This window comes from Oxyura jamaicensis, chromosome 1 (assembly GCF_011077185.1).
Source record: "Oxyura jamaicensis isolate SHBP4307 breed ruddy duck chromosome 1, BPBGC_Ojam_1.0, whole genome shotgun sequence".
NCBI classification, from domain to species: Eukaryota; Metazoa; Chordata; class Aves; order Anseriformes; family Anatidae; genus Oxyura; species Oxyura jamaicensis.
This window is the reverse complement of record NC_048893.1, coordinates 49,845,400-49,917,488: the sequence shown is the minus strand read 5'-3', so window position 1 is coordinate 49,917,488 and position 72,089 is coordinate 49,845,400. Positions and strand designations below refer to the sequence as shown.

Sequence of the window (72,089 nt, the reverse complement as noted above, 5' to 3'; positions counted from 1 at the left end):
GGTGACCAAGCTGGAACAGAACTGCAACTTCTTCCTCAAAATCCCACAGCAGACATTGTATTTAGAATCTTTCGACTGTGAAAAAAATCACTGTGAAGACTTTGAAAATATGTTTGCCTCTGCCAGGGATCTTTTTTTAAAATAATTGGTCTTAATTTGTCCATTTGTTGGAGAAGAACTCTCTTTGGCTTTCTACAACCCAAGAGAAAATTATGATCATCCTGCAAGAGCTATGATCATTGTGCAACAGATCAACAGTTTATTTATTTTTTATTTTTTGGTCTGTCTGGAACATTGGAATAATTCAATATTTCTATGACAGTTATAATTAAAGGTGAGAAATAGCCACAAGAATGCTTAAGAGGTTGTATAAATTAAGTAATGTGGACTTCTGTATCGGGATTTCACTTATAGACTCATAGTAAGTATTTGGAAATGTACTAGCAAAGATGTTTAGACTGTGTCTGCTTTTTTTGCAAGGCTTAGTCCAACAGGAACCTTCTGAAACAGCTTTATAATTGGATGAGATGGAAAAGAGAACACATAATTAGTGGAATAAACATATAATTTATAGAACCAAGAGAGAGAGTATACAGCACGTACAAATAATATATCTAACAGCAAAAGGGATCATGGAGTGATAAAGTTTACAAAGTTTTGCCAGATGTAACAGCAGGTAAAGTTTTAATTACTTTTAAAGAGTCAGCACACCTATATACCTATATCCTGGGGGAAAAAAAAAAAAAAAAAAAAAAAAAAAAAGTAATCTTACACACCTGAGTTTTAAAGCTTTTAGTTTAGTACTTCTCAATAACAGGCTCAACCTATGCTAATCTCATTTTGTTAGTTAAATGCCTCAGGCTTTCACTTAGTCTAAAATTCCGATTAATCTAAAATACCACAAGATAGCATCAGGGTGGGAAAAGTTTGGCAAGGATCTAGTTTAACATACAAGCTGCACACAGTAATGAGTCAGTGGCAATCTTACCAGCTAGATAAAACATGTAAGACTGACAGGCAGACAAATGGAAAATGAGTTGTGGATCTCCTCTTTAGTGAAGTATTACAAATTGCTGATTTAGCTCAGAAAATGGCCAAAACACTTTGCAAATCAGAGAAAAACAGTAACTAGCGTGGCAATATTTTCAGCAAAGTGATGATTGTTAATGCAGAAACTGGAAGGATATTTGTGGGTGTCTTCTCTTCTTTCCTCCCTGCCCCTCTTTCCCATATGTATGCTCCTCCCTGAACTTCTAAAGTGATGTGGAGTTTGGAGGTTGTGGTGAGACTGAGCAGGCCTCTTCAGAAGAAAGTCAAGAAGGCCAGGCCCAGCAGCAAATGGTCGTGGGAATCTGCAGCAAAAGAGAGGACAGGAAAGCCTCCTCCTATGTTTCCAGTTTGATCAGAATAATCACAGTGGTTTCTGAAACTGAGTGGCTTCCCATAGTCGTCACTCCTACTTTCATCTCCAAAGTCCTTACTATTTGGACTCACTAGTGACCTCCATTATGAGTCACTTTCCCTTTTCACAATTTTATACTGCTCTTAGGTACATTTCTGTTGGAGGTGCTCCATCTTCTCTTACTTGTGGGCTTGCTTATGTTGGCTTCAAAACTTCTTTTGCAGTTGAAGCTGCTTCAGCATTGTCAGGTAACATAACAGGATGCTTTCTCTGTAAAAATTCCTATTTGTTCATTGTTTCAGAATCCTATTTAGTTTGCAGGGAAGGTGGTAGGTTGCAAGGAAGGCAAGAAGCTCTCCATCTTCTGGAGAGCTTCAGTTTGTGGAGTCATAGACAAAAAGCACAATATTTTCTAAAGAGCTATAGAAGGCTACAAAATAGCTTATCTATAGCCATCTTCACTCTGAAATCAACAGGCAACATTTTCCACTGTATAATAACATGCATAGGCTAGAAGTACAGATGTTGTCAAAGTATGACTTCTAGTAAAACAACTTTGGAGAAAATGTCCCACAAGTAACCTGGAAGTCTACATAAAGCTTTGTAGAATGATAGGATCTTGAAGTTAGCTTCAGTGACGTTTAATTCTACAATAATCTGCACTTGAGATTTCAGCAAAAGCTGTTTGACAAGAACAGATAAGAAGGTGAAGGACAGAGGCAGAATCATCCTTTCTGGGTTTTTGTAACCATCTCTGAGTGGTGATTAAGAATGTTATAGTGCTTTAAGTACCTTTATAAAGAAGATGAGATTTGTGAAAGTGGCTGCAATATCCACTAATGCCCATCCTAACTGAGAAGCGATCTAGCCTAGTATGTAACTGGAAATGATTTGATGTGAGAGAAATATCCGAGAGGATTTTGGGGATTTTTCTTTCTTTCTTTCTTTCTTTCTTTCTTTATTTATTTATTTACCAATGTAAGGCCAGATAAATAGTTTTTCTTCTTGCTGTAGCTGTTCTCAGTAATGGAAAGAATTTTTAGTTTGAGCATTTACAGAACTGCTTTTGCTCCATATCATATAATCTGTTTCCTGTGGGAATAATGGCAGGGGGTTGCTAGGACCAGTTTTCTTTGGCAGCTGTGACTGCAGGAAAGGTGCACCACAACTATGCCTATAGGTCTCCATTGGAGGGAAGTAGAGCAATTATGTTATTGTTGTTGTGCAGCAGCATTGCCTGGCTGGAGCTGAGCTATCAAGGAATAAATTTTGGAAAGCTGCCAGTTAAAGGGCCTTTTCCTCCTGCTGGTTGCAGATAACACTAACATGGAGAAGCAAGGCAAGATAGCTGAAAGAGCAGCAACTGAAAAGTTGGCAAAACGTGCTGAGTGACACACAGACTTATTCTTAAATCATAGCCTGTGTCTCTTTCCTGGAAATCTGTCCTTGGCTGGTGAAACAGGAATCATCACTATAAGATGTTCACCAGGACTCCCTTTGGGTCACAGAGCCTAGAATTTTGTGGAAGCTGTGTCCAGAGAAAAATGCTGAAGGATGGTCTACCAAGCATTTTATCAGTCGCAACCTCAAAAAATTATACTGAAACAAGAAACCTAATTTTCATCTTTTTCTGCTAGGATTCACGTTACAATGAGCCCATATTCACATGATATCAACAGATATTAACATTGTATCAAAGAAGTGTCTAAATCATGGCATTCCCCTGGCAAAAACATTGATTCAACTTGGCATACTGTGCACACACCTGATAAACTGGACAGCTGTTAGCTTTCATATAGGTAACTTTCATTTTAATCTCAAATTTGCGCAGGCCCTGTTTTAGCTATCAGAAGCATGCCACACATCAACCTCCTGATTGAGTTGGTTAGAAATTTTTCAAACAGCCAAATACTACTTTCTCTCTTAGTATAGCCAGTTCAAAACAATGGAGTTCTCTGCTCCTGAGGTCATCCATCTGTATTGCAATTTCCTTATCCTCCTGATGGAAATAAATGGTAAAACACACAAAAGTCCAAAAAACTCTGGAATGACTACTTTACAAAATGTGAAATTGAAGCATTTATAGTAGTTCTTGTGAAATGTAAAATTTTTTCAGGCATTGCTTCTTTAGGAGGTGTACTGGGAAATGTTAGGGTGACTTCAATGAGCCAGTAGGAAGGGAATATATCAGTCATAGTACACATCCACATCACCTCCAGGACAACTGCAAAGAATAAATTTTCAACAGTAAAATAGTGATGATTAAACAGTGTTGCTTTGTCCGTAATATTATTATTATTATTATTATTATTTTTTTTATCTTTTTTGACTCCAGACAGTTGAATAGTATTCAGCCCAAGGTTCCAAATATTGGGCAGTGCCATGCCATTGGGAACCTAGCTCATATTTCATCCTGGTTTTAGCTATCTCAGCTGACTACAAAGTTATGAATTGATTTAATTAATTCATTTTGCAATTTGTTTCAAAGGATATGTTTAACTTCAGCAGCAGCTGCCATAAAATAATCCATTATTTTTTCTTCTGTGTACAATGTCACAGGAATGTTCCCTTACTTCACTAAACAGTTGTATTTGCATAACTGAAATTTGCAAATGAGGCCTCTTGAGATTTTAATAATAGGAACATAATCTAGAAGTAGATGCCATCGCATTTTTTAGGTAAAGACATATTTTGAGTCACAATTTCAGATGGAACATTTTTTTTTTCTAATAACTTTCATTTAGTTTAAAATCCTTTTAAATATATATATATATATACTTACTTTCTCATAATTCATCATGAATATCAGAAAGTGCTATGAAGCTCTATCACATTTTCTATGACAAGTATACTATCTGAAATGTTCCACTGATCTATGCTGATCCTCTGTTCTTCATAAATTAAATAAAAATTTTAAATTCCTTTCATTGCATCCCAGGGAGGCAACTGAACTGTTATTAAATTAATTGTCTAAGCCTGAAAATTAGGCTTTTAGACAAAAGTCTTGTCTTTATTTTCACTGATATAGAAAACAAGAATTATTTAAGAATTCAAAAATTATTTAAGACTTTTATGTCATCTTTACTTTGTGAATAATGTACTTATAATGAAAAACAAGTTTAGATTTTAAATTATATTGAAAGTTAATGACTCAAGAAACATAAAGTAATTACTATAATCTTTCAAAGGTTGTAAAGAAGCACTGCTGTCAGATGGATTTTGTTTGTTAGAACTTAGTTATTTCTAAATGATTTATTTTAACTACATAAATAAAATTTATTTTCAGACAAGGCAAGTCCTGAAGTACTAATCTACCTGTAGTGTAAGTAATTTCCATGGTATGAAGAAGATGCATCAGACAGTATGAAAACCTAGTTAGATTAGGTCTATATTAAGATGAGTCATGCCAAGAGAGGATGTCTTCTGTGTTTACATTCTTGCCTCACAGTGACTTGGCTGAGGAACAAGGGCATGTCAGACTGGGAAAGGGAAATGTAACACGTTCAGTTGTGTTGTATGCATTTTTCAGTGGCAGCAAACACCGAGAACTTCCTTTTCTTGGGAACCACCTAAGCAACCACATTGCACTGGTCCTGCAAATGTACTAGCTGCAAGAAGGTGGCCAGAATATGGTGGCTCTGAACCAGTTGAAATCACACTGAAGAACTATCTGAAAAGAACCCCAGGTAGTCACTCTTTTGAGGTCTGTATGGCCTCCATGGATGATTAAGGATGGAGGTCACAATACAGGACTATCCTTTATGCCATGAAATCCCCAAATGAGAATGCCATGTTAAGGGCACAATATACCTAGATATCTGTTTGAATTTGCTGTACAGATAGGGATGAAGTTCAGGCAATGCTCACATCTAAGAACAAGATCTAGCAGTGTGTCCTTCTGGTACTTTCTTGGACTCAGGGTGACCTTATCACCCCTGTGCCTTTATAATCTCCTGATTATCCTGGATGTCAGAGAAAAGAACATTTAAAATAAATAAATAAATAAAATAAAATAAAACCTGAGAATTCTGATTAATTTTTCTGCTCCTCAGGAGTTTCTCAACTAGACTATCTCTAAATTCAAAGCTATCTCAGTCTTCTACTTCACTTTCACTTTGAGAAAGCTCTTAGTTTCTGCTGTGTTCTGGAGCAGACTAATGGCCTTTCTAAACTTTCACTAGCTATAAGATTTTCAGACAAACTAGACCTCCTCTCACTATAGTAAAAAGTGAATGTTTTGTCCTAAAATCACCGATGGAAGGTTGAAACATCTAGTATGGCTTGCAAACAAATGGCATGTCCTGGGGGTTTTCAAAATATATTTTTAGAAGAAACATATGCTAATCAAGATATGCTCTATAGAGCCGAAACATCACGATTCACAAGGGAACTCTATTAGACCCAGTTCTGAGTAGTTTTACAACTCCTGAGAAATCAAATAAAGTAGGTGATTTTTATTTATTTATTTATTTATTGCTTTTGCCTAGTTAAGTCCTATGGGCTTCCAGGAATATTTTTGAGTTCTGTTCCTTTCCATTGCTACTTTGCTGTCACAGAAGATAAATTACCATCTCAGAAAAGAGAAGCAGTACTCTCCTCTCTGCCTTCAATGGACAGGCAGATCATTAATACTATACTGCAGACTGACGATGTCCTGCCTTCTGAAAACTAGACAGGCAACTCATCATCTGAAGGTGACTAGACAGGTACAGTCATAAAACACAGCTGAATAACAAACCCAGAGGATTTAATGAAATAAAATTAGGTGTTAGTTTGCAGATAATTTGGAGTATCATGCATGAAACTCAATAAAATAATGTCTACCATCTCTGAACAATGGTAACTAAAAAAAAAGGGGGGGGGGGGCGGGGAAGGGGAATAAAATATTAGGATTCATTTTGTTCAGACTCCATTTCAAAAAGATGAGTGATTGATAATTTAGTAATTTAGTGTGACTGATATATATTATATATATATTATTTATTAAGAGGATATTTTTAGAAAATGGAAATACAACAGAAGGGAAAAACAGACAGAAAATATTAGCATTCTGCCAGGCTCTGCACAGACTGTGAGTTTTGTCTTGAACAGAGAAGCCAAGGGGCAAAAGGGGCTGCTGTCAACTTGCATGCTGCATTTAAATCCTAGATCAGCCCCTGTGACAGGAACAAATTCTGAGACACCAAAGCAAATTCACTCCTGGCAAAGTTTCAGAGAACAGCCTCAGGACACTAGCAATGATTCACGCCTGCACCTGAACTGTGGATAAGGACATGTGAAAGCTGTTAAGTAACAGGCGGGAGTAGGGCGAAGTCAACATGTCTTCACTGTCAGAGGTGAGACCGAACTGACTAACTATCCCTTCCCCATTTACCCTGCAGAGCTCTCTAAGCCCAAACTTGAGCACATTTATGGCTCCTGGTGTTCTCTGCTGTGCGCTGCAGCAGAGAGCATTTGATTTGAATGTGCTTCCTATGGCAGGAGGTAGGTAGAGCTGGCTCACTGGGCCTCAGGCCAGGAGCACCCAGCTCAGGAATGTGAGTGCTGAAGCCTGTGCGGCCTCTGGCAGCAGGAATTTATCACGTACCCATGGACCATTAATCTCATTAATCCAATTCTCTTTAGCACAAACTGAAGAATTCCTCTGTTCTCAGACAGTAAGGTAGCTTTTCTGTACTTGTATTAGGGAATTAACAAGGACTTCCCCTTTAGAATGATTAGTAAGACATACCTGAAGTATTTTAAGTTTTCACATGGCTACCTCTTCAAATCTATGTAGGCATTTTTCCATGAAAATAGTCCACAACTGGAATCCAAACTGAAATCTATTTGCTAATGCTAGGTACGTCTTCTCCTGTGGTTCTCCACGTGCTGTGTGTATTGTCTCTTTCAATCTAAATCTAGTTTAGATTATAATTTGTATTTATTCTATTTATTTTTGAAAATGTGGACCATAAAGCTTCTTCTTCTTTTTTTTTTTTTAATTATTATTATTATTATTATTTTATTTGTTTGTTTGTTTGTTTGTTTTTCCCAACCCAAATAGTGCAAAATAAAACCTCTCATTAATTTTGCTTACTGAGTGTAGAAAATGATAGTTTGCACTTTTCATTGCTGTTCACTTGAGAATTACATTACAGTGTTATACAAATGCTTTATTGTTCAGTTACTCCAAACAATTTCTCACCAGCATTTTTACTGACCTATATTCTATTTCATGAGTCTTTGACATGTCTTGTTACCACTAGTTTTCACCTCTTACTACCATCTTCTCAGTGCCATTTCTTAGTAGTGTGGATTTCAAAGTGATTATTTCTCTAGTAACTATTAAAAATAAATATTACATGTTCAACCCACTATAAAATGGACCCTGCAATAGTAACATACTGTGAATATACTAAATTTTCTCTACCCTTTATACTGGTTATTTATCTAAGTTGGAGATATTTTCGATACAACATATTACTAATAAAATAGCTATTTAAAATAGTTTTAATTAAATTTTCCCATTAAAAATCAATTTAGGTTATATTGCTAATGAAAACTAATGACAAAAGCATTTAGCTTACACACTTACTAAGTGTGTAGTAGCACCTAGAAATGATGTTTTCTACTTCATACTGCATTGAAACTTGAAAAAGAACTTGGATGGGAAACCATAAAACTTGGTGAAAAACAACCATATCACAGCGTGTAAGAGCTTTCTGGTTTGGAAAAAAAAAAAATCAGAAAATGAAATTAATAAACACAACTAGTCCACTGAGTATAATTTCTAAACACTCATGTTTGTAGAGGTCAAAATAATTTTAAAACAGGGCAGAGTTCAGTTTTTTGTTGTTGTTGTTTTGTTTTGTTTTGTTTTGTTTTGTTTTTTGGTTGAATTTTATACTAACAGTACTATTTTCCTTACTACTGCTGAGTGTTTGAAGATTTCTGTGGAAGATTTTACTCTGTTTACTCTGCTAACTTGCTGTTGAAAGCAAGTTAGCACCATGAGTTGCAGATAACAGAAAGTGCTTCCCTGTTTACAAGTATATTGAGATAAAGGATGGAGTTTCCTGCTTTCAGTTACGTAAAATCCAGTCATTGTTAATCAAAGGAAAATTCTTTCCCTTGTATCTCAGATGAAATCTGATCAAAATGTTTCAGAGAGCCATTAAGGTTGGACACAGGTTTTGTGACAGTCATTTTGGCAGATTTCCTCAGGGCTTCCTGGGAACATTAGTCTTCAAGAAGTGTCTGAAAAGGCTGCAGAGCTCAGGGCTGGCTGGGCACCTCCTTGCAGCTCCCCACCCCTGGGCATTTTCCATGAGCCTCCTCATCTCTCTCTCTCTCTCGAGCAGTAAAATAAAATAAATGCTCTATTAAGAAACTGCATGTTCTACTTCCCACTCTTACACTGGAATGTCACAGGAAGGGTGAAACACTTCCAGAGTGGTCTGAATATAATCTGACTTTCCAGGAAGTCTTCTACTTGATACAGATGAAAAAACAATTCTAAAAACTGTTTTTTTTTTTTTTTTTTTTTAATTATTATTATCATTTTTTTCTTTTTCTTTTTCTTCTTTCTTTCTTTCTTTCTTTCTTTCTTTCTTTCTTTCTTTCTTTCTTTCTTTCTTTCTTTCTTTCTTTCTTTCTTTCTTTCTTTCTTTCTTTCTTTCTTCCTTCCTTCCTTCCTTCCTTCCTTCCTTCCTTCCTTCCTTCCTTCCTTCCTTCCTTTCTTCCTTTCTTTCTTCCTTTCTTTCTTCCTTTCTTCCCTCCCTCCTCTCTCCCTCCCTCCCTCCCTCCCTGCCTTCCTGCCTTCCTGCCTTCCTGCCTTCCTTCTTTCTTTCCTTCTTCCTTTCTTTCTTTCTTTCTTTCTTGTTTAGTTACTGCAATCAGAACTTAAATTTGTAGCCATAACAACTTAGGAAAAAAAATAAAAAATCACATGGCACTGGTTTTAAGTAGATACTGCATACTGTATGGAACCACAAAATTTCTGTGATTCTCAAATAAGAAATATGTACAAGCATTATGTACAAGCAGTAAAATTATTCCCACCCAATACTACAGTCAAACAAGAAATAATGTACTGTGAGGGTAATTCAAAATATATATATATTAAGAAAAATATCTGTTAGACTGTAGATTGTTTTGGCCAATGAGATAGCTATTAAACAATTTAAATGCATACTATAATTTCCAATTTTATTATAAATAACTTTGCAAGAATTCACTTCAAATAGAATTCTGATTTCATTTTGTAATAGTTTTCTTCCTAATTCAGCTTTTTCTTCATTGTATTGCTCTATTAGCAAATACAAATTCATGATATTTCATTTAATATATTCCTCTCCCTTTCAACTTCAGAAATTGCACCGCACCAGCAAAATATAACATGCAGGACTGGTGAAATACTATATATATTGACATGAAATAAATAACTTGATTCACACTAGCAGAATTTCATTGCTGACTTTTTTTTTTTTATTTTTATTTTTTTTAATTAAATGAAAGGATCAATGGTTTTGTTTATTTGTTTTTTATCTGACACCATAATGGCAGGCTTATAGAACATTAATAAAAACAACCAATCAAAGAAACAAGCAAACAAAACAACAACAACAACAAAACAATTAGGGCCTGCAACAGGAACCAGCACAAGGGATGCGCAGGAAGAAAAGAACTAGATTTCTGAAGACAGAATATAACTGTAAATTCTTCACCTTTTCTTCACAAAGAATTTTAAACTTGCTTATTTTTTCCTTGCCTTTCTTTTCTGCCCATGTTACCTCTTTGCCACTAAAAATATTTCTGTTTTCAGAAACCAAGATCAGTAAGGCTTCCAAAAAGAATTTTGAACCCTTCTCCACATGGTGCATTTTCAGTGATATTATTAAAGTAGCTTCCCAATTTACAAAGTTAAAGTTTAAAAATAACAAATAATTTTTAAAAATAATAAATACAAAATAATAATAAAGTTTAAAAATCTCAGGTAACTGATGGAAACGGGTTCTTTTGTTTGTTTGACTTTTTTTTTTTTTTTTTTTGAGTCTTTTTCCCCCACCAGAAATCATCTCCAACAAGGAAAGCGTTCAAGCACGTGTTGAAATCTAAATACATATTGATTTCCCATAGGGAAAAATTGAAAATATTCAGATACATCTGTTTTCTCTAGGTTAACAATTTCAGGAGATGGGCCATAAACACTTGAAAAATTTTATGTTTCACTGATGCCTTAAAAGTCTCAGCTGCATGATTTTGCTGTGATCTGTAAAATTCCCTCAAGTTTCCTGTGCTCACAAGCAATAAATACTCTATATTTTTAGTAGGTTTTACTGTATGTAGTAATTTAGTGGAAAATTTATATGGCATTTGTTTCTCTTCTTAAAATTTCTAATAATTTCTAATTTCTAAAAATTTCTATTTTCTCTTTCAGCTGTCTGTATGCATGATGCTGGGCCAGCTTTTGTTCATAAAGAAGTGAATTTCAGAACCCTGCTTGGCATCATCCAGCTACAGCAGTCCTCTATTAATGTTTAAGCACAGCAGGCCGAAGGGAAGATGCCTCTCCAGTATTTGTGACAGATCATGTACTCTCTGCTTAATGGCACTGCAGTAAATGTCCTGCAAATTAGGATGACAAGCAAGTGAGATACATTCCTATATGCTTGCATGTGGTATTATTATGTGTTCTCCATGCTATGTTGTTAGAATACGACATAATTAAGGATGTTCCACTTGCAAGAGGTATGAGAATTAATCTTCCAGATTTATTAGTTACTTAGCAGGACTTTCCATAAAAGGAAGGTATAAGCCACGTTTATGTTTTCCTTACATGCTGTACTGCAGAGAAGAACATTATCTGTTTTCATTATGAATCACTGAATCAGAAGTCAATATTACCCCTGCAACATAAAAGCATAAGATAGGAGTTCTCTTGCCATGTAGGAAGATAGTTGCAGGATCCTGGCAGTATGTGAAGATACTGATGTCTGGGAAAAAGCTTTTAGGCAAAAGAATTGGGTGGAGAGAGGAGGGAGGGAACCACCTGAGGATCAGCTTTTAAAAGTGAACTGGCTGTAGGTTATTTGAACTATTCAATTTAATTCTATTACAGAAGCAAATGACGACTGTAAAATCATCCCCCAAAAAGGCACCACTGTCTCAACAGTGGTAGCACTGTTAGGAACAATTTTGAAAGTTAGCACTTCTGAATTTCAATAGGGCATTTCCGCAGGAGAAAATATAGTCCTGCACATTGTATAACTTTTGGACCTTGTGACAAAAGCTACTACACAGCTAAGAGAATATTCTGAATAGAACAAGAGAACAATTAAGAAAGTGCTGGCAATGAAAAAAACAGATCATGGCCTTTAAACAGAAGGCCAGCATAAAATAAAAGTCCTTTATAAAAGCAACAAGGAAATTTGTGTATCCTAGAGAAATATGTGAAAACATCAGAAATTATCTGGGCAATTTATAGAAGGTAAGTGGTGATTCAGTTTGTATTCTGATGCCTCAGAATCCAGAATGAGAAAATCAATTCATAAATTGTCTAATGTAAGTGGGTCAATGTAACCTGGAAACAATTTTACTTGGCAGAAAGAAATCAACCAACATTGTACTGGGGAGAGTTCTGGAGGGGACTGTGTTCTTTTTAATGAGAAATTGAGACACTACAACAAACAGCAAATGCTTTGGACCCTGTTCTGGTTTTAATTGCACCAATATGAATAAGACTAACCTTATTTATGAGTTTTCAGATGTGTCATGGTTTTGTCTGGGAAAGAGTTAATTTTCTTTGCAGAGGCTCATACAATGCTGTGTTTTGGATTTTTGATGAAAACTGGTGATAACACCACCAATGTTTTTAGTTGTTGCTTAGTAGTCCTTGCACAGAGCCAAGGACTATTCTGCTTCTTGTGCTGCCCTGTCAGTGAGGAGGCTAGGGGTGCACCAGGAGCTGGGGGTGCACCGGGAGCTGGGAGTGGACACAGCCACAACACCTGGCCCAAACTGACCAAAGGAATGTCTCATACCACACGGCATCATGCTCAGCAAAAATCTGGGTAAGGAATGAGGAAGAGGAGGACGCCGAGAGTGATGCCATTTGTCTTCTCAAGAAACCGATACATGTCATGAGCACTGCTTTGCTGGAAGTGGCTGAACATCTGCCTTTGATGGGAAGTAGCAAATTGATTTCTTGATTTGCTTTGCTTTCATCCATGGCTTTTGCTTTACCTAGTGAACTGTCTTAATCTCAACCCATGAGTTCTTGCACTTTTACCTTTCTGGTTCTTTCCCTCATTCCACCTCGGGAGAGTGAGAGAGCACTGGGAGAGAGTGTGGTGCTATCTGCTGCATTAAACCACAACAAAATGTAACAGTCAGGTCACAAACAAGATATTCAAACTTCAAATTCATCCTGGAAGAGATCAGGAGTGAGTAGTAAAAAAAAAAAAAAGACTAAAAAAAAAAATGACTTACAAATGATATTCAGAAAAGTCACTGTGGAATCTGGAATTAGAAATAAAGACAATTTATTCTACCAAAGGGCATCAGAGAACATGTTTCCTAAATGAAAAAAAAAAAAAAAAAGAAAAAAAAAAAAAAGATACTATTTTTGCTATTTCCATGCCCACATAATTTATTTATCACAATGACCTTGTTTATGGCATATTAACTTACAAACATAAAAAAGTGAAAACTAAGATAAATGTGATTGTAAAACAGGTTATTTTATTTTTTTTTTTTATTTTTATTTTTATTTTTTAACATTGGAAAGTGCTAAAACAGTCTAAAGCACTATATCTCACAGGATGATTTTTTTAGGCAAAGATAGCTCAAAATCCATAGACAGCAGCACAGCTAGAGATTTCATCACTGTACTAAAAAGAGGGAAATTTTGACTGTTATTTTCAGTGGACTTTGAGTTACAGATTGGGAAATAGGATGTGTTTGTTGTAGGATTTGAGATGCTTCGCAGTTCAATATCAAAAAGGACACTCCGTCTACATAATCCACATGACCCATACAAATCTACCTTTATTTTTGTGAACTCTGAACAGCCTGTGTGTCACAATCTCGCAATGTCTTGCCACCATCTACTTTTTTTCCAGCTTCATCAATTACTTTTTTTTTTTTTTTTTTTCATATTTGTTATTTCTGTGTGGTCTTGTATCCTGGCCATATTGCCAAAGGCTACTAGACTATAACTTACCCTGTATGAGAATTTCAAAAGCATTATACTCCATAGAAAATCATGAAAGGGTTCTTCACAGTCTTTGGATTAACTAATCAAAACAAAGGTAAAGGATCATGTTCCTCTCTCCCATGCTACTTTGAGCATATGCTTAAAATGCTTACAAATGGAAATACTGCTACCCAATACAACCACAACAAAGAACAGTGCTTTTAAAAGTATAGTAGAAATCCATATAAAGTGTTATGTACATAAACAACCACTTTTTCAATTTTCTTCATTTTCCACAATATTGGAAGTCCAGCACATGCGACCAAAGAGAAATTTCAAAAAGAAATTTCATACATTTCATGGTGTACATTCTTAAAATGGAAGTCAAAGTAGTAAATGCATATAGTATATTTGTGTTCATTGTAACTAGAGGCATATTCTCATTTGTAATTGTCATCCAATCCACAAAAGCATTTTTAGCATGTGCATGCTTGCTTACTATATTACAAAGTTTTAACATTAATGGTCCCATTGGGACTTTTACCATTGACTTCAAAGGGAACCAGATTAGGATTTATAAAGATTTGGCTAGTACCACTGCTTATTATTAAATACTTTCTTTTATGTTACATAAAACTTTGCCAGGCCTTAACCATTTAGGCTGGAATTCCATCTGCTTCATAGCTGCCTCAGGCTGAACTCTTCTGGAAAACTCCAAACAAAACAATTCAGCTCTTTTTGAGAGCAAGGACTGACTAGGCAAGAAGTCTAGGATAGGGAAACCAGGAAATGTGAGTGAGACTGGGATCACCTGGAAGAGGAAATTTGGCCTGGCATTGGCAGTAGTAATCTAGGACAAGGAAAACCTATGACAGAGAATTTAGACATACATGTTAGAAAAGGACCAAGCTGAGAAACTGGGCATAGGTTATTACAGAGAGGACAGTATTACTAGGACAAGAAACCATCAGTGGGAAAGATGCAGAACTGGGACATGGGCAATAAGTTAGAGAAACTGGAACAGGAGGCTATAATGCTGGAACAGCTTGTGCTATTGCAGCATTATCTTCTTTGGAGCTCAGAGCAGAGCCCTGAGCTCTATAACCTCATTGTTCATTCCTCCTGTGGGCAAATAGCCATAAAAGCTACCAGCAAAATTGCTCATTTTCCTCTACTACTTATCCATGCAGAGGATAAAAATTTACTAATCTTTCCCTTGACTTCATTAGTTTACATAATCATAAATCTTCTCTTTTATTCTAATGTCTTAAATAAGGGATATAATTATTCCAACTTCAATGACCTATACAGGTGTCAATATGAAACTATATCACAGAATTTCATTTTTCCCCGGTTCTTTCAAAAAAAAAATTGTCACATGCTTTCTGAATTCTCTGATTAAATGGGTATTAATTCACCTGAGGAGTGTCAGATTTAGGATCAGATCTAAGCAATTATCCATTTTTGACTACAGTATTCCTGCTGCTCACTAAACATTTCTGTAGAGGAATAGTAGTTACATATTTAAGAGAGAGCACTGCTACAGCCGTCACTGTAAACAACAACAAAAAATTAATTGCAAACCAAACCGGAGACCTCAGGAAATTAATAGAGAACTGAAATCTGGGATTATAGCCAGAAAATCCTACATAACTGTGAAAAATATGTCTGATTTATTTGCTTACGACTTGCATTCTGTTCCCTCTTAGAGAGTGAGAGGGTCAGGTCAATTTTTCAAGAAGGTAAGAGATTCCTTCTCCCTTTGGGAAGGAGATCATGTACATGGAGGAAAGTCTCACAAAGACTTTTAGAGAAGGACAGAGGAAAAAAAGAAGAGGAATGACAGCAAGAAACTCGGAACACATATCACTATGTGATAAAGGAATGGACAAACATACCTCTAAGACAATGGAAAGAGAAAATCCCTAGGGACCAACACGGACTATGTCATTTTTTTTTTTGCATAATTGACTAGCGGCAGGCTAGAACCTGCCTTCAGGGACATGGTAGAAAAGGAAATGTGACCTTTTTATTTCACAGGCCAGAACTTGCCTTCCTAGACATGGTGAAAAAGGAAATGTGGCCTTTTTATTTCTGTTCACTTTCTATTTCAATTTTCTTTAAAAAAAAATAATAATAAATCTAATTTATAATCATAGCAATCCCTAGTAATCCCCAAAATACTTAGAGATTTGGTGGGGTAGCATTAAGGTTTGATTTGGTTAGATATGTAATATTATTTCTGTTTGCTTCAAAAGCCTTGGAGAGCTCAAAATAAGCAAAAGATCTAGGCAGAGTTGGCTGAGAGATCAAAGATCCAAATCTGGGGTTAGGACATGATAATGAAATGAACTTTTCAAGGACAACTACTGATTTTGCACGCATTGCTATTTAAACAGACAGATTCCATAGGAAGAAAACTGATAGGTCTACTCTTATCCTGGCAAACAGTATAATCCCAGCTATTCCCTAGAGTTTGTGCTGGGTATCACATGCTGGCTCTTCAAAGGTGTAGCTGCATTGCTCTTACCCAGTCCAGCAGGAGCTCTTCTTCATCTGAGAACTCGAGATCTTATTTAGGGGCATCCTGAGGACTCAGTGAAATGCAAACAAAATCAATGAAAGCCAGGATTGTGGACTTGTACCTGTCATTCTGTCATTGAGGGCTGTACAATCATAGCATGAGTGAAGTTTTAAAGAACTCTTGTTAAACATGCAATATTAACAGATATGTTTGACCTTAAGCTCTTTCTGCTTCAGCTTCTCCTCTTGCCAGAGAGGTTTGAACATAAAATTTGTGAATCTTTTGCAAGTCTTTGATTCCATAGATGCTTCCCACAGTGAACTCCAGGAGGGAATTATTAAGTCTTTTTAATGTCTGAATACTGTGCAATGCACAGAGCAGAAAGCCATCCAGGGAACAAGAAGAGAATAATACCTGAACCAGTGGTCCATTATGTAATAAGTATTTTTCCTGCACTGAACAAAGGAAAGTCCTGCTGAAAAATAGCATATGTAAATGTGATTGGTGCCTCCACATTATAATGCCTGAAGTCAGAGGAAGTGAATTCATTCTGTGAAAAGAAACTAACCCTTACATTTGAGTGCTTGATATTGAAGTTAAATAACATGTTTTTAAAGCAATTTTCTTAGGAAAAAAAAAAAAAAAAAAAAAGAAAGAAAAGCTTCTGTAAAATCCATGCAGAAATGTTCTTTGTATTACTAACACAAATATGAAAAAAAAAAAAAAAAGGAAACTGTTTAAATACCCCAGATGTTGATGACTGAAGAAATATTTCCATTATACAAGTGAAGATGTCTCTTAAAGTTACAAATTTGCATATGGACAGAGGGAAAAAGATACACTGTATTTATTTTATTTTTCATATAAGTGCTATATATTATCATTTAACATAAGTTTTCTGCTGAAAATGCACAATAAAATTAAATTAAAAAAAAAAAAAGTGAAACATTTATGTCTGAAATTCTGGGTTTCTGTAGAGATTACATATTATTTTATACAATCCTGGAAATCCCAGACAAGCTTTGTTGTCCTATTTACCATTATCTGTGCCTCTAGATTAGAAGGAAAAAGTCGTATAGGAAAAAAAGGCAAACTTAAAAACCCCTAGTGCCAGCAATAACTACTACTCTGGATCTTTTCACTCACTTGAATAGGAACCAGTACAAAATAATGGATAGAGAATGATTTTAGGACTCAGTGATGTCATTAAAAATCCCAACTTGGCCATTGATTGACAGGTTAAGTGATGTTGATCAACTCAATTATCTTCTTCTGCCTTGCTTCACCTTGAAAATAGTGTTATTAATGTATTCCATAAGGTATTGGAAGACCTCATGATAAATATTATAAGAGCTTTGCTTTCTTAAAAGCTACTATTGAAATGATCAGCTGTAATTACATTGCTGCTGTGTGTTACATTGAAATGTGGGCATTCTGATACCTATTTACCTTTTCTCTCATCCCTCCTCTCCAACATACACCTACACATCATTTTAGCACATATAAAAATATGTTCATGAATCTATCCCCACACTCCTGCAGGTCAAATGGCTTCCCCAATACATAACTACAAAAGAATCAGTTGTCTTAGCAGATGCTTGAACAATGTGGCTTTTCAGTTCACATGATATATGAGAAGGAAAACTTTCAAAATACATTCCCTAGAGTCACCATTTAATAGAGCCAAGTCACAGATACAAATGGCAATGACACTAACACTGGTAGCTTTGTCTCTTGCTTTTGCTCTGAAATTATTTCAAGACATGATCCTATGGTGATAACAAATGCCATGAGAAACTATTATACTTGGAAGCGGTGGCAGACACTATGTCATTTGTTGCCGCAGCAGGAAACTCCTGAGTATACCCAAGATGAGGTATCATAAGACAGACAATTCAAAGTGAATCCTATGTGCTGTTTGTAACTCACATACACAGCACGTCTTTTGCAGCGTGAAACAAAGCCATTTCACAAATATAACAGAGCCTGTTGCATAACTTTCATACACTTGGTAAAAAGCCAGCTATTATTTTTGGAAAATTACTGTTGGTAAAAACTTTGTGCAATAACATCTTCGGCATGAGGAAGCAATGCTCATCATTTCACTTCATATATAATTGATATTCAGTACACAGCTTTCCGGGGGCCTGTGGTAAGCCACAGTTCAGATACTGGACTCTGTGCATGGGGAAATGCTAGCTTGGGGCCTAGGGAGAAAACAAACAAACAAACAAACAGATCAAAACAAAAACAAAAAACGAATGAACAAACAAACAAACAAAAAACACGCATGGGAGTGTCTCTTCTTCCTTTGAAGCAGGGACAGTCTTAGCACAGGTAATGCACAGAAGCCGCTGTCACTGTCTCCCAGCCTCTTGTGAGCTGAGGGAGCCCATTTTAAAATAAATAAATCCATGTGCAACATATTCATTCACCTTTCCTCTCCCACACCCTCTTGGTAGCAGAAGAGTATGAAAGGAACTTCATCACTGATGGACACATCTTCCCATGCCTCTCCTTCACATTTCTTCTTTGCTGTTCAAAATTCATTACTGACCAAAGAGTCAAACAGAGGTCTGCTGTGCTGGATGCCTGGATAATAACTGGTCTAGGTTTTGTAATCTTTGCACACTACTGCAATGGGTCTCTGTGTGTTCTTGCTTCTGAAATTAACAGTTATATCCTTGTAAATCCTCTGGTTTGTTAACTGGAGGGAATACCCAAAGAAGGATCTTGGCATATGAGATGAAGGTGAAGCAATATGAATTACAGTAGATGTTAACCCAAGCAATTTAATTAATTTATTAGTTAACTTAATAATTTCATTCAGACATGGCTTAAAAAAAATAAAAAATAAAAAAAATAAAAATTACTTTTAAAAAATATTGACATTTTAATTCTCTACTGAGAGTTACAATGCTTCTTAGTAATGTGGCATTAGGATCTGAGCAAGCAGGCAGTGGAAACTGTAGATCAGTCATCTGTACACAGATAGTGGATTGAGAATCTTGGCTAATATGAAATATGAAAACAGCATGATTTTCTCTCTTTTGTAGCTTGACAGCAACAATAATACTGTGAGAATTCTGATACCACAGCTTGTCATATGTGAAGTATTTATTAGACATTTTCCTTCTACACAATGAGTATTTGAGTATTTCTAAAGTGAGTAGTAACTGAAGAGATCAGGAAGCCATTAAACTATGAATAAGTATTTGTCAGCATCCAAGTTACTGTTTTTACTTCTTTCCCTTCTGTAAAACCTTTTTTTTTTTTTTTTTTTCATAGAAGTCTACATGCCATAACCACTTCTGAATATTTATTCCTGGATCTGTTTTCTCTCTAGCAATTCCTCCCACTGATGTATTTATAAAACACTTTATGTTTTTTAATTCTTTTGCCTGGCAGGAATATTTGGCTATGAATGACTTCAGTGTCAACATTCCTGCAAAGTTTTACACTTCTAAGTCAAATGCAAATATCTGACATTTATTTGAAAAATCTATATGAATACAGGGAACTCACTATTAACAACAACAACAGAAGAAGAAAAAAGTTACCAGAGTTTTTCATTTGTAGGAGACCCAAAGCATCGACCTATCAATGACACAACAATCTCACAAATTACTTGTTTTGGATTATTAGCATCCTGACCTGGGACAGCATTGTGTTGTACACTGCAAAACACATGAAACTTCCACAAAGAATAACAAAAGAATTCCTTTTTGATGCTTGTAACATATTACATTCATCATCGCTGTATTTGCTGCAACAGTCCTGAAATTGCTTTAGGATGCAGCATAATCTTTGCTGAAGATTCAGCTCTATCTATCTGAGAACTCACTGTACCAAGTTCCTTGCCAATTATGTGAAGTCAGATTACTACTTCTGTCTTCCCAACCCTTAAGCAATTCTTCCTAATTTTTAATGCCTCAAGTCTTTTTCAGGCCTTACCGTACAGCTGTACAGTTGGATTTTCAAGTACATCAAGGCTTTGAGAGACTATCAAAACAGTAATTCAGATGTTTTTTTTTGTTGTTGTTGTTGTTGCTTTTTTTTTTTTCCTCTACTTGTCTGTTCCCAAGAACATTGTATCATTTGTCAATTTAGCTGAGGAAAGGTGTACTTAACTTACTAGAAAGGAAAGTCATGCAACTCCATGTGAAATAGTTATTCTTTTAAGGGATAAATTGAGTCTAAATTGCAGATGTTCTTATGCTTTCACATGTAATTTGCAACACAGTTTTGCAGGGAAACAGGCTGTTTTCAAATAACTTTATTTAATAAAAGACTATTTGAAAAATTACTTTCCAGAGGCTGCTATCAGAAAAGCACATTTGCACCAATAGCCTGTCAACTTTGTTGTATTGTAAATTATCCAATTCCCATTAGAACAGATGGAGTGTGGCAATTAGATGATGCCTCATATAGGACCATCTGAATTTTATTAACTGATGCCTTTGCTGAAACTAAAAGCTGGAGAAGGCACTGAAGCATTTCTGCTTAGTTTGATCACACCTTAAATGAGATCCTTCATCTTAGTTTTGTCATTAAGGGTAAATGCAATTATGCTGAATATTTATTTTAATGAACTGCCATTAAATTGAATAACTCAAGTGTTGAAACTTCTGTCATAGAATACAACATTTTTGTAAAGATTTTGTAAGAAAGATTGACCGTTCCTAGTCTGTTCTTTTTAGTGACTATGTTGCATCGCCAATAGCCCCATCAGGGATCTTAAAGCATGGGTTATTAAAGCATTTTAACATGGGGTTTTACAATTTCACGGTTCTGTGACGGGACTTTATCAGACACTCTAGATTTCTTATCCTCTACATTTTTTCCAAGTTTTCAGCCACACCCAGCCATTAGTTCAGATATCCCACCTATTAAGGTTTCTGATCTGTCATTTTGTTTATCAAGGATCCATTTTCAGAGGCTTTTCTTCTGAAATATACCTTAGATAGCATTTCAGCCATAACCAGCTTGTAATGCAGAGATAGCTGGAAGGAAAGTAGCGTAGAGCAGCAGAGGAAGAAATGGAGGATAGATGGAAGAACTCTTTTTCTTCAGTTTTCTAGGGTGTGTTCATCAGAAGGGTCCATTGCATATAAAGTTCTGGAAGCATTCTGAAAAAGGTGAAAACCTCTTTTTTCCTTGCTGACACAAGGTGTTAGATTTTTGTTGGTGGTGTTTGTGTTTTTCTTTGTTTTGTTTGGCTTGGTTTGCTTGCTTGATTTTATTTTATTTTATTTTATTTTATTTTATTTTATTTTATTTTATTTTATTTTTTTCCTGTGCAAGCATCGGAGAGCACATCAATAGCTTGTGACTTAAAAGAATATATATCAAGGCTATGACACTGTGCTCTCATGTTTTTGACATTTGTTCAAAGTACATGTAATGTACATCTTAGTCTTCAGTCTTGCACACAATTCCTGAGAATTTACTAAGCTATTTAACTGATAGTGTAAGACTAACATAATTACAGTACTTCTATTACAGTGCTTCATGATTTATATTGCATATATAAAGAAAAAAATGCAGAAGTCATTTTAGCAGGTATAGTTTTATCGAAGTAAGTTAAAGAGAATTGAGTGCATCTACATGACAGAAAGTTTAAATAGGAAAAAACAGCTCAGATTCTAACCCTAATAAAGTAAGACCAGAACTGATTTTTAGAATTTTACTTCATATTGCTGCATGAAGCAAAACTGTCCCAAACCTATAGAGAAATAGTGGATAGAAAATTAACAAATTTGAAGCAGTTTGGAAATTTATAATAAATCCTTAAGAGGTATGTGGCATTTAGCTAAACACTAAAGACAGAAGTAATACATTTGGGCTATGATATTTCCATTCTTTTGCACTGGTAAAGAAAAAAGTTGAAACTTACTCTTTTTTGTTGTTTTGTTTTGTTTTGTTTAATATGGTGATTTATCTTCCCTTTGCATTTATCCATTTTCCCCATCTTCTTCTCACCTTTTGTCAGATGTCACACACAGAGTATTTTGACCCTTTTAGCCCTGTGGTAGTATTACAATTTCAGCAGGAGGAAGTAGGAATGATTTACTGAGTGCAGATTTAGACTAGCTCCTCAGAACCTTGCTGCTTCTCTTACAAAGTTAAAGTGTTCCAGGATGATAGGCTATCTAGATAGGAAGGAAAGCTGTAACATTACTATCTAGATAGATCCAAACCTAAATTTATTTCCTGGCTCTGACAGAAGTTTCACAACTTTGAATGACTCAGTCATTATGAGCCTAGTTTCTCACTTGTAAGAGACTGTTTCTTTGACTGTTTGTCATTGTGCTGACAGTTGAATCTCTACATGTCTTGACATCAGAGATGTACATTGTGTAGGAGTGTAGGCAATACTTCTGTTAACTGCCAGACGGGAGAGCAGTAAAGAACACCTAGCTTGTGGGTTGTTTTTTGTTTTGTTTTGATGTAGATTTGTTTTTGTTTGTTTGTTTTCAGATGTGGTGGGGGTGGCTCTTTTTCAAGTTTCCTGTGTGTGTGTGTGTATGTGTGTGTGTAAGAAGTTTTCAGTTAGGCTGAAATATATCGTCCCCCTGTACTCGGCTCTGGTGATGCCGCACCTCGAGTACTGTGTTCAGTTTTGGACCCCTCGCTACAAGAAGGACATCGAGGTGCTTGAGCGAGTCCAGAGAAGGGCTACGAAGCTGGTGAGGGGCCTGGAGAACAAGTCTTACGAGGAGCGGCTGAGGGAGCTGGGCTTGTTCAGCCTGGAGAAAAGGAGGCTCAGGGGTGACCTTATCGCTCTCTACAGGTACCTCAAGGGAGGCTGTAGCGAGGTGGGGGTCGGTCTGTTCTCCCACGTGCCTGGTGACAGGACGAGGGGGAATGGGCTTAAGTTGCGCCAGGGGAGTTTTAGGTTGGATGTTAGGAAGAGCTTCTTTACCGAAAGGGTTGTTAGACACTGGAACGGGCTGCCCAGGGAAGTGGTGGAGTCACCATCCCTGGAGGTCTTTAAAAGACGTTTAGATGTAGAGCTTAGGGATATGGTTTAGTGGGGACTGTTAGTGTTAGGTCAGAGGTTGGACTCGGTGATCTTGGAGGTCTCTTCCAACCTAGAAATTCGGTGATTCTGTGATTCTATATACAAAGTCCAGGGACATAAAAATTCCAGAACAAGTAGATCTGCCAGTTCTGGAAACAGTGGTATATTTATTACAAGAAAAAAAAATTTTAGGCCATTGTTTCAGGCCTCCTCTTTCTCTTCATCATTTTATTTTAAATTTATATATATATATAGTATATATATATATATATTCTGAGAAGCTGTAAATTATAAGGGCCTATTTTAAGACATAAAGATAATCTGGTTTGGTCTTTGCCTAACACAGGCCATAAAAAAACACCAATAATTCTTGTAGTGGAACATATCATTTTCCTCTCCTATGTAAGTGAATGCTGTCAAGCTCAATAATTTGTACTTTACTAGAGCATAAAAACATCCTGTCTCAATTTAAGGAGTCCTAGAGATGATGAGTTTCCTTCTCCTTGGCAATGGATGATTACTATCACTGCATAACAGGTGTTTCTAATTTTCATTTTCAACCAGAAACAAATCTGGGGTTGTCATAGGATATGGATGAGTATGGCCTAAGAGTTTGTCACATCCACAACAAGGGACAAAATGTTCTACTTTATATCTGTGTGTACGTCTTTGCTCTGCTGGCTTTTATAAATAGTTTTTTTTTTATTATTTTATTTATTTTTTTTATTTTCTTTTATTTTTTAATGGTTGGCTCCACTTCAACTCTTATTTTATTTTTATCCTATTTCATGGTAAACCACACTTAAATTCATCCCTTTCTCAGACCTCTCAAAAGCTGTCCCAAGACACAGAAAAAATAAAGCAGAAATTATCTAATATGTCTGTGATGCAACAGTCAATTGTGTGTTGATGTTGTTTCCTACTCATACAAGAGTATGTGTTAGGAGAAAAATTATGGCAGCACTGTTCAGTTCTGAGATTCATGATTATCTGCCTTGTGAGCTAAGCATCTGCCAAGCATAAACTACCCACTTCTGCAAAACTCACACTGGGACCTCAACTACCAGGGACATAAAAATTCCAGAACAAGTAGATCTGCCAGTTCTGGAAACAGTGGTATATAAACTGGTCATATCTAAAAAAACTGGTCATATCTAAGTCTGCCTTGACAGCATGAGGCACATGGGATCATGGAGTAGAAGAGTCTCAGCACATGAAATGCCAGAAATATTAGTGCTGTAGCAAGGAAACTTGAAACGGGAGAAAAACAAATAAAAATGCATGAGTCATAACAAGTCAATTTTCAGTACATTTCAATAATCTGGTGTGTTAAAAAATAAAATAGCACCTCTCCAACAAAAAAATACAAAAATAAATAAAAAAAAATCCTACAGACGAAGTTTCCCTATAATCTTTATTAGTTGGTGGTTTTCCATTCTCCATGACTTTTTTTTTTTTCCTGTAATTCATAAAATCATGCATTTTTCATAAATCAATTTCTAAAAGTATTGATTAAAAATCTGTCTCAGTACTGTAGTAGCTGCACTAATAAACTAAATCTGTGTCTATAGCTGTTTGCCATAGACACTGATTGTGAGTCAAAATGCTACTTGGGGAGTGTCATAGCCTAAAAACAAACGAAAACAAAATGAAACAAAACTATAAAAAACTATACTATCACTACAAAAAAAAAAAGGAAGTAATGTAGACATTAAAAAAAAAAATAGCTGGAAATCAGAACAAAATGTTTTACTTTTATGCAGAAAATAAGGAATATAAGGATATTCCTACTTACTTGATGGACACATTTCTTGCATACTACTCTGCAGTTCTGTTGTCATTCAGTAAATTCACATGTGAAGAGTTTTTTGAGACCAATCCGTGATTTAAAACTACAGTGTTGCCAACCCAATAACTAAAAGACTTTAACAAGACTTCTTCACCATGACATTAGCTTAAAGATCGTAAAAAGTTATTGGTTCTGAACTAGCTTCTCATGTTTGAAAAAAAAAAAAAAAAAAAAAAAAAAAAAAAAAAAAAAGGGGGGGAATTTTTTTAAAACAGTTCTGCAAAATCAAGAAATTTATTCCCTTCCTCACTCCTGAAAGTAGAGTCCCATGTAATCACAAAACTTAAGAAATTAGATTATCAGAAGATTACAGTTCATAACACATTCTCTTGCCATCCTCACCAAGGTATTGTTGAAGAAGAACACTCATTTTACAGCAGAAGCTGTGAAATGGCTTTGCTTCCCCTCCGTAGTCATATATAAGCAATCTCTCTTTCCTAAAACTCATGGAATTTTACAGCAATGAAACAGTTACACAAGCACAGGACTTGGCCTTTCCCTAAATGCCTATGTTGCATAGCTCAAATATTGACTTAACTACAAACACTCTTGGCCTGTAATTTTAGACATCAAAACCAAATACACAAAATATGTCTTGGAAAAGAATACTGAAAACAGCAATAATATAAAAGTGGTTAATCTTTATAGAAAAGAATTATACATTTTTTCTTCGAAACAATTGAGCTAAAATTTATTTATATCACTGGACTTTTGTTAAGAAATGAAAAACAACTGAATACCTGCTTGTTAATACAAAGTCCTCCCAAAGAAAGGGAGTGTTCAAATTTACAGAACAAAATTGTTTACATAGTAAAATAATAATCCAGATGGCAAAAATATGCAGCCCTCAAAATGGTCAATGTTACAAGGAAAGTTCTGCTTCTTGGGGTCATCATCAGTAACAGTTTCATGACTATTTCAAGCTCTCACCTTTACACATATTGAACAGTTTAGTGAACATTAGCAAATCCATGTATTGCTAACCTACTGTTCTAGAAATATGTGACTGTGCAGTACAGCCCTGGGTTTATGATTGACCTGGCTCTTTTTGACATGAAAAGACCAGAAAAGAAATAGTACTAATTCATAATTTTGTTGGCAGAATTCAGTGCAACTATAAATTAAGAAATACTTCAATTAAGACTTATGTTACATAAAACGACCTTCTGATCCACTTAAACTTTTCATACATAAAACAAAGTGAAGGTCAGGGCAATTTACTGTATGCAAACTAAAAGACTTGGTGAACTGGGATTTAACCTCCTCTCCAAGAAAGTCTATATACTTATTTTATGAATATTTGAGCAAAATAAAATATGAAGTAATTGTAGAGTAGCTACTTAATCTGCAGTTTAAAACAAATACATGTATTCAGAAGTCAGAAATAAAACAGATCTGATGCAAAATAAGAATGAACATAAAATGAAAGCAAGATATTTTATGTTGGAAAAAATCTAAAAAAAATCTGATCTAACCAACTGAATAACTCAAAAAAAAAAAAAAAAAAAAAAAAAAGTAAGGCTGATATTTAGGTAAAGTGTGAAGAAGATGAGTTGAACCAGAAATGGGGAAAATGGCAAAACAAGCTTTATGTTCACATAGACAACCTCCCAAAGAATTTAAATTACAGTGAACACTGCATATATATATATAATTTTTTGTCGTTAGAGTCTAGTACAAAAGGAGTATGTACTCCTTGTAGGTCATGAGTGACAAAAGCTCTCCAAATCAAAAAGTCCCTGTCTAACATTATGCCTAACTACTTTCTCATTCAAATAACTCATTTTCCCTATAATCTGTAACAGAGTTATTGACATATTATTCTCAGGACTGCACTGGTAAAGTGCTCAGATGCCCTTGTGTACTCTTCTATGCACTGTGGAATGAAAAAAAAAAAAAAAAAAAAAAAAACCATAGAAAATAATTGAAATAACTGCTTGACTTTCTGCAGTTAATATTATAATCTCCCTCCAACCTTCATAGGATCAAATGGAGCTTCAGGCTGCCAGCAAACTTTTTGTACAAACTGGGCTTTTTGCCTTTATTCTTTCTTAACTGGATCCTAACAGGAGTTATTCTTAACAAAGTAATCTTCCTCTCCCCCACCAAAAAATTCCTGTAAAATGCTTGCCAATGAATGGACTGAAATCACAAATTAAGTTTTCAAATATTTACATGAATTAAAATCTCATCCAACAGGCTAATCAAACAAAATATGCATACAGTTATTGCATAAGTCAAAACCTGCATTTACATGCAGAAAGACTACATTTCCCACCTTTACCAGGGATTCAGCTGACAAAGCTAGCACAGTCAAGAGTTTCTGTCATTCATACAGCAAATGTTTTTTGAAAATGGAATGATCACTGATCAGCTTTTTGAATGAATCACTGATACAAAAAACTTCAAATTCCAGTTGAATGAGATAGAAAACTAATATGAACACTAATCAGATTTGAAGCTTGAGATTTTTTTTCTTTTTTTTTTTCCTGAAAAACAAATTTATCATAAAATGTAAGCACCTAATTCATAATTCAGAAAAAGCAAAATACTGCCCAAACGTAACTACATGTTCTTATTTGGAAATGTTTCCTGGGTGAAACCTGAAGGCTAGTCAAACATTACAAAGAGCTCTCATGAAAAAAAAAAAAAAAAAAAAAAAAAAAAAAAAAAAAGTGAATAGATTCCAGTTGGACCTGATCTATTGGACATGAAAGGCAGCCATAAATTTGATTCCAGAAATTCAGTCTGCAAGCATCTCTATGAAAATCTCTGTTTGATGTAGGGCATATAAATGAAATATTATAATCTGTTAAGTATTAGAAAGAAACTATTTCTGTGTGTATTTTCTATCCCAGCAAACCATTCTTTGTAAGACAATCATTTCAGTCATGGAAAGTTCTGTTTGAGAAGGGACTATAAGACTTTGATATAGTGTAACATACTCTGGGTTGCTTGTTGAAATGAATAAAAAAAAATGACAACAAAATAACTTTGGAATGAGACTATTACATTTTACAAAATGTTGTATAACAAACAGAATCAAAAAATAAACTACATTCATTTGAACACATTTCAGATTTTATAAAATATCAAATAATTTAGATGCTTTTCAAATACTATAGTAAAATACCCAGAAGGATAAACACCACACCTCTAGGAAAAGAAAATATTATGCATATAATCATGCTGAGCATGCAACTGCAAGTTTACCTAACTTGCAAGACCAGAAAAGATAGGTTTAGAAAAAAGTCCTTTGGATTAGAGACTTCTGTTCTTATGTGCATGTACAACTTGCACTATTAATGAACATATTCATCATTAGCAAGGATATTTTATTTTAAAAAATAAAGTTTCATGAGATGAAAGTGGAAAAAAAATATATTTATATTTAAACAGAACGAACAGTTGAGAATATTAAAAAGTTAGCAAGGAATGCTCACATATTACTAAAGAAAATACAACATGCATCACACACAAAGTAATTCAAGTTACTATTTGCTTAAAGCTAAATACATCAGAACATTGCTGAATTAGGTTCATAAATCTAGATTTTTGTCTCTCCAAAGCAATGAACACAATTAGGCAATCAGAAGTAGAAATGGTATGATTCTGTAATAATGATTTGTTACATTACATCTGTTTATGTCTTTGCACAGTTGGAAATATGCAAAAACTAACAAATGATGATTCTGGGCATGTAGAGAAATGAAAAGCCTATTAATCTTAGCAGCCTAAAGCTGCAAGTTGAAATTCACAGACATGAGAGCTTCAATCTGTCAGTATCATATAATAGAATATCCTTTGTCAGCAATCTGTATGTATATATGGAACATAAGGCAGCCAGTAGAAGAAATCCTGAATGTACAATCTGAAGATAAAGATATTATCTCTTAGTCTGAAGTAATAGAAGTTTTTTGCGACTGTTCAGTTTTCCAGGGGAAGAAAATAAAATAAAATATAATAACACTGCAATTTTTAAGCATATAAGTGGATATTAAATACTGTAAATTTACATATAATAAAATTACAATTGTATTTTATATTTGCCTTGTAAATGAAAGAATCATCATGAAGGAACTTAAGCAGGTAATTAAATTGACTCATTTGCTTTCATCAAATTATAAAAGTATATAGTAAGTTGTGCAAAAACATGAGAGTGGGGTATATATCTTCTTCCATGGAAATTTTCATAGTTATATCGGTTATAAATATATATGTGTGTTATTATTTAGGTATGCAGGAGCCAGTGCACTTTGTATTAGCCAAGTGTCAATATTGTTTCATTTCAGTATTGTTAGCCCAGATGACAGTCACTGAGGATCTCTGCCTAGATTTATATAAGGAATTAACCTATCCCACCCCAAAACAATCAGACTGAGTCTGACCCACCTCAATTTGTTATTCCTCTCACTCTTAAATAAATATTTATTTTTCTTTCAAAACCCCATTGTACAGATGAGTGTAAAGTACTGAATTTCCTTTCATTATACTTTGATGTTTCCTGTTTTCTCTCCCTGGGTAGAATTTTTCTCTCCTCTTATGTAAGAGTTTTTTGAACTTTGTCCATAAGTATAACATACTCTGTGGATTTTTTTTATAAAATAAACCTCAGTTGTTAAGATGGAAAAAGATTGGCTTAAAAAAATGTCAGAAAATGAGACAAAATATTTGGCTTTGCATTTCCTTCTGGGAATAATTAAAAAAAAAAAAAAAAAAAAAAAAAGTAGATAGTTAAGGCAAAGTAAAAATATTTAAGTAAGGAGCATAAAAGATGATAACTTCTACTTTTAGCAACCTAAAAACAGGTTAAATGAGTGCATGAAAAGAGTATAAGCAGATAAATAGCAAAGAGTGCATACAGTATCCATTCATGTACATTCATTTAAATTCGGAAAGAAGTTTTTATGAAATATCAAATTATAAGCTTCAAAACATTGTGAATTGTATTATATTATATTATTTTATTAAGAAATACTTTCTCAACCTGTTTTTCCTAATTTTTTTAAACACAATAATACTCTTAAGATCTACACATTGCAGGGGATGTACAATCAAGCACATATTATGGATAAGGATCACGTCCAAAACCAGTACAAGTTCCTATGAGTAAACTAACTCTGGTAGAGAGTGAGTGGAAATTATTTCCCACACAGGTCTTGTACTGGCCTGCATAGGTATGAATATTATTCTGCTTGAATTTTAACCCCTAAGTATTTATATTAAAAAAAAAAAAAAAAAAAGACTCAGTAGAAATAACTATTACCTACATTCACAAGAACTCAGAGAATACATTAGCCTACTCTCAACATTCAGAGCTCTGCACTTTCTACTTGTCAGAGCGATACCACAGATTTCAAAAGATGCTGACTTGCATTAATAAATTATTACAAAGATATTTGATATATTTCCATCAGGAGCTGATGAGTCTACATGTGACATATTACTGAAGTATTCAAATAACATTGTATGATAAAAACACAACACAAAATATATTAAGGTAACTAGCACATATTCCTGGAATAAAAACTCTGTAATATCCAGGATTCAAAAATCTAAAAAAAAAAAAAAAAAGCAAAAAAAAAACTTTTTAGACTTTTTTTTTTTTTTTTCCTGTATCATATATGTGTTAATCAGCAGTCCTAGCACTTTCATCATTTTAGAATACAGATGGTTAACAGACATTTAAGAGAAGAAAAATACAGAAAAGGAAAACAGTGCTCCTGAAAGTATATTTACTCCATCTAGGTATTGTCCTTTCATTTACTTTGAAGGCTTTTAATTCCAGGATCTGTCTGAACTTTGTTGGAGCTAAACTTGGTTTAGAAATGCTATAACTCTTTCTTCATTCAATTCATTTAATCAGATTTGCATTAAGTTTTCAAAAGCCTTAAACAGATTGATCTGCAAAATAGAAACATGGCAACCCTCAGTGTGCAACCCCGAAATTATTCATGTTCTCCCTGTTAGCAAAGTCTCTAGCTCAGAGTCAGAAATCTTGTTCAGTAACTGAGAAGACATATACTTCAATTCTGAATTTACAAGTGATCTTAATGACTACTTCCTAAATGAAATAATTTGACTCTCTCCTCTCCCTCCCTCATGGCCCAATATTTAAATTGGATCAGGTTTAGTTGTATCCTAAAGTTCTCACCAAGGAGATAACAGAAGGGCTGTATTGCTGCTCCAAATCAGTACTGGACAGGACTGGACAACCTATCCGCTATTTGAGAAGAGTAACTACCTGGCTCTTGGGAACCAGTAGCCAGAGCCAAAATTGTCTGGCCCCTGCCTGTCTTTTGTTTTATGTTTGATTTGGTAGTCATGATCAGAGGAGGCCCAAGACATTAGATCCTACTGGTGAGATAAGCAGGAGAAAGCCTTCCTGAAAATGCCCCTGGGGCTAGGTGTGAGCTTGGGATTTGATCAGCTCACAGAAACAGGAGGTAGGCAGTTCTGACATGCCCGCTGGCAAACCTATGTGTCCATATAGCATCACCATGGCAACTGCAGAGTAACAGCTGAGGAGCAGGAGTTTTAAAGATCTTAGTAGCAGTTAGACCATGCTGAAAGACAATGGAAATTAACTACCTATGTGTGTAAGGTCATTTTTAAATTGGGACATAGGTGGTTTTGAACCTACCATCCTGTTAACTCAGCACTAAGTTTAAATATATAGCATAAATGCAATTGCATTTTTTTTTTTTTTGTCTTACTGCATCATAAAAACTAATTTTAACAGACTACATGCTTGATTATATTATATGCCAGGGAAACTCCAGCTGAATAAAGCTTATGTAACAGAGCAGAAAATCAATCTCCCCATTTAGTTGGGTCTAATCTCTAATTCACATTCCTTAAGAGTTAGAGAGATGTAGATGCGAACTCAAAGGTTGTGGGATATCAAAACTGCAGGCTTTTGGTTCAAGCTAGTCAGAATGCTGCTGCTTCACTGAGTATCAATATTACAAGTTCTAAACAGTATGTCCTGATTTAGCAAAGCCAACAGATTTGCACCTATTAGCAGTGAACCCATGAAACTGCCTGTGCATTTAACCACAAGTATACTTTTAAGCACATAGACGCTGTTTACTTTGCTAGAGCAGTGCCACAGTTTTAACATCTTAAGGGGCTGAACTCTCAAGACAATAAAGTTCACCTATTCTTCTATGTATCCCTCAAAATATGACTTTCCAAAACTGCATGACTGTTATCAACTATGTTATCAACTATGTTATGTGTATTAACTATGTTATCAACTATGTTGATAACAGTACCATGTCCCCAGAAGTTATTTCAGAGTCCTGACTGTGTGTAGAGCTGATTCCAGTGTCAGAGTCAGTATCATTTATGTCCAGATTAGTCACTCTGTGAACAAAGTCAGGAACTGCAATGCTGTTACTGGAGTTGCCACTGCCCTTGGGTGGCTCTTCATTCAATGGAAGCCTAGTTTCGATGTTGTCTTTAATATGTAGTAAATTAAATTCTTCTGTAAGAAGTTCATACTCTTTTTCCTTCTTTTGAAGTAATGAGTCCCTGTACATAAGCTCTTTCTGAACGCAGCTCAGGTATGAATTGATTCTCAGACCATCTTTCATACTTTTTTCCAGCTCATACTTTACACTTTCCAAATTTGAGTTTTCTACTTGAGCATTAGAAGCTCCTTCTGTGCGAATATCATCTCCTTTTTTTTCTGAACATATACCGTATACTTCTTTTTCAATTTCAGCACACAGCTTCTCTATTAATTGTTTGTGATGTTTCAGTCTCTCTTCAACCTGTAAAATTCCCTCACTTTTGCTGAAATATTCATGCATCTCTTTTTGATCATCTGGCCTACTCCCTTGCTGCTCAGCCTCACTTGGATTTATCATTAAATAGGAGTCCTGCACATAATTTTCTCCATCATTGGCTACACGGTCTAAATGGCATTGTGCTTCACATTTTTCAATTTCCATATCTAGTTCCTTCATTCTAAGGACTTGCTGATGAATGGTATGATCTTGAGATATGATCAGATGAATCAGTGTCTCCATATTATCTCTGTCTTGCTGAACACTGTCCTGTTTAAGTTTGGCCAGTTTCCGGAAAGTCTTCCTGACAATTTTCTTTTGCTTGTCTATTGGCAACATCTTCATGTAATTGGCTGGGCTGAGTTCCCACTGCTTTTCTACATTTTGTACTACCTTAGCTTCAGCTGTTTTCCACAATGGAAATGAGAGGAAAGCATCAGACTTTACCAACACAAAGTGTAAATTGGGCTGCTCTTCCCCCCAGGCCTTCCAAAGTCTCAGAATCTTTGTCAATGGAGGAAGGACTCGCTCAGAGCCTCTCCATTTTTCTACAATACAATAATCACTAGGTTTTCCAAAGAGGACCTTTTTCTCTCCGAATGTTGCTTGATGTTCCTCAAGTAGTGCTTGAATCACTTCTGCACAAGTTGTGCGTTTTGTCAGGCCACATACAATCTTCTCTTCCTGGCAAACCCACACCACAATCTCTCTTTCATTTGAAGCCATCTCCTTGTTGGGAGATCTGAAAAAAAAAAATAAAAATAAAAATAAAAAAAGAGGGAGAGAGAGAGAGACCAAATTTAAACAGAATTTAATTTTGTTGTGGTTTAACCCAGCAGGCTGTTAAGCACCACACTGTCATCCACTCCCTCCACTTCCTCCATGGAAAATATCTAAAAATATAGGATAAAATTGATGGTCTGAGATAAAGACAGTTTAATAGGACAGCTGAGGAAGAGAAAATAATAATAATAAATATATATAAAAAAATAAAGCACAATGCAATTGCTCTCAGAATTGCAGAATCACAGGGGTTGAAAGGGACCTCCAGAGATCGTGTCCAATGCCCCTGCCAAAGCAGGTTCCCTAGAGCAGGTTGCCCAGGTAAGTGTCCAGATGGGCCTTGAATATCTCCAGAGAAGGAGAGTCTACAACCTCCCTGGGCAGCCTGTTCCAGTGCTCTATCACCCTCACCGTGAAGAAATTCTTTTGCTTGTTGGTGTGGAACTTCCTGTGCTCCATTTTTTGACCATTGCCCCTTGTCCTAACCCCACAAACCACTGTAAAGAGGTTGGCCAAATCCCACTGTCTCCCACACTTCAGGTATTTATAAACATTGATAAGATCTCCTCTCAGTCCTCTCTTCTCAAAGCTGAACAGACTCATGTCTCTGAGTCTTCCTCATAGGGAAGATGCTCCAGGCCCTGTATCATCTTTGTAGCCCTCTGTTGGACTCTTCCAGAAGATCCCTGCCATTTTTTTTTTGTTCTGGTGAGCCCAGAACTGGACAGAGTACTCCAGGTGAGGCCTGACTAGGGCGAAGTAGAGGGGGAGGATCACCTCCCTTGACCTGCTGACCACGCTCTTTTTTATGCTCACAATCCGCTGACCCTAGCCCCTCTCTGAGCAGCTGTCCCATACCTGGCCAACCGTCCCAGTTTTATAGTTCAGCAGGACACAATATGGTATGGGACATCTCTCTTTGGTCAGTTTGAGTCAGATGTCCTGGCTGTGTTCTCTCCCAGCTCCTTGTGTGACCACAGGCTCCTCACTGGCAGGCCAGCACAAGAAACTGAAAAGAACTTGACTTACTGCAAGCACTGCTTGGCAACAACTAAAATATCAGTGTTATCAGTGTTATTCTCATCCTAAACCCCAAACTCAGCACATACCCCTATAAAAATAAATTAAATTAAATTAAATTAAAAAAATAATAAAAAAAAACACTCTATCCCACCCCAAACCAGGTCAAAATGGCAGAGAACATATGAATAACAGATATAATCCTGATATGCCTACAACACTGAAAAACTCCCATTTTCCTGTACAACACAATATACTTGTTTAAATTACATGAAGAAATACTTTTGGGATCAGTAACAGAAAAATACGCCTATTTCAGCTTCTTCTCTAATATTAATAATAGCCCAAGTAAATGTGCATCTCTCACAAAAATTTATTTCAACATATTTATTTTTTGTACACTTAATATGTGTTAACTATAAATAAGTGTCAAAGTGTGGCAACCTGCATTACATTTCCAGACTGTCCCAGAGTAACATACAGATCTACAGCAGAGTAACTTTCAGATCTGCATATCTGTTCTCATCACACATACATTGCACAATTTAGGAGCTCTTAATATCACCCAGGCTTCTGTAGGGAAGAATCACGCTTTCAAATACATACTGAGTATAAGTGGACTTTGTAATACTGCTGAAAATGAGAAAAGATAATAGAGCTTGATGGTAAGATAGATCTGTATTTCTGCCACATTTGCATTTTCAAGCAATACAGAAATTTTTCTAAATATTACTTATATGAATGCCAGAAGATTTTAAAAGCTTTAAGATACATTCTATTTATGAATTCCAAAGAATGTGGTATTAACCTGACCTTACCAACTGGTACCACCTTACAGATAGAGACATCTAAATTCAAATATCTAAGATCCCATTATAATTGTTGTAGTTGTCTAATCAATATAATCAGAAGAGCCTAGAGTGTGATTCAGATGACAAAATGCAGAAATTTTACTTTAGAGCTATCTTTTATGTTTGGACTGTCATATGCTGTTCAATGACACAAGACCACTGCCAATGTAAGAGATGTAGCTGAAAGAAGAGGAGGGTGTGATGTCCAGGATATTCCTATCTTCTAGCCTCCACATGCATAATTTTCGCTTGCCCAGACCTGGTGATTTGGCTTCTTGCCTAAAATGATAAAACAATACATTCTCTGAGCAAAAATGCATACCTTTAGATTTTCTGGTATCACTTTCAGTTCATTTTAATGAATGGGATTTAACCCAGTCTGATGGGGAAAGCCTGATAATGACAACTTTGACAGTATTCTAAGGGCTCAATACCACATTTTTTTTTTCTACCTATGACTAAATATTCACAAGACATTTCTATTTTTTTGAGACTTAGTAGGAATGGAGTTTTACTTGGATTAATTAGGGTTAATTAGCCCTATGATTATTAAAGCAATCCAACTTGTTTCTTTTTCTTGTTTATTACACAACACGGGAGAAAAACTGTAATCCAAAAAAACTGAACCATGATTGACTCAGTTCTAGGTGCCACTCTGACCACAAGGCAAGAATCCTCAAAAGACAGGAGATTTCAAATAAATACAAATAAAACGTACAAAAGTGACTTTTTTATTACTACCACACAGCAGAGCTCTGTCCAATTGCTCCAGGCTTTGGAACATCCTTCTATAAAATGTGTGTTTTGTTAGATTACTCTGAGTGATTACATCATATTCCCACTTCAATAGCTCCTTCTTACAGGCCAGCATTTTACTACAATTAGTTTTAGAACTGGTATTCAAAAGATTAATATATTTTTCCTAGACTATGAAAATAAGAATATGTCACAGACATAGAAAATGGCGAAATGCATAAAGAAACAATTATTTGAGTTATAATATCAGATTAAATAGCATTACTGTTAAGTATGTTACCATGCTAAAAAGTCATTATCTGTAAATTATTTTAGGTTCACAGCATACAGGATGCTATAGAAATATTTTTATCTATTGAGAGATTAGTAGTTAAATGAAACATATAAATAGACAATCACAATGTAAATCAGTGGTGTCTGTTGAATAGCTCAGTATTTGTCTTACACTACAGATATAAAGAAAAAAGAAACTACAGTTACATTATACATTAAGAATACTGAAGTATTCTTACTCAGTATTCTTATATTCTTACTTATTCTTCCTACGCAGTATTTTTCAGTGTGCAAGAGATCGTTTGAGTTATGTAGAAGCTTACTTTCTCTTTTAGATATTAGTAAAACTTCAGGGATAAAAACACCTTAAATACTCCATTGCATTTGTGTACTGATAAGTACTTATGTTATACATACTTTTACATGGACTTCCCACTTACTTTTTTTTTTTTTTTTTTTTTTTTCAGTTACATTGCACATGTCTACTCAGACTTTACATTGAGTTTTCTTGGGAAGAATTTTTCTCTGCTGGTCTATTTAACATGCTAAAGTCCACAACTCGTAGTAGTGCTGCAGGAATGGAAAATGTATACACATGAAGGTACACAAAGAAGTCAAGTAGCTTGTACATAGCTTGTACATATGCTTTTACATATATATGTGTGTGTGAAAGTATAAGTATATATAATATACATCTAATTATATTGTTACCTTTTAGAGAAAAGAAGAAAAAACATTCTATAATTCTTGAATCAAAACAGATCTGTAAAGTGCAATTTTTTTTTCCATGTATTTGTCACAACATATATTATCCTCTTTTTTATTCAGTAGCCTTACTATATTTTTTGCTTTTGCTTTTTAACTCAAAAAGAATTAATAAATTACTTATAATTTTATTCACACAGTACCATGGAATTCTAATATCTTAAAAAAAAAAAAAAAAAAAAAAAAAAAAAGTGTTCTAAGTGTTCTTTATTATCTTCCACTATAAAGAGGTAAACTGATGTGGCCTTCCATGGACCTTTTAAGTAAAATTTGTTCTCTAATTCTTTAATGGTAGTTAATCCAAGTTATGCCAAACAAAAATGAGGCTTTATCTTGTCAGGGACACCATAACAATTATTAAAGACCTGCTTTCAGGATGCAATGAGATGCTAATACTAGGAACCATCCTTTATTAAGCAGTGTTTTCTTTATTGAAATAGGAGACCAGATTCTGCATATAAGTGGAATTCATTATACTTAGATATCTGGAAGTTAAGATTTCAGTATATATTTATCATCAAAGCTCCTCCTTGACATGAGAGGAGAGTAGATCTCCAAGAAGAAAGTCTCCATATTCTAAATCGTTTGGATGAAACCCCTAATGAAGCTATTCCTCTCTTTCATTAACTACAAGAAATTTCTCACCTTCAACTAAACACCTCATTTTCAGATAGCTAAGTACAGGTGATTGTAATCCAATCACATTCTGGTTTATTGTCCAAGAGAAAGGTAACAGGAATGGTTCGGATATTATTAGACCCACTACAGATAACTTAAACATGGGACCTAAAAAATTGCTGTTTAATATGTTAATGTCATTTATAAGGAAATCCAGGAAGTAATTTTAATAGTAAGGAAGAGGTAATCCAGTTTGTCACTCTGTAAATTGAATATTGAAGTGTTCTTTTTGGTTGTTGTTGTTGTGTTTTTTTTTTTTTTTCCTCTGATATGTAATAACAGAAATGACAATATTCAACAACAAGATCTAGTTTTAGATGGTCATTTAAACAAAGGGACAAGCTTCTCATGTTTACTGATTCCTTGGTCTTTGCATCCTGCATTTTTTTAACGAAAGCAAAAGAACTGTTATTTTTGAATAACACATCAATTAATGAGTCTGTAGCAGCTAAGATGTTTTTCCAGTTTAAATATTTGGCTTTCTTGAAAAACAGTTTCAGAAACATCTTCTAGTAGCTTCAAAACCAGCGGGGCAACTTCTCTTTTTAAAATAGTTTATTGGTGTTCTTTAAAGCTTTCAGTTCTGGTTTGAGTTCTATTTCTTTGAATTGATCACTGAAATGTTCTATCTATCTAACCATTATTTTAAAGCCTTGATGATAACAGCAACATGCATGTCTTTTTTTTTTTTTTTTCTTTTTCTTTTTCTTTTTCTTTTTCTTTTTCTTTTTCTTTTTCTTTTTCTTTTTCTTTTTCTTTTTCTTTTTTTCCTTCCAAAGTCACTTGTTCTGGAAAAGTGGAAAAGGTGAGCATTTAAACTTAAGAGTGGTCAAAAGTCCATCCTTTTCTAAGTCCTTCCTTTCCTGAGAATAAGTCCAATCCTTTTTGTTTGTTTTGATTTCTAGTTTCATGCCTTCTATATTTTGCTTCTCTTCATTATCACCCCCCAAAAAACAAATTAATATCACAGACCTCACACAAAGCCTTGATTGTGTCAGCACAAGCTGATTGTTGTATATCACATATACGCTTCATTAATTTATTATTCAGGCCTAGGGTAATACATTCCAGCAATGTACAGACAAAACAAAAACACATACTTATGTTGCACAAAGTCAAAGTATGAGACAGCTTGAAAGCAACAATTCTAATATTGACTAATGTAAGGGATGACTGGCACAAACACATATCAAAACCATAATTCTTTGCCTTCATGAAAGTTTTAACACTCTTACTCCATATGAAATATATAGCTTTACAAGCAATCAAACCAATCAAATAAAATAATTCCTACTACTTTTACTAATTTCAGTAAACATTATGCTGGGGCTAGATCATTTATGTATGATATTGATAGCAGCTTAATATGATGTTCCTAAAATATCATTGACACTAGAAGAGATTTTTTTTCTTTGTTGGGATAAACAAAAACAGAGATAAAATAATTCTCTCCCTTCACCACATTAAATTCTTTGTAGACTTTCACTTGAAAATAAAATGGAATTTTATTGACATTCTTTTTTTTTTTTTTTTTTTATGTATTCATCCCACGAAGCTAGTCAAACTGAGTAACTCAAAAATACCCAGTTAACGGCTAGAAATTTTGCAGCCAAGATATATTTGTGAGGCCATTGCTAGCACTACTGTTTAATGCTTTACTAATTTTAACTCAGTATGATCAATTTCCTATACAAAAGTTTTTGTGTTAGTAAAATTTGATTATGTTGATGGTCTACACTTCTATTAACTGTCTTCTCCTAGTCATTGAAATAATTTATATTGAATAAAAAATCTGCAGGTGAACATAAGTAACGAAGAAACACATTAATCTTTTGCTGGAAAATATATAAAACTGTTAATATTTTATAAATTTACCACCAAAGGGTTCATGCTGGAAAGCCATCTGTGTGAAATAGCTTAGTTTTATTGGTAAAAATATATTTTATAATGTTAATTTTTAGAAATGAAAGAGCTTTTATTTACTATGTATGAATTTAATTACTGTTAAACAGACTCTATGAAGTTGTGTCTGTCTTTTGGGGTTGAAATATTATTACACTTCTCAGTGTAATAATGTTACCTTTTTTTCTTTCATCATTGCATCTGCAAGTGGGGCATAAACTGTAATTCTTGATGTCAGAAGGATAGTTTCTAGGATGGTAGCAGATTATAACTAATGTAGTCCGTTTCAGCGTAGAAAAGGAATTCAATTCTGTATTTAACATCTCTTCTTCTATAGTTTTTTTTCTTTTTGATGCTCTACTTTTACAAATACATTTCAGTATATCTAAGACCCAGAAAGCCAAACAGCAAAACACAGATAACATTTGCAATGAAAACAAGCAAACAAACAAACAAAAAACATAGCAATAATTTATTAACAGTCTCCTATGTTGCCGCCTCAACAGTGCATCTGTGCATATAATCTAATCTGCAGCAAATCAGATGATAATTTGTCATTGACTGGCTGCTTTGATGGGGTTCTCAGGTAGCTTGAGCTCTCTGGTAGGTATGCTGAGCTCCCCAGAATAAGACTTATAAACTTATATGAAACAAAACCCTATATTTTGTCAGGATACCACCTAGAGTAATTCTCTCTCTCATTTTTTTTTTTTAATTTTTATTTTTTTCCCCAATAAAGAAACCAAAAGCAACTATGTGATGGAACTGAAATAAAAAGATTTTAGAAACAACCCTCTTGCTGCCTACTGAGTACCTGCAGTTGAGGTCTTGCCTAGGGTTTTTGTGTCTGCCATCTCAGTGTCCTTATGGAGTCCAGAACGACCTGCAGTCCTCTAAGAAGAAGATAGTAGTGTCAGACAGGCCCAGGCAAGGCTATGCTGCCCACACCTCTCAGCAGGCTCTCCCTTTCCTCTCCAGCTGCACACTCGCAGCTCCTTGCCAAGGTATTCTGTGCCTCTTTTGCTACCTGTCACGTTGGGCAGTGGGGAAAGACCTTGTGGCCAAGTGAGCTCAGTCACGGAGACACTTGCTGTCTTTTGAAAAGGGCACGACAGAGGCATAAAACATCCCAAGAAAACAAGAGACAACTGCCACAAAAGTATTTAATAATCTGATGTGTTCAAGGTTCTTTGAATATGTTGTTCATGCATGCAAATCTGCCCTTCTGTATCTGGGCAAATGTGCATTTGTGCTATGGTCTTCTGAACTCTTACGTGCTTCCTCCATGTGCAAGATAGCACATGCCTTGATTAGGCACTCGATAATGAACCTTGTTACCTCTATGCCTCAGTTCCAAGCCGTAACGAACTTATCAAAACAATCTGATGGCTTTAAATTATATTTACTTTTTGGAAGTATGGAGAGGCCAATATTACAAGGACACATCTTTGATACAAACAACTGCAGATACCTCATGTCTTCGTAGTATCGGGCATGCTGTACTTGTCATTTGAGAACTTCTCTCAAAGGTTATATAAGAGTTAAGTAGTTTATCAGTTTATATTTAAAAATTATAATATAATATTGCTTTTATTATTCATTTTTCAAAATATCACTGAGAAGAAAAATAAAAGATAATATATTTTGTCTCTGTGGGACTTTTGCCTGTGAGATTTGCAAGAAATAAAAGTCCTGCTTGTCTGAAACTAGCAATTTGATCAAAAGGGATATTTGACTCTGTAAGTTTAAACACTAAAGCTATAGAGAATACACAGCCCATATGAAAAATGAGTTCAAGTGTCTTTCAACCTTTGGGGGAACAAATGGATCGTATTAAAAGTTCACACTAAGTTTAATCAGACAATCCACATTTAATCCACCTTTTTACTCAACTTTCCGTCACCTTCTGAAGAGTTATTCAGAAACTAATAAAGGTCAAACCCTTAACTCAATATGCCTCCTGTCTAAGTAGACTACATGCTTCTGAGTTTCCTAAGGGCAGCAATGAGGAAGTATCTATTCTCTCACCACCCATTGAAGCTGGAAATATTCCAAATCCTTAGGGATTCAAGACAGTCTGTTAACTAAATACATTCCCATTCCCCTTCACCTATCCATAAAATAAATATTAAAAAATATATCAAATAAATGCATTTATTTCAGAAATATTAATTTACTGTTACACAGTTAATGTCCATAGCATTTAGGGGATATATACTCCACATATGCCAGATTCTTGCTCTTTCTTCTTTTTTGCATCACACAGAAGTAAGGGCAATGTCTAGCTAAAAAGTATCTTGGCAAGACAGTATTTTAACTATGACAATAAAATATATATATATAATCAGATTATTCCTGATACTGCAGGAACATTTGGAAAGAACACCATACAATTTGTGAAAGCAAAATAATTATTTCAAAATAAATAACTTAAATTCCTCTTTACCATCTGTTTCTGTATCCATTTAATTTTGTTCTTTGATATAGCTTCTTCCTCTACAGAAACCCACATATGCATTTATTAAAAATAAATGAGAAGATTAGCCATCTAGATATTCATGTGACATTTTTCAAACACGTGCATATACAAGATAATTTGGATGTCCTAACTGAAATATTTCAGATATTTAAAATAAAAAAAAAAATATTTAAACAAATGTTATTTAAAACAGCTAGCTTTGTACAACACATTTCCCTTATTATCAGTTTATGTATATTTTGCATACTTTTAAGTGTATAAAGTTTTAATTCAGCAAGATTTCCATATTGTCAAGAAGTCTTTATGAAACATTTTAATTATCAACAGTTGTTGAGAATTATGCCTTATATCAGTTATCATTTTTTCATTTAAAAGTATAACTAGTTCCTTGGCCCCATGTCCAGAGGAATGCCATCACCTTAGTTTGCTACTGAATGCTACAAAATTGCATTCATTATAATGATCTATGATTAGAGTAATGATTCTAACAATGATCTAAGGTAGAAATTTCTGTTTGCTCAGTCATTTTACACTATATTAGTGCTCTATGACAATTTTATTAAATACCTTTGAATTGGTATGAGATAGTACTTTTCTGTCATAGGTAAATAACATGACATTTATGATGATTTAAAAAAAAAAATCTGTAAGATTTTTTTATTATTATTATTGTGAATAAGTCATTCAAAACAGAATTCTTGTTAACTTTAAATGTCAAACTTCAGTGAAAATCCCATGGGAAACTGTGTTCTAGCTGTACCACTTGGAATACAGGTACCTAAACAAGGACCAATATTTAATAAAAATAAAAAGAGAGAAACCCAATCCAACCAAAATAAATAGTTATATAAAATAATAATAATAAAAAAACACCCCATAATACTTAAATCAGACATAAAGGAATAAAAGCAACTCACAAGAAGATCCAACAAGAACTGAAAGTAATAATTATATCATCTGATAAGTGGATGGATAGCAGAGTTTATATGACATAAAAATATAAGCCAAGAAAAATGCGCTAAATCAGAAAGTTGCACTAATAAGAGATATAAAGAAATAAAAAGTAATTTATTGTAAGAGGATTTATCCACCTTACTCACTAGATAAAAGCAATAGTTATAGCAGATTATCCAGAAAAAAGTAATAATAATAAAAAATGTCATTCCCTGTCATTGTGCCAGTGGCATATCATGTTTTGCAAAATCTCCTTTGCAAATTCCAAGTACAGATTTTCATCAGAGTTGACCAAAAGCTACCATATACTCCCCTTTGCTTATTAGCTCTGCCCTATACCATGTTTACACTTGCAATAAGTTAAACTATAGGCAAGTGAAACAGCTGCAGTCTCCATTCAGATGAAGACTGCATCTGCCCCTGACTTTTTTTTACTGTCTTACCTCTGAAATTATTTCCCTCCCCTCGAGGCATACATTCCCTATAAACTACATCCACACTTTAAATCTGCCTTCCTGTCAGACAGATCATCCTTTCTCCATTGTATATTCAAAGTCATAAGGTTGTTAGTGGATATTATGCAAAAAAAAAAAATGTTTGGAATTTCAGTGAGTAACATTAGCAAACTTGCTGTATATGCAAAATGCCATGACAGACAACATGCATATCATATCAGGTCTGTATTTGTGATGGCCTGACACAGTGAAGGTTTGAGAACAAAAGAGAGCTAGGTGTCTGCCAAAATATTTTCCAAGATGAGCAACAATAACATTAACAATTTGCTTTACTGGGAAAACATGCTTTGATGTGTGTATTGCAACTGCTACTGAGGAAGCAGCTGTGGTACAGGAATGGCATATCCATGAAGAATTGCACAGCCAAAACAAACACTGACAAATCCAGTGGTAGGTATTCTTTAGACCACGATATGGGAAACAGGAAGATAGGCATTTTCAAATTCCTCTGTGTTAGTAAGCCACATACAAAGTTTAGGTATATCAATATAGTAAATTCTACATCTCGACTTTGAGCAGTGGCTAGTGACTATATGAGAAGTGAAGATGCCACTGCTTTTTTTACCTAGCACAAAGAAATTGCTACATTGCAAAAATGTAATTCTCTGTAGAGCTCCTATATGTATTTAAGTGTTTGTGCTTATTTAAGTATTGGTTATACTATTAAAAAAATTGATGGGACTCCTACTAATAATGTACAGAATGCATCTAAAATTCCATGACTTGCAATAATACAGAAGAATCAGAATTATATATAGTTCATTTAAAATGTAGGCTTCAAAATGGCAAAATTAGATGTGTTATTACAGCTAATAGAAATTTAGTTTATCTAACTTCTCCCATTAAAATTTTTGTAACCAACTTTTAGAAGCACCCTGGTTATTTATGAGCTTTCAACATTAAAAGAAGTGAGGGGAATTCCATGGGTTGTAGGTACTATTTTTTTGTTGTTCTGTGAAATTCTGTTCAGCTCTTGTTGAAAGGCCAATGTATACTATTTTTCTCCTCTGGGTTTGTTGATATCTTGCTAAGTGAAGAAATAAACACCAAGCATTCTGAGGCTGGGTCTGGGCTGCCAGAACATGAACAAAGTGCACTATACTTAGACCAGTGATAATAAGGTAAGTTGAATAAGGTAAGGAACATGATGCAGACTAGTAAATGATAAGATTAGTAGTGTGCGCCTGCAGCCCAGAAGGCCAACTGCATCCTGGGCTGCATCAAAAAAGGTGTAACCAGCAGGTAGAGGAAGGGGATTGTCCCCCTCTACTCTGCCTTTTTGATACCTCACCTGGAGTACTACATTCAGATTTGAGGTCCCCAGCACAAGAAAAATGTGGACCTGTTAGAGACAGTCCAGAGGAGAGTCACAAAGATGATCAGAGGGCTGGAGCACTGTTATTAAGAAGGGCTGAGAGACCTAGGGATGTTCACCCTGGAGAAGAGAAGGCTCCAGGGAAGCCTTAATGTCACCTTTCAACACTTAAAAGGGGTCTTATAAAAACAATGGAGAAGGACTTTTTACTCGGGTAGATAATAATAAGACAAGGAGAAATTGTCTTAAACTAAAAGAGGATAGATTTAGACTAGACATTCGGAAAAAAATTCTTCACTGTAAGGGCAGAGAGGCACTGGAACAGATTGCCAAGAGAAGTTGTAGATGCTCCATCTCTGGAGGCATTCAAGGCCAGGCTGGATGGGGCCTTGACCAATGTGATCTAGTGGATGGCATCCTTGCCTACAGCAGAGGGTTTTAAGTTAAATAATCTTTAAGGTCCCTTCCAACCTGAGCCATTCTATGATTCTATGATTTCATGCTACCTTTCTGATACATCCTGGGCTAAAGAAGACTGTTATGATTACCTCCTTGTGAATTTTTAAACACAGAGCATGGCTCAAACAATTCTACACTTGATGACATCATATGGGACATATGCAAACCTCATTCACACTGAAAGAAAAAAAGTCCAGATGGACTTGATTTCTTTTCATCAATTCCCCAAGTTTAACCGAGGCTCAGCAAAAACCTCTTCTGTTCCTTACAGTCTTTTCTTTGTGACTACCTATTGTCATCACTGCTCTAGCTGCTCTAGCAGCAGCCTGTGGCATATTTCAGATCATGGACACTGTACTCTATGATTCTGAAAAGGAACATTGAATGAATCATTATTTTTATCTACTGTTTTTAAAACAGCCCCACACTAAGCTCATCCCCTAAATATACAAAATTGCTTGCTTACATCTGCCTTAGGCAAATTATGATCCTGAATACTATTTTTACAGCTAAATCCAGCTTTATAGGTTAGCAACTACAAGACTTATAAATTCATTAAGTGAAATATTTATGTATATAAGTATATTTGAGTATTGCTCCCTGAGATAGGTCATGTGCTGTCGGGTGAGAATGAATACCAATGCAAAGATGACTGAAAGTGGCAAGGAGCCAGGAAAGGAGGTTTAGAAATGCCCTTTCTGCAAATGCAAGCCTTTGGATCTGCCCAGTCATCCCATTAAACATTATCCTTAAAGCTCCCCTTTATTATTTCAAATCTGTCCCATGGTGTATTGTAAAATTAAAGAAAGCAGGTACCATTTTTTCAAAAGATCCAAAGCCTAATCACATCAGCATCCCCAAATCCAGCATTTGCTATTTTTGCTTTCTTAATTTTTGTCATTTAATAATCTTTCAAAACACTTTATATATACTTATATAAAATACATTTCTTATGTAAATATACACACAAATATCACATATATATTATATGATACCCTTATATATATATATATGATAAGATACATATCATATGTATATACATATATATATAATAAAACCTAGTTTGAGTATCTCTTTACAGTTTTCCAGGAGTGAGAATGGCAAGATGAGCTTCAATTTTCTTCTGTATTTATTTCAATAAATTTTGCAGACTATGGAACTCCTATTAAAGTATTCTGTGTGATCTTCCCTATTTACTTTGCTTTCATTAAAGTATATTGAAGGTGTCTTCTCAAAAGGGGTTTTATCAAGACCTCATTTAAAATCTTTTTTTTTTTTTTTTTTTTTTTTTTTCAGATTTCTCTCTTGAACTTTCTGAAACTTAATTCAATGACAAATGTGTTCCATTACTTACAATATTTGAAGAGCTGAAAGGAAAAAAAGGATGAGATGATGAAGTGGACTTACAGAAATCTATAAAGAGCTAAATTGAGTAGTAGATACATAATTATGCTAACAAGAAAAGTGACCAAAGCTTTTTCAAAAAGAAACTTGAAGCATTTTACTATCCATTAACAATCTGGGAGACTTGTGCAGCTTATGCTTTCAAGTAATTTTCTAAAATTGCCTATCAATGAATGCTTCAATATGTACTTAGTCAGGGACAGGTTGATGGGGTCTGTGAAATATCACTGCATCCTCTCTGAAGAAGAAGCTACTGAAAAAAAATGAAATAAATTGTTAACCCTACCAATTGGGCTCTTATCTAGCCATGGATATGCTAAAGATGGCACAGAAGTTTGCAAAACTAGTTCTAGACAGCTGAACAATAGAGATGGGGAAGGCAAAGAGGGAAGAACTGTTGTCTGGAATCAAGGTCAATGCTGGATCATAAAGATCAAGAAGAATGGGAAATTCTCTGGATTAATGTAAAGAAGAAGCTGTAGATGTGAGAGACAGAGAGAATGGTGTCTGGTAGCACATACACCATTTTTAGCTGTGAGAAGAAGGAAGCTGATTGCAGAGGGAAAATATTCCATGATTCATATAAAAAGTTATGTGAATAAAATATTCAAACTTAATCATGACCTAAGCCCAAAGTCTCTTCCAGAACCATGAAGAAACAGTAAAGAAAAAAAAAAAAAATCATAATCTGTTTTTCAACTTTCTTTCATATGTTCAGTTTTTCTTTTCCTTAGCTAAAATTTTTTGAATCCTCTTAGAAATATCTCTTCTGTATCCAGCTGGGGCCATCTCACTCTAAACCATGAGTCAAGATGAATTATGTCATAAAGATAAAGGCCTTGGAAAACTGTCTGAGATAACAACCCTGAATTTGACTGAACACTTTAGGAAAAAAAAAAAAAAAAAAAAATTCAAAAAATTCATGCAGCTGTAAAGATGTCACACAGAGATGTGTCTGTGGCCAAAGACTAAGGCAGGTCAAAAAATCATGAGGCTAGTTTTACAAGACACATCTCCAACAGGATACTGATTATCCCAAGAAGGCTGTGACTCCAGAAAGACACCACAAACTACGTGTTGTCTTCAGTTCACAAGAAGGCAGACATGAGTCAACATTCAAATTAATCTGATGTTTCTTTACTTCATGTATCCAAATGTCTTTGCAGCTAGGGATCCTTTCAACATATGAGCAATGTGGATGACTTTATAGTTTAGGGAGGATAAAAAGACAGTTTAATTCTAGTAAGACACTTCATAAGCTGAAGGGATACAATGGTGACAGCTAAATGAAGGCATTCTTCCTTCTGCCATGAGAACAATTCTGTTGTGTTTGGAGAAACATACATATTTAGAAGTTTTCCATGACATGTTCACATTCTGTTTAACACTTCTCCCTTTAAAAGGACTCCTGTAGGTATTCAGTTTAGTAATACGTAGAGGTATTTGAATGCAATCTACAAAAATGTCTATTTCTGTACATATTATTTATATGTATATGATGACTTGTAATATATCTTATTTAATATTAGATATAGATGATACAGGTTAAATCTGTAATAATGTATGTGACAGCATATTTTATTAGCTAAACATATGCATTACAAGATCATATATAACACAAATTGTCGTATGTGCATTTTTATACTAAACATGGGTCTACCATGCACCTTAATAAAAAGAAATATGCTCAACAGGCAGTCAAGCACTCAGAAACTTTAAGCATCACAGTTAAAGTTTTCCATGCTACTTAGTTCAACCAACACAAATTAAATTCAGCATATCCATAGTTAGGTGCCTTCTCCCCCTTACATCAGAGCCATCTCCTGAATGCGTGCAACAAATACTCAGTTTTGCCAGAGTCACAGAACGTACTGAGGCCTTATTGGCACTGAGTGTTACAACTTTCAGGTGCTTTCCCTGTTGCTGAAGTTCATAATCCCCTCTTGGGCACCTAAACTTCCACAAAAAGCAACATGAAGCAATTCAACACCTAACAGAATTTGACAGCATCAAGTTCAGGAGGAACTGACCTAAAATAGGCAGAAACAGAAACTGAAGGGTAGAACTTAAATATTTACAGTTAGTCTACATTCAGATGTTCACTGCGTAACACATTACGAAGATAATTAGAATAACAACCAAGAGTCTGATCACCTTCTCCCAGTAAACCCTTCAACACAAAGCTTTGTCTTTCTCTGAGCTACTGTAAGGAACTCGTACAAGCCAAGACAAAATGGAACAGCTTCAACAAGAAATACTGAGAGAATTTCATTTTAGAAAACTTGACAGGACTTCCCTGACAAATACATGTTGAAGATGACAGTATGGGTTTTTTACAAGGGTGTTCTGGCCACTGGTTCACCTCGCTGCAGTTTGTGTGCCATCACACATGCTCTGAACAGGGCTCTTAGGTAACTCGTAGCTGAAAAAGGTGAAAGACTAGTCTATTCTTAATTTTTTAAGGGTGTGAAGGAGGTACATAACTACAGTTTTCAGGACTGATGTGAGATCTGATGGTAGTACAGGTAGCTGGAGAATGCTGACAGTTAATATGCTACTACTGAGGGTTTTAATCATAATTTAATGGACATCAAAAATTTTAAAGCTAGTCTTAAGTGACTACAATGAGATCTAGGTATCAAAGACTCTTTCATAAATTTAACCTTAATAACTTACTTTTGTTCAGTATGTGTCCACTTTATATCTTCTTTTATGTATGGTACTATGCTTTACAGAAGAAAAAGATTCGATTTTTATTACTTTTTTTACTATGCCTTTTATCACTAGATATTCAACTGCTTCATAAACTAACAAATTACTTAATTTATCGTTGCATACTCTTCTATAGATAGAAGATTTAATCAGAATTAATTTATTTCTGAAGAATTAATTCTTCAGAAAGAATTAAGCCAAACCATTCACTTGTTTAAACTCCCAGTATGGTTAAACTGAACTGATATCTACAGAGGTGTCCAAAGGAGGACATCCCTAAATTTCCTCTGCTCAGCCCTTGTGCAAAACTGATTACAGGACATTACAGGAATTATAAAATGACTAACATGCAATGAGTAACCACTTCTGTAAACTGTGTTTTTTGTGACTTGACTAGCGTCACGTAGGAATTTTGTGGCGGGGCAGGGAATAGCATCCCTTCTATTAGGATGGTTCTCCCTTAATCATACAGTACCCATCTATAATTCACCTCTACATTCACTATTCCCTTTATAATTACTAAAATGAATGGTGCAAAAGATGGTTAAATAGGTGTGCTACAAGGTCTGAGTACGCTCTACGAAGATCTTCCCTTTGAAAAATGATTGGGGTGGAGCTCAGCTCATCTACTTTTAGCTATTTAAAATGTAGATGTATAGTTAAAGATAATTTTCTGACCTTCCTCTGTAATCAGTGGCATAAGATAGGTACCTCCAAAGGGTTGACTAATCCCATACTAAAATGGATGTCTAAGTCTGAATGAATTACCTTCTGGAAATGTTTAGATGTATCCATTAACTGCAAAGAGCACTTAGATGAATAGATACCTAAATGTTCAATGGCTAAAATTGACTAAGATGAAATTCACGTTTTGTGCTTTACTGTATACCTGAATCTTATGGACAGTCTGAGAGTCAGTAAAACTAAGTACTGTGACCATCCACAACTGCAGTTCCAAAAATAACTCAGGTCTTTGTCTGACACCTGTAATGGCCTTCAAGAGTAAATAAACATGATTAACTATCTACCTAGACCTTAAAGTATGAGAACCAGAAGTATGGTAAAGTGCAGGAAAGTCAATATCAATCCTATTTTTTTGTCAGGAGACTGGATATGTTAAAACAGGATACTGTCAGCAAAGTGGCCCTGAGAGATACAGGCAATAATCAAGTTAAACAAGCACACTTAGTACTTTAACAATCAGTACAGAGGAAGTCTGTCAACAGGTAATGTCCAAGTGAAACAACAGTTCAGCACACCAATTTGCCAATTCTTAAGCCAACAGCAACAAGAGTAGCTGAAAATCAGCGTATGATCCTGCATTTATAAATATCACTAATCAACACTTTGATCAGTAAACAGAATCCAAATCCGATAACTTCGAAATGAAGCACAAAATGTCATCAAAACTGTGTCTTCACTGTTGCTCTGATTTGTTGTTGTTGTTGTTGTTGTTATTGTTTAAAGAGTTTTAACAGTGGAAGCTACTCTCAAAATAATTAATATTATTTTGAATTTGGAGGAGGCTGGAGAAAAAAACTAAGATGTTTCCTATGGATGAAGGAATCTATTAACACAGAGTAAATTGCAGGTTCAAGACCCAAGGGCAGACTGTCTTAAAAATGAGTAATCCACTCAAGTACATTATTCCACTGAAGTCATTCATCCTTACAAGTTAAATTAAGGTAAACATTTTTATAACTTAACAAAACAAAACTTGTTGTAATAGATTATTGTATTTTTATAAACTTGACTTTGCCCCTGAACAAGAGAATGTTATGCCTTTTCATATTTAATTTAATCCTTACCAGTTTTGTATTATTAAAATAAGGGTAAAATCAATATCTTGTGCTTGTCTAGAAAGCTGATTGTATTTTCCATTATGATGGGAAATTCATAACTCATAATTCTTTACAGTAATGAATGAGAACAGATGGGGTGGGGAATAAAGAAAACAAATTAATCACATTGACAGGTTTTACCATCAATCTATCTCCGTATAAATATATCTTCCTTTTGCTACTCAGCAGCTGTATAACAAATGTGGAGAAAAAAAAAAAAAAAAAAAAAAAAAATCTGAGGAAAGAATCTGAGGAAAACAGAAGTTTACATCATCTACAAGTTTACAACATAGGTTGATAGCCTATTTGATATAGGTTATATAGGTTGATAGAATCTCACTTCTAATACTAATGTTCAAAAATGTATGTCTAGCAACCACACAAGCACCTAAAACTACAAATGAGATGGCTCAAACTAGTAGATGCAAATGTATTCAGACAGACAAATATGAGAATGAAAGTCAGGGAAAGAGAAACACATTTTTAAATAGCGTATATTTGAAAGGTCTGCCAAACTTGCAGTGGAAAGTTTTCTTTCAGGTGTAGTGTCTTTTATTCCTCTCCATGTGATAACAGAACTTAAGTTTCATAGAATTAAAAATATAATCACAGGACGACTTTATTATCTTTACTAGTGAAGACCTTCCATTCTGATTCGGGGTTTTAAAATTTGCCTTTCTTTCCCCTTGTTCACCTCACAAAACCACCTCACTCGCCACAAGGCATATCTAAAATTATGAAAAACTTTAAACCGTTGAAAATTCCTCAGTGAATTATGTGAAATCAAACCTAAACAATCCACTATGTATTATCATTTCTTTGTGCGGCAGCCAGCTCTAGTGAACTGTACAAGGATTAGAAACAAGGAACTCCCCGATTTTATTCATACCTCTCCTGCTAACTTGCACACTCTGCACCTCTATAGAATTTTTCACTGTCTAGTCATGCCATACTTATTCTCCTCAGGCATGTAAATATTATCACCTAAATTACAGCTAAGGAAAGCTAAATGTGTTTATCAGTTTTCTGAAGTCACAAACCAGTCAGCATCATTATCGCTATTACAACATGTGCTCCTTAAGTGCACATTTCTGGATAGGCCAAGACAGGAAAAAGAGACCACTTGGTGATTACAAGCACTCTGAGGTTCCAGACAGGTTCTCAATAGTTTCAAAAATTGTTTTCTTTTGGATAAGGGTCTCCAAAATGCGTAAATTTAAAAATCATTGTTTGGCTCTTAGCTTTTATGTGTAACATATGTGCATGAAAAAAATCTCATTTTTATTGTAAGAATTTCACAGTTCCATGGAAAATTTACAGTCCTTGGGAGGTAAAATGGCATCACCAGAATTTGCATGACAACTATACTGCACTCATTTTTAACTATTTGTTAATGGGAGACATAGGCATGGAATAAATGATAAGAATGAGATGACACAAACTGATGACAGAAACTTTCAGAGAATTCTGTGTGATGCTTGTCTGTAACATAGTGTTTTAGCTACCCATGAATTACACTAAACTCTGTTTGATTAGTACCTACATTCTGTATAGGATGGTTCTGACCTTGGTTCAACAAATTAATTAAGTCATATATTTTTCCTTCTAATTCCATTTAGTTGGTCACTCTTTCTTTATGTTCACCATCCTGAGCCCATTTTATTCTGTTTTGTTCTATGTGATGGCTTGTGAAAATGCTAGCATAATAACATTGCAGAAGACAGCAGAAAGTTACCATCTTTAGAGTATCATAACACATAAAAGAAACAGTAGAAGCAACAATGATAACTCAGTTACATATGCATACAGCTGGGTACCAACATGTCCAACATTCAATTCCAGGCTTCACTACACACAAATGTGATTTTAAGCAAAATAATAATAATAATAATAATAATAATAATAATAATGTATCTTGTATCACTCTTTTTGTGACCATTAATTTTTATCTTCATATTAAATACAGAAGCTGGAGGAACTAATTCATGTTTGTACAGCATTTGTGCTGTCAATGCTTGCAAACAATAATGTTTAAGATCATAATTTTAAGTTGTTATTCATCATATGAAAGCAAGAAAAAATAAGATATTCTGAGCCTTAGCATCTACCTTTGTAGGTTAATCAAGAGGTTCTAGTATGTGACTAATTTTTCTTAAAGTTATTAGCTTTTTAAAAAAGTAATTTCCCATCTGTGAAAACCTACATCTTTCTACTGAAATCATTACACTTAACAACATATCTGAGCTTTTCTCCCTGCATGGAAAATATTAGCTTTGCATTAGTAAAACAGAAAATCGCCACTGCCCAGCAAGATTATTCTTCTGTATTACTAAAAACATGTTTATTTTTCTGAAGTATGCTTTACAGTCAGCCTGACTGATTGTACACTGTTTTAGCGTTTCAGATTAGCTTCAACTTAACCTAAGTAATGCTCCTTCCTTAGATAGTATAGTATTACATACATCTATTAGTCATTTTATTTACTCCACTGGAATGAACTTGCTGTCTGCCCTCCCAGAATAGTAGATAATTAACTCTTTAGAAATAAGGTTAGTGTTCTGCTAGACGAAAATCTCTTCCTGAAAGTGAAGTGAACAAATATGTACAAAGATTACTAGAAAATGTATGCAATCAATTTGACCCTTGAGACAAAGCTGACAAGTCTGACCAGAAAATAAATTACAATGTATGAACCGCAGCTCAAAGAAGAACTTCTTCTTTGATAGCTCACTAACATATCTCACATTCAAGGAAAAGTAAAAGTAAGAAGTGTATGTTCGGCCATTACCAAAGATACATCACATTTTCAAGTTAAAAATTGAACACAGATAACACCACTGATAAAAAATAAGCTTTTATCCCCCATTCCGTGCACCCCTTCTCCTCCCTTCCATGTCCCCGTCCCCCCCCGTACCCCCCTTCCCCAACATACCAACATACCAAATGCCTAGTAGTTTTGGATCAAAAATCACCCTTACAGCTTCACATAGACTTTTCTTCAGGTATGCTTATCCAAGAAGAGTAGTATTAGACATCTCACATGATCCTTTACATGAGACTTACAGAGTGGGTCACACACCGTTCATTCAGATAAGCACCTGATCTCCAGTACAGTTTCCAGTCCAAATCTTAATGCTGAGCAATTTCAGTTTCCCTTCACCAAGGCTTAAAAAGTACAGCAGCATACTCAACTGTAGAGCAATAGAAGTGTTCTGTATAATACTCAAATCACTGTGCTAACTAGGTACAATGCAAAACTACTTAAAGGGAGGGAGGAAGGGAGGGAACATGGCAATGTTAGCTCAGTATCACATGGATGAAGTCTCTAATCTAATTCATTATCCTACACTGTAATAGAGATTCTGAGAGAATAATTGAATGTTACTCTCACTGAGGAGGGGCATCTGACTTTCAGAACAGAAAGAACTCCAGCTGTATCTATGTGAATGATATATATGGTCTTTCTTTCTATGTCTGAACCAGAGATGAGATTAATGAGATGCAAAAAAAAAAGACTAGGCAAAGTAAATGATTGTCTCCTATACAGATGCACTATGCTACCTGTTGTGGCACTGAGAAATTGATCGTAAAAGGTGGAAAAAAAATCCATAATGAAGAGAAGAACAACAAATATATTTAAATAACAGGTTTATAATACAACTTCTTCATCATAAAATAGCACTGTGGGTTCAGATGTGTAGTGTTGTCATACATGTAGTTGTGATAAACTTACAATCAGCATGAATTACACTGGCAAAAATATTTCTCAATCTATTTGTGCCTAACAAGATAGCCCTGCAGAATCAAGGACAACTAAGTGAAGATAAATTCTCTGTATGTTCTCCCTTTTGGATGGCTACTTTATTAGCCAACAGTTTGCATGGAACTATATGGCTTTGACAAATTTGGGTAAGGTTTCTGTGAAAAACCCAAGTGGCCACAATGAAAAAGAAGCAGCAATGGGATCAGCTATTGTTGTGAGATCACTGGGTAGGTTAGACAATGATAGATCCAGATATCCCTGATATGATGGGTAAAGTCTGAAATATTTAAATGACTGACAAACCTAAAGACCCATTCCCAGAAGCGACCAAATCTAGCACCGAAGTGTAGAGGAGTCATAATCTGACAGAAAACTAATGGGGCATAGATTTGTCTTCTACTTAACAAACAGGAAATTGTATACAATGTAAAACACTGGTATACAAACACAGTAAGCATTTATGTTTTGTATATGTTGCTCATATTTGGATAGAGGATTTTGTCTTTGTGTAGATGTGTTAGATCAATACTAGACCTTATCTGCAAAGAACTCAGACTATGTACCTCAGCCTTCGGCTGAGCATTTCCTCAAATCATACACTTCCAATCAGTAGTGTTCTTAAGAGCTCTGTATCAAAATTTATCCTCTTGGGTTTATTCATGTTACTGAGGCTTAGTCCTGCAGGAAACTGTCCCTTTTCCTTTATTGCCTTAGAGGATACAGCTGTCCCTACTGAGCAGAGTTGGATTTGTAGGTGGGTGGGGCATGGCCTTGCTACCTTTTGGGCGCATTGTTCTCCAAGGGACAACGCTGACAAGCACACACATGCTCTGGAGACTATAGTTATTTATTGATGAAATAGGAAGTTGAAGAATAGCATAAAAACTTACAACTCTTGGAAAAAAATATCAAGATACCACCCTCTGGCCAAGAAAAACATTCTGGGGCCACTTTCCTAGTGGCTGCTCCTCTGAAATCAAATCAGGGCTGACAAACCGAGGACTTGTGTTGTCTCTCTACTGAGCTAGAATTCAGCAGCCCAAGAAGAGTAACAGCAACAGATCGTCCAAATACTGGAAGCAGTTCAGCACAGGCTTTGTCTTCCTCTGAGGTTTAATCTCAGTTTCTTTCTGTAAATGTTTATGACATCACAGCCAATATCCCCCCCCCTGTGTCCTACTCAAATATTTCATACATACAGGTAAAATTAGAGTAAACCCTTTTTTAAATTCTGAGTTCTTTGAGATAGAGACTGACATTTTATGACCTGGATGTGAAGAGTCTACTAAAAAACAGGGCCCTGATCCTGTACGGGGACCTCTAGGCAATGCTGCAAGACAAGCACTAATTACAGAGGTGTCATCTTGTTATCTGAGCAAATGACTCTAACTCCTTCATTTTCCTTCTGGCTCTTGTTCGAACTGCCTTTGCCTCCTTCACTAAGCCATTTAACTTAGTTTTATGTCCTCCTACTGTAAACAGAGAATTACTCCTCATTTGTTTATCTCCAGCTGTTATATTTGCATGTAGTTAATGGTCATTACATACTTCCATAGAAAAAGCAAAATGGGAAGAAGGGCAGGAGAAGAGCACTTGCTCCTCCTGTACTCCCTCTTTATGCAACTTTTTTTTTTTTTTTTTTTTTTTTCTGTTACGACTGATTTTCTCAAAGCAATGGACAAGCACTAGACCTAATGAACAAGTCAGTAGATTAAATATATACATATATACGTGTGTCTCTTTTTGGTTCCTCTTGGCAGGTATGTAAACTAAGGCAAGAAAATGAGCCACAGGTTCTAGCTCCCCAGCTACTGCTTTTGATTTTAAGCTCACTTGACTTCCTTTTCAAGGTTTCAAATGAGTTGGCAAAGAGAATATTTTAATGAAAAAAATATTTTTTTCACAGTTCTTCAGTCATACTATAGGATCCAATTAATAAATGGATAATCAAAGTTTCACTCTCAATATTCAGTATCATGTTAGCTTTACATTCACCAAAAATTAAATATTTGAATAGAAAATAGTTTCAAGAATTATGTATTTTGCTTTTTGCTTGATTTAATTTCCCCTCAGTTCCCACCTTTTCTGTAGTCACAAGATTTTCAGACCCTTCAGACCCTGCTTATTTATACTGCCACAACACTTCTTTGCCAGTAAAGGCATTCATTCCACACACACCCCCCCCTTTTTTTTTTTTTTGGGGGGGGGGGGGGGGAGCAGGAAATGAGAAGAAAGTGCTAGGTGTTCACAGTAATGGTTCCTTTGGTATTTTAATTTTTATTGCCTCTTAAAAGCTTTGGATTATGACTTTCTTTTCCTGAGGAATAGAATGTCACATCAGCAAACACAGTGAGATTAAGGCAATTAGTCTGAAGATATTTTACTAGTTCAAAAGAGAAACAAATTCACTTGAGCAACATGGAAGTATTCTTTGTGATTTAACACAGTTATTAGGTAACTGATGTCAGTAGCAAATTTTCTATTTTAATGGGAAAAAATTTTCAGGTTTATGTAAAAGCAATTTCATGTCAAAGTTCATGTCCACCTTTCCATATCTTCCAACATAGAGTGGATCCCAGTTTGAAGTGCTTCAGAATATTTCTGTTTCTAGACCTATTATCAAAATATACTTGTTTAAGCAGTAACCTATGATACCAATAATTCTAAAATGGTATCTTTTTGAACCTCAACTGCTACAATCTTTTTGATTTATGTTCTGTATAATGTATTAATATTTCCACGTAATCCCACCCCAAGAATAACTTTAAGTATATCAAATGGGAAATTCAAATGTTAAAACTTGCCCTTAGGCAAAATATATATATATACATATATTTATGTGACTTTTTAGGGCCCAATTATATTCTCATGGGAAAAGATTTACCCCCATGTATTCTTAAATATGACCTAAATTTCAGTCAAAGCATCAGTCAAAGAATGAAGAGATTACAAATAAGTTTTGAGTTTCTCAGCAAGTCAAAATTTCAGTGCTGTTTCTGTTCAATTTTATCTAAAACAGGTTTAGCCACTGTAAATTCCATAGTGTCCAAAGTAGCATATTCACTCCAAGCAAACTTAAAAAACTTTAGTGGCATCCTACCACCTAAAATGATTACATAACTCTGCTCTACGCTTTTTTTTTTTTTCCTTTTTATAGTTCATGAGTGTAGCATGTAGAAGTATGCAAAATGCGAGGGTCAAAGTCCCTCTAAAGAAACTTCGCAGGAGCCAACACAGAGACCATAGCTGTCACCCAGGACATTTTTCTAGGAAAAAAAAAAAAAAAAAAAAAGGCACTCGAGTTCAGCTCAGTCTAAAGGCTAACAAAGAAAGCCTTCACCTTGCCGAGCAGGAGGACGGGGTTGATGCTTAGGGGCTGCAGATTTCACTCCAGTGAGGGAAGGGAAAACAAGCGACGGAGGGGCCCGGAGCCCGGCGCCCCGCGGCTCGGCCCACCGCAGCCCTTCCGTGAGAAACTCGGGGAGTTTCTTCCCAGCGCGGGAGAGAGGCGCCAGGTCGCCCCGACCCTCACCGCCGGCAGGATCCGCACGGCTGGGCCATCAGCCTCGCCTCCCAGCCCCGGCCGAACCTCACCTTGTTAACACGGGGGGCTTCAAACGTTCGCGTTGGTTAACACGGTATACGTTCAAAGTCAGGAAAAGCTATGTTCTCCTCAATGGAAATAGTTCCCAGAACTCAAATGTGCCAGAGCCAAGAGGGGGAAGAGTCAGGGAGGATAGGGTAGACTGGGAATAGGGACCCTTCCCCCGCACACGCCGACTTGGTGCCTCCGGCCCGACTCCCGCTCGCAGGTGAGCCCCAAAGTTACAGCTCCCGGCAGCTTCGTGGGACCGGAGCAACACATCCTTCCCCCAGAACCAAAAAAAAAAAAAAAAAAAAAAAAAAAAAAAAGTGTAAAATCCATCCCTGAGCCCCATCCCTTTCCCTCCGCGTATGCACGCATTTTACCTGTTTTTATGCCGGGTTTTTAATAAATTCCTTCCAAAGGGAGCCATGATTCCAGCGGCAGAAGCATAACATCAGCGATCCTCAAACAATTCGAGGGTGTTCCCTTCTCCCCTAATTTTTTTCCCTGAGCTCCTTCCAGCTTGTTAATAGTCTCTGAGCGTAGCGATGAGCTGGAAGTTGTGCAATTTACTGCTAACTTTGAACTCCGGCTTGTTGCTGCTCCTGCACCTTTGGAGTCCTGCCCAGCTGCAATCTTGAAGGAGGCGTTTAGGAGCAGGAAAAAGAAAGGGGGGGGGGGGGGGGCGCTCGGGGACTAGTAACGGGGGGGGGGGGGAAGGGGGAAGGGGAGGGGGGAAGGGGAACACACACTTGCTTTTGTGATATGAAGTTATGCTCAGAACTTGCTAAACTTTCAGCCTCGTTACCCTCAGGGCACCAGCCAGCAAATGGGAGAGAAGGGGAACTCTGCAAAAACACACAACAAAAGGATTGAAAACTTTCCCCGGGAGGCTCCAGCCACTTCAGGTCAAGTCGTTCAGCTAAACACCGACATTAATGAAGGGCAAGCAACAGTTGCCACACCAGTTCTCAGTACATAATAACCTTCCTTTCAGATCAAGGAGCAGTACCTCTTTAAAAGGTGTTGGACAAATAATGGGAAGATGAAGGGAAAAAGCTAGACCTCTGTGGCCCCTCTGCCCTCCCTGGATTTTGAAGTAAATTATCTGTTTGCATGACAGCCTTTGCAGACCTTTGTGTGGCTAAAAGCACCTTCGACAATTTTTAAGAGTGGCCTAGCAAAGGCAGCAACACAAAAAATGCAGCTTGTACTGGGATGTTGCAGGTCCTTTTGTGTTATTCTTTTGAGCTGGCTTAGGCAGGAGGGAAATGAACACACACTACAGTTCCTGTCTGCTGCAACCCCATGGGAACGAGGGATTTGTAGTGAAGTTTCAGAAGGGAAAACTTTTTAAAGTTTTAGAAGAAAAATACTAGATCCCCCTCCTTCCCCTTCCCCCCAACAATTTGGAATGGAACATGGGAAAGAGGATGCATTGCACCCCAAAGGTTGGTGGCTGAGGGTCCTGGGACAGGAAGCCTCCAGCACAGCCTACCCTAGCCCTCTACTTTGTTCAGGTAATTTCATAGGTACTTGTTAGATGTAAATTTTCTCTTCTCTTCTCTTCTCTTCTCTTCTCTTCTCTTCTCTTCTCTTCTCTTCTCTCCTCCTTTTCTCTCTCTCTTCCCCCCACATATTACAGGGCAAATTCTTTATGAGGCTTACAGAAGGTGCAACATAATAGGGATTTGTTTTGTTAACTTGGAGGGGTGGGATAGTAGTGGACCAGACTGAGTGCTTATCTGAAAAAAAATATATATATACTTTTCCTTTTCTAAATTCCCTTTTCCTTCCTTAGTCCAGATAGTCACAGCAGCATGAAGAAAACAAAGCAAAGGCCCATTCCATGGGTTACCTATTACTTGCAGTGCTGGGAATGCCCCACATATTTTCAGTTCAGTCCCACGCCTCTAAATTCTCTGAGCTGTGACTACAAAGAGAGTGGCCCGAGACTCTTAAAAGCCTTGTTTGTGTAATCATCCAAATAACACAAAAATAGGAAAGCAGAAATGAAACAACTTTCAGATTTCTCATCCTGCTGCCAGGGAAGATTTTAAGCAGTCTGCTTTTGGCATTATGAATGTAAGCCCAAACCCATTAAGTCCGTAGAAGTCTTTCATTTTGCTTTCTCAGGTTATATGTCCCACGAAGAGGGGATTTTCTCATATTTAAAGGATAGGGGGAATTTTTCAGTCCCTAAGAGAAGTTCAAGGCATACTTGGCATAAAAATCAAGTCAGTAAGACTTCCTGTAGAACAATTAATATTCAAATAGCTATTTTTATCAGAGAGGCAAAATGAAATAGCTTTATCTCCAGAATAATATTCACTTTTCTCATAATTACAAAAATAAATGGGAATCTAGCAATATATGTAGCTGTTTTTATTATTCATAAATAATCACCTCACAGTTTTAATTTATTGAAATATGAAAATATGATGTAAATTGTTCTTTTACTAGAAAATGCAAAATACTTTTAAACCAAACTTATGTAATGTGGGAACTGGATCCCTCTATGCAAGTAAATCACAATGCTACGTTTTTGTAGCTAAACAAAGAATTGTAGGAAAGACTTCAGCACTAATAAGCAGACATTTTCCCCACAGCTGAGGGAGAAGGTTCTCAGTCTATTCAATTTCACAATTAGGCTAACCAAAAGCAGGAAAACAGTGAGTGAGTATATCATGAAGTCTTAGAAAATAATAAAGGAGAGAATCCTAATAAAAAGAAGAACATTGCTGTTTGAAAAAAAAAAAAAAAAAAAAAAAAAAAGACTGAAGACATTTAGTAAACCATGAAGAAGAGAATACATGCTGTCTCACTTGGTATACAAATAATCTATAGAACCCAAAATAAATGCATCATAGATAGCAAAAGGACTTAGTGAGTTTATGTAAACACATATACAGAAACATAAGAAAATCCAATGGAAGAGACATGAACTTCCATTCTTCAGCATATAAACCAGATTCTCAACAGAGTGGAAATAGTAGCAAAACATGTCAGAGGGACAGGTTAATTTTGTAGGCAGTGTTGACACAACAGTTTAGTTAGCTTGCCCTTAAACTCCCAAAGTGCCTCAAACTACTCGCATTTGTATGTACATGTCTTTAGTTTTCTTTAAACTCCATCTCTGATCTTCCAAGAATATCAGGCCAACATTCCAGACCTGGGCCCTTCCCAGCATGCCATAGGGACACCAAAAACAACCACAGCTCAACTTCTGAGCACAATCACCTAGTCATTCCCTGTTCGTGTGAAAACCTAAAATGCAAAATAGCTGGTAACATCCCATTTTTCACCCATGAGGATTAACCAAATCATTCTTCTATACAGCATCATCCCCCAGTGAGAAATAATGAATGCAAAAGAGTTTCTAGGACTTTTTTTTGTTTGTTTGGTTTTGTTTGTTTGTTTAAAAAAAATAAAAACACTCCATAAAATGTGTATGTACTGGACTTAAAATCATCAGACAGACTAGTCAACAATTCAACAATTCACTCTGGTACTTAAAGGAGAAAAAAAAAGGAATTGTAAATTTTAGAGTATCACTTCCCACCTGGATAAGCTTGATGAATAATACATCTGGATGCAAATCTTTGGTACTTGATCAGAAAGCTTAAGGTTAATAAATTTAAATGTTTCTTTTGCCATCTTCCAAAGCAACTCACATGGAATATTTTTTTCATCCCTTTGACAAAGAAACTGCAGTATAGAGATGTCCAATCCATCTTTAACCATAGCAGTCTATGGATATAATTTCACAGAATGCAAAGAGCCAAATTAACTTTTGGCGTGCAACAAGGAGTAGATGTGCTACTATTCTCCCCTTCCTTTTCTTCCCTCATACCTACTGTTTGGTTCCAGTACCTATCTTACACAGTGTTTGGAATCATATCCAGTCTCCTGGTAAGCAGGTAACTCACTCAAATTCCTACCCAGCAAGAAAAGTTTGCTCCATCTGTTTTGGACTGATTGGTAAGGTGAGTTGGCTTACCTTGGGATCAGAAAAGACCATTCAGATGGTGTGATTTCCAAAGCTGGTGCAAGGGAGTTAAACCAGAAGCAGACTAAGAGAGTGAAAGAGAGGAAACACAGTGAAAAAAAAAAAAAATAAAATAAAATAAAAAAATCAGAAACAGGGGTAAGGCACAAGACCTCCCCCTTTGGCTGTGTGGCAGGACAGCTTGGCAGCTCAATGAAACCCTGTGTTAAGAGTGGATTCACATTAAATGACTTCATCTAATGTAATGACTTGCTGTCCTCTTTCCTCTCCCACCAGGCAGACTCACGACCATTTCCTTGTGCCAGGTCTGGTTGTCAATATGCTTTGTGTTTACAACATTCAACTTCTTAAATGGATGGAAAGTTTTTTTTTTTTTTTTTTTTTTTTTTTTTTTTTTTTTTTCCTGGGCTAGCTAGTTAAATTCGCTTATTGGGGTGTCAAACAATTGGCAGGACTGACATGTGAGGAGAGAAAAAGGACCATCCAGCCAAGAGATATGGGAGGACAGTCTGAGCAACCCTGAAAAGCTGGATTGACTCAGCCACGTTGTATAATTTCATTCTGACTGCAGCAGCGAGCAACTCAATGGAGGCAGCAAAGGCTCCCTTTGAAACAAGAAAAATTACCCATTCCTTGCTCTATATCACCATACGTAGTCTGATGCTAGTACACTAGCAACCTCATTTTACAACATTATAACTACTGTCTGCTTTATGTGCAACCAAGTTTATGAGACATGAAACTAAATAGTCTAATAGGGTAAGAAGGAAAGCTCAGTGCTGGGATTGTAACTGGCTAAAACATAGAAAACTGAGAACTGAGTGACATATCTTCAGAGAGATTGTAGATTTGTGGTGTTCAGCTTCCTTGAGAGGATTTTCAAGAGGGTCTCAGAAGACTGGTGGATGATGATAAACTGGCAGGTAAAGGTCATGTTGATGACCTCAGCTAAACTTTTTTTTTTTTTTTTTTTTTTTTTTTTAAGAAGAAAGAAAAGGAGAGAGACAGTTAACAATTATTCAGAAAGGAATTCAGAATGAAGCAGAAAAGCTACTGTAAACATTAATTCTGAGTGTACAGTTTGAATACCCCTGGTATCCCATATGAAAAATTATATTGCACCATGAGGGGACAGGGACAATAAATGGCAGAGAGAACTTTTAGATTGTGGTGGTTTTACCGTGCTAGGCAGCTGAACACCACAACCGCTCTCTCACTCCCCCTCCTCAGATGAGGAGGGGAAAAAGTAAAGGAAAGAACAACTCATGGGTTGAGATAAGGATAATTTAATTAAAGAGAAAAATATATATTATTAAGGAAATATTATTATTAATTAAACAATTCAACTAAAGGGAAAAAAGGGAAAGGGGAAGAGGGAGGGGGAAAGGGAATAGCAAAACAAAACAAGTAAAGGCTATGTGGAAGTGCAGAGGAAAGAAATTACTCTCTACTTCCCACAAATGAGCGATGCTTGAACACCTCCTTGAAGCAGGGCCTCAACACACGTAGCCAGTGTTCAGGAGGACAGACATTTTCGCAATGAGAGCCCACCCCTCCCCTCTTCTTCCTTTTTCCACCTTTTATTGCTGAGTGTGACATCATATGGTATGGAATATCCTTTTGGTTGGTTTGGTCAGCTGCCCTGGTGATATTTCCTTCTCACTTTTTTTTGCCCACCCTCTAGGAGGGTTAGAGTCCTGATGCTGTGCCAGCACTTCTCAGCAGCAGACACAACACTGGTGTGATTCCACTGCTGTTCTAGCTACAAATGCAGAGCGCAGCACTGTATGGGCTGCTGCAGGGAAAGTTAACATCCCAGCCAGACCCAGTACATAGATAAAGAATATAGCTTAATGTACAATGAGAAAATAATTAGAGTTAAAACTTTTAAATCTGAAAAACAGTGAATATTTGATTATGATGAGAGAAGTCTACTGCCATGTACATCATGGAGAAAAAATAGAAAGAATGACTTCTTACAGTGTAAGTACAAGGGCCTGCTGAAAGAAATAATCAGCAAGGTTAAAATGTATTTTTTTTTAATAATTTGCATTTTTAATTAATTTACAGAACTGCCCTCTGACTTAAAAATGCCATGGAGAACAAAAATATGAATAAATTCAAAAAGAGGTTAGGCAAAACCATGGACTATATGGACTACAAAAATCATTGTGTTCTTAGGTACTTATTGCCTTGGTGCAGCTGTTTCCCAGACCTCTTTTTCTGCTACCCTTCTTCCTCCCTACAGTTCACTAGCCATTGACATAGCCCTAAGTATAGGAAACCTTTAGGTTACTATTGAGTTGCAGATTGGATCCAGTTGAAACTTCACCTCAGCCACTGTGACCTGTGTAGAGGACTTCCATGTAAGAATTTTTCGCGATTGTAATACAGCAGTAAGCAAAACAGGCAGTTTGTCCCTCTGTAAGCAGGTTATTTCAGATACAGAACTATTTTTATATTCTACAATCCCCAAGTGTTCCTAATCACATATCTCATTCAGTCTCCCCAGATGTGGAGACAAATTCTTTGTCTCTGCATGACTTTCAGTTGGCACATTCCTAATCCAGCCCCAAATCTCTTTCTGTCCTTGCTTTCATTAGGTACTGAGACAATGTCCTGTGATTGGATTTACCATTTTTCCATTTACAACAGTCTCCTCCCTTATGTGTTCCCACTCTTACTGTAATGGTGTAAATGTTTGTCATCAGCATCAAGGTATATGAAAGAAAATCTTTCTGTCCATTCTGTCCATTGACTATTAAACATAATGGTCTAAACAAACTTTCAGCTCAAAAAAATACTTAAACCACTGATTACCTGATGTGGGTAGTAAAAACAAACAAACAAACAAAAAAACCTACCTTCTATTTGCGTTGGTTTCGCACTCTTCCCTAAACATCTGTTAGTGCAGGATAAGTATCAGAGACAGGATGTGATGCCAGCAAAGCATTTGGTGTGATACAGTAAAGCAGCTCTTCTATTAATGATTGGATGTAACAAAACAATTACTCTTTTCCTTGTGTCTTTTCTCCACCAGTCTTGTCGATCCTTTTTCTTTACTTTGTAATTTTGATTAAAATGTGCTAAGAGACATGAATTAAATTCTCAACTCCTCCAGAACTGCAGGGTAATCATGGAAACATCAGGCAGGGCTAAACGATCCATCTAATACTCATTTACTTTTTTTTTTTTTTTTTTTTTTTTTTAATGTATTTATGGTATGAAACATATAATTACTTTTCACAGCACTTCCAATGGAATGCTACAGTAATGTTTTCTGCTTATATTCTTTGGTTCAAGCATTAGTTCTGACTTCGTAATTGCTCTGACTATTGTGTCATCCACATCACATAGAGCAGTTTGGGTGAGCTACTGTATCCCAAACTGCCATATCTGGGTTGATAATTGATGTAGAGGCCTTATCAGAAAACCTAAAATTAATCTGAGCACATAGCCATGGTTAAGATTGCATCCATCACAAAAGGTATGTTGGAAACACACCAGATACACCGAAAAATAATAATAATAATTAAAAAAAAATCCTATTCCTGGTAGAGTTTACATTTTGAAGAGAAAAACACATATACACACACAAAATATTTTTTTCTTATTTAAATATATGCTAATGATACTTTTTTTTGGGGGGGGGATGCAGATATAGAGTTATAAATGTATCTAAATAAACTTTTTCCATATAGCATTTTTTTTTCTTTCAATAGATATATGATAAATTTTCATAACATACTACAACATACTCTCATGTTCTAAAAAAAAAAAAAAGGCTCATTATTATGCTGCCCACATCCAGTGATGGGCAATGACAGCCTTTGTAGCACTAACTGAGAAAAGATGAGCATAGGATTTTTAGATAAGCAACAGAGAGTACTACGTTCAGTGCTTGGAGGACTTTAAACATATATAAAGCAAAGGAATATGGGAAGAATCTATGAGAATGGTTCTCAGGACAGTCATAGTCATAGAATGGCTCAGGTTGGAAGGGACCTTAAAGATCATCTAGTTCCAACCCCCTGCCATGGACAGGGATGCCACCCACTAGACCAGGTTTCTCAGGACCTCATCTAACCTGATCTTGAATGCCTCCAGGGATGGGGCAACCACGACCTCTCTGGGCAACCTGTTCCACTGCCTCACCACCCTCTGAGGGAAAGCCTCCTTACTTTAAACCTCCATTAATGATGATACACTTTGCACTCCTCTATGTGATTAATAAAGGTAGTATTAATTATATGCCTTTTGTTCTTCAACAGTTATGTCCCATTTATTTCATATTTAATGATTTTCTGAGGTTTAAGTACAGTAAGAATTCTCCCAAGATCTCTTTACACAATGGGAGAATAAAAGCTTTCAAACCACAATCTGTCAGACTTTACTGTCTCTCTTCCTCCCACCCCGATTTTTAACCATGTATGCTTTAAGAAGGATAAGGACCATGTATCCACCTGATCTCAAAGGTAAGGAATTCTCATGCCATGACTATCTATGGTTTACCTTGTATGAATGTTATATTTAATTTATTATTATTAATTTTTACAGAGTGACATATTCTCAGTGGAATTGAAGGTAAACTGTTGACATGATCATAGCCAGGTTTGATTTCTCAAAAATACACATATTCTAGGGTTATATGTATATATATATATACATTTTTTTCTTGTGATATTTCAAAAACATATTACTCAATTGAGCTGTAGCAGTTATTTCATTATTTATCTCAGGGGCATTATTTAATATTAGAAAGAAACTCATTTTTAGGTAATTTAAGTAAATTTTACAGTATTTAGAACTGACCTTTGCAATTGAAAAAGTTTTTCAGAAAGAAACAAGACTCTGAATGTTCACTTGTCTGCTGAATGAGAACTTTTTTAGAGACAAACATCTGAAAAAAAATGCCCCCTGGAGGTGTACGCTACTTCAGTCATTACAGACAGAGTTATGTTCTTTAATGACAGTTCCTGAAATCCTGTCAGTACCTGCACCCATTAAGCCTATCACTTTTCAACTTTACACTAAAATCCTTGATATTGTTTTCGTGATGTACATTTCCAGCATGCCTGTTCTCGTCCCTCTGCATAGGGAGAAAGATATCCTCCAGATGTCAGCTCACATGTGGGTCAGACACAAGCTTTCTCCCTTGCTAGATACCAGCCATACATGGAAAATACACAAATCTTACTTAAATAATATAATACATCCATCCCTGTAGTCTATTCTCATGCATGACAGAAACAAACATCTACACCTTCCAATCCTGTATCGTCTTGGGAAGAATTGAAAGTATCATTGATAATTCCACAGTGGCAAAAAGCTGCTGTTTCACAATCCTATGCTGGCACACTGCCAGTTCATGAATTACTTTTTAAAGGAAATTAGTGTACCATGAAGAATAAGAACGCTTCTAATAGACAACATATGAAAATTCTAGGCTAAAACACCTTCTAAATATTTCTCTCACTCCATTTCTTAGGAAAAAAATAAAAATAAAAAAAATAAAAAGAGGAAAAAGAAAATAAAAGAAAAAAAAAGATTTTTCAGTACATTTGGAATCTGCATATGCTGTAATACTTGGAGACAACTAAATTCATACTTGTAGGGTTTTTTTTTTTAAGCTTCTGCATTGAAGCCAATGGGAGTTTTGTCTGATCAAGGTCTTCTTACACAAATGAACAACTGCAAATGTGTTAGTAGAGACTGGTCTCTGGTACAGTGAATAAAACATTATTTTCTCCTTCAAGAGGTAAAAAAAGAAAATTTGAGTCTGGTCAGAAATTCACATCCAAAAGAATTTCTTACTTTCATCCTAACTAGAAAGAAGATTTATTAGATGGAACATCAACCTGGTGTTAAGTTTAGAATAAAGCAACGCAAACAGGACCAATTGGGAAATGAAAGGAAGGGAAGGGAAGGGAAGGGAAGGGAAGGAGAGACTATTGAGACTACTGTCTGGAATGAGCAGAATATATCATATTGTATTTTCTAGGGCTTGGTCAATTTCAAATTTAATAACACATAGAAAACTATTGAAGTTCTTCAGAAATCTGAGCCATATTTGCTCTTTAACAGACTCAGCATTAGATCCAATAAGGAAAATAGATCTCTAAAGAAAAGTTTAGGAAGATTTGACATGTCTGAATGTTTATGACCTAAATTCAAACTAAGAGATGGCATTGCAAACCAGCTAATACCAAGATTTTCAAATGGCACAAAGCCATGTGGGATGCATGTTTGCATCTGACAGACCAAAAGAAGTCCCAGGAGGAAAGAATTTACGTAGCAGAGATAAGTATGTCAAGATATAAATTTTCTGAAGATGTTACCATGGATTGAAACAGGGTAGAATCCCTCATAATAGAGCAGAATTGTCTCCTTGTAAATGGTCATTTCTGTGGAAACCTGTGCTTCTTGGTCAAGTATAAAGTCACAGAATCATGGGATCACATAATCACATAATCACAGAATTACAGAATGGTTGAGGTTGGAAGGTACCTTGGGAGATCATCTAGTCCAACCTCCCTGCTCAAGCTAAGTACCGTACAGCATATCACCCAGGATTGTATGCAGATGACTTTTGAATATCTCCAGGGAATGAGACTCCACAGCCTCTCTGGTCAACCTGTTCCAGTGCTCTGTAACACTCACAGTAAAGAAGTTTTTCCCCGTGTTCAGACAGAATATCCCATGTTTCAGTTTGTGCTTGTTACCTCTTGTCCTATTGGTGGCGACCACTGAGAAGAATTTAGCTGCATCCTCTTGACACCCTCCCTTTGGATACTCAAACACATTGATCAGATCCAACCCTGAGCCTTCTCTTCTTCAGACTGAACAGGCCCAGCTCCCTCAGCCTTTCCTCATATGAGAGATGTTCCAGGCCCCTAATCATTTTAGTAGCCCTTCTCTGGACTTGCTTCAGGAGCTTCATGTCTCTCCTGTACTGGGGAGCCCAGAACTGGACAAGATACTACAGGTGTGGCTTCATCAGAGCTGAGTAGAGAGGAACGATCACCTCCTTCAACCTGCTGGTGATGCTCTTCCTAATACAACCCAGTAAAACACTGACCATCTTGGATGCAAGAGCACATTGCTGTCTTGTGGTCAACTTGTTGTCCCCCCGGGTCTTTCTCCACAGAGCTACTTCCTGACAGGTCAGCCCCCAGCCTGTACTGGTGCATGTGGTTATTCCTCCCCAGTTGCAGGACCCTGTACTTGCCTTTGCTGAAATTCAATAGGATCCTCTCTGTCCAGCTCTCCAGACTGTGGAGATCCTTCTGAATGGCAGCATAGCACTCTGGGTTTTCAGCAACTACTCCCAGTTTTGTGTTATCAGTGAACTTGCTGAGGAGACACTCTGTCCCTTCATGCAGGTCACTGATGAATAACTGAAACCATACCTGACCCAGTATTGGCCCCTGGGGGACACCATGATCTACAGGTCTCCAACTAGACTGTGTGCCACTGATCACAAAACTCTAAGATCCACCATTCATCCACTTCTCAGTCCATCTCACTGTCCACTCATTCAGCCTGCACTTTCTGATCTTGCCTACGAGGATATCATGGGAGACAATGTCAAAAGCCTTGCTGAAGTCCAGGTTGACATAATCCAATGCTCTCCCTTTATCTATTTATCTCATTTTTCAATCATGGAAAGCAATCTGGTTAGCTGAGCACAATTTCCCTTTGGTGAATCCATGCTGACTACCCTAGATTACATTTTTGTCTTCCACGTGCTTACGGATGGCCTTCAGAACGAGCTATTCTATCAGCTTTCCAGGGATTGAGGTGAGGCCAGCTGGTCCATAGTTCTCTGGGTCCTCCTTCTTGCCCTTTTTGAAGACTAGTGTGGCACTTTCTTCCAGTACTCAAACTGCTCTCCTGATCACCATGATCTTTCAAAGATGATCAAGAGTGGCCTAGAAATTACATCTGCCAGCTCTCTCATCACTCATGAATGTATCCCATCAGGGCCCATGAACCTGTGGATGTCAAGTTTCCCTAAATGATCTCTAACTGATACTCTTCAACAAAATGAAAGTCTTCCTTTCTCCACATTTTCTCCCTGGTCTCCTGAGTCAGGGATTCCTGAGGGCTGAAGGCCTTTGCTGGCCTTTATGAAGACTGAAGCAAAGAAAGCATTCAGTAAATCCGCCTTCTCTGTGTCTTCTGTCAGCAGGGTCCCTGCCACAATCAGTAACAGGCACATATTTTCCCTAAATTTCCTTTTATCACTAATGTATTTGAAGAAGCCTTTCTTGTTGTCCTTGATGCTCCTAGTCAGATTTAATTCCAAATTTCAGGTCCAAATCCACAAACTTGCTAAGATAATTCACTCCTACTACCATTGAAGCTTATATGCAAAGGTTCAGTTCTGCAAACATGAATGACATCTAGCACCATTGTACTGTTACTCATAACAGAGAAGTGTCCTCTCCTCTTATCTCCTGCATAGTGAAAATTATAGTCAGAACCATGTATTGAATCTATTTCTGGTATAAGGCCTCTATGCTGTGATTATGCTAGTGCCTGCACATTGCAAGCATTTCCAAACACAACTGCAAGCCCTATTCCACCTAAAAGAAAATATACAGAATAACCGAGCACTGACTACTTGATGAAGTCAGTTTTATATCTGAAGTACTCATTATAAACATACATGTAAATAATGGCCAAATCATCATCCCTAATGTTTCTATTTCTGAGAAACTTTGGAGATGACTTTTAGAGTGGTAAACTTGGTTAGTGCTATCCTGTGTTCTCTACTAAGGTCAGTAAGAGTTGTAGAGTTGAAATCCTACAGAAGGAGTTAATAAAATGCAGCTGACATTTTGGCTGAGGCCTCTGTCCATTACACACATTCTCCTGTTGCAGCTTTGGACTGCAGATAGTAGGAACTACCTATAGTGGCTCTGCCTGTATAAACCAGCCACAGATAAAATGCCACAGATGTTAAGTCTTTAAACTCCTTCACACTTTCTACAGCCCCCTTAGCTCTATAGTGATGCTATCTAACATTATTCTTTCTGCATTAAGACTCAGATGTCTGTTCCCACAGCAGAGGGACCTTTTCTGTATATAAAAAAAAAAAAAAAAAAATCTTTTTCCTTTGATGATATTCATGGAAATAGGGGCAGAGAGGTTTACTTCTAACACCTTACATTGCTCGTAAAGGCATGGCCCTATGGAGTGAGACCATTGCAGGTACATCTATGCAAAGCTGTGCTTGTTGGTTCTAACAG

General features: G+C 35.9%; 1 protein-coding gene across 3 annotated transcripts; it reads right to left on the bottom strand.

The window, feature by feature from the left end:
• Positions 1-30,538: 30,538 nt before the first annotated feature.
• RASSF9 (Ras association domain family member 9) lies at positions 30,539-59,494 on the bottom strand. Of its 3 annotated transcripts, none has more exons than XM_035342226.1 (3): positions 59,210-59,494; positions 32,229-33,512; positions 30,539-32,186 (listed from the first exon to the last, which is right to left on the bottom strand). In XM_035342226.1, exons 1-2 carry the CDS (start codon positions 59,254-59,256, stop codon positions 32,237-32,239), a joined length of 1,323 nt encoding a protein of 440 aa, XP_035198117.1. In that variant the 5' UTR covers positions 59,257-59,494; the 3' UTR covers positions 30,539-32,186; positions 32,229-32,236. The 3 variants fall into 3 exon arrangements, with proteins under 3 accessions (XP_035198117.1, XP_035198108.1, XP_035198126.1); XM_035342217.1 differs by having other exon boundaries at positions 30,539-32,198; positions 32,241-33,512; XM_035342235.1 differs by lacking the exon at positions 59,210-59,494 and adding an exon at positions 58,835-59,060 and having other exon boundaries at positions 30,539-32,198; positions 32,241-33,512.
• Positions 59,495-72,089: the final 12,595 nt, after the last annotated feature.

Excerpts from the sequence above, each read along its gene's own strand:
- RASSF9 (XM_035342226.1), bottom strand. The coding sequence starts at position 59,256 with ATGGCTCCCTTTGGAAGGAATTTATTAAAAACCCGGCATAAAAACAG. Across the intron at positions 33,513-59,209 it reads AAAACCCGGCATAAAAACAG|ATCTCCCAACAAGGAGATGG; the intron begins GTAAAATGCGTG and ends TTTTTTTTTCAG.